This window comes from Strigops habroptila, chromosome 2 (genome assembly GCF_004027225.2).
Source record: "Strigops habroptila isolate Jane chromosome 2, bStrHab1.2.pri, whole genome shotgun sequence".
Lineage (NCBI taxonomy): Eukaryota > Metazoa > Chordata > Aves > Psittaciformes > Psittacidae > Strigops > Strigops habroptila.
This window is the reverse complement of record NC_044278.2, coordinates 28769575-28824619: the sequence shown is the minus strand read 5'-3', so window position 1 is coordinate 28824619 and position 55045 is coordinate 28769575. Positions and strand designations below refer to the sequence as shown.

General features: G+C 41.4%; 2 protein-coding genes across 2 annotated transcripts; both read right to left on the bottom strand.

The window, feature by feature from the left end:
• Window positions 1-752: 752 nt before the first annotated feature.
• IFNGR2 (interferon gamma receptor 2) lies at window positions 753-16289 on the bottom strand. Its single transcript, XM_030471693.1, has 7 exons — window positions 15970-16289; window positions 10802-10928; window positions 10141-10316; window positions 7230-7378; window positions 5692-5845; window positions 4217-4371; window positions 753-1843 (listed from the first exon to the last, which is right to left on the bottom strand). Exons 1-7 carry the CDS (start codon window positions 16037-16039, stop codon window positions 1673-1675), a joined length of 1002 nt encoding a protein of 333 aa, XP_030327553.1. The 5' UTR covers window positions 16040-16289; the 3' UTR covers window positions 753-1672.
• A 14680-nt stretch (window positions 16290-30969) lies between these two features.
• Window positions 30970-54399, bottom strand: IFNAR1 (interferon alpha and beta receptor subunit 1). The gene is given in 11 exon segments (XM_030476697.1): window positions 30970-32684; window positions 34136-34263; window positions 37308-37461; window positions 38301-38455; window positions 39662-39864; window positions 40686-40800; window positions 41710-41857; window positions 42994-43151; window positions 43851-44044; window positions 45526-45646; window positions 54294-54399. Coding segments are annotated over 11 exon segments (1674 nt in total). The 5' UTR covers window positions 54364-54399; the 3' UTR covers window positions 30970-32456.
• Between the last annotated feature and the right edge of the window lie 646 nt (window positions 54400-55045).

Below are 55045 nucleotides of genomic sequence, written 5' to 3'. Positions count from 1 at the left end.
AACTTTGCAAGTGTCCGAGGTCTGCTTTTATACACCCGAGGCAGTCCCAGTGCAGGCCAAGGTGGCTGGGGACAGTTGTACCACCACAGTTGGCAGTTGTAAAGATCAAAAACCCTTGAGCTGCTCCTAGCAAAAGGTTTTTAACTTTGGCTAATTTCTGTAACTGTAAAATTCTTTAGTAACAGCTTTCTCTAACAAACAGAAGTCTAGTGTAGGGCTTGCTCAGGAAGTTGTATGCTGTATTGCTAAATAGTCACAGGTGATATTTTAACTGCTGCCTTATTTATGTCCTCTGTTATGCAGTTAGATTGTTCCTTTATGAGCCCCTGGGTCTTCATTTATTTACAGCACAGTATAGGAAAAGACTGTGGATGAACTCAAAAGCAGGCATTGTGCAGCTTCTGGCTGCCTGGAACTGTCTCACCAGCCCTGACGTATGACTAAGTCTTAAGATAAGTAAGTGTGCTGCCTGAGCGTGCTGCCTCAGCACAAGGGCTGAGATCAGTTCTGTGAGGAAACAACCTCACAAAGCTTTGGGAAAAATGGTACTGATGTTTCATGCTGGACTTGTGTATTCCTGGAAGGGGCGGAACAGCACTACCCCAGGTAGCCTGCACCTCAGATGGTGGCCAAGGTCATGAACAGACCAAGGTAACTTGAGCAAGTCATTTGCAAATGAACAAGTTTTTTCTTTTAACATCTTGTATCAAACCCAGGAAAAAAAATCAAACAAATAAAACCAATCTTTTTAGTACAGAAGTGGTTCATTTGTGCTTTATTAGACACCTTCCAGGCCCCACAGGACTATGATGTGAGGCTTAACTTCTAATTTGCTTTAAGGGACTCAAACCACAACCCTCAGTCAACTTCTCATTTGCAGAACTAGGCCGATAGGCAACAAGAGGTTTTAGTGTCTGATAATTACCAATATGTGTTATAAATTCAGAGCAAAAGTATCTATCTAAAGTTTGTTTTGCTGTGAAGAACTGTCTCACTGCAGTAGCAAAGATTAATGCTTCTCATGAGTGTTAGGAGGCAGGAATAAGGAGGTCGTTCCTGGGGACTTGTTTTTTGCACAGGTTCCTGCTGAGGAGAGTAAAGTACCATTTCTTTTTTATTAGACTGCTGTTTTTATCTGGAGGGGAGAAGCTGTCACAGAAACCTGCATGTACCTAGAATGATTCAGAAAAGCATACTGGGGTGGATATAATATACACTGAGCGCTAACACTGACTTAACAAATAAGGCAACAAAACAAAAGCCACTATGAAAGTAGTTCCTGGTGCAATTATTCACTCACTGAAACAGTCCAGGTTGTACTATGTCCCACCATAAAGTGCCACTAGTTCTCAAAAATTTATTTCAGTTTGGGGTGGGAAATGTGATGATGTTAATATAACCATCTGTCTGTCTGCTGGCAATTTAGTGTTCCTTTTCATGTTCCACCTTTTAAGTCTCTTTGGCAAAGCATAGCTGCTGGTGTAGCACAGCAGAAGCCCTTCGAACAACAGCTCAGGGTCCATGCTATTCCCAGGAAGCAACGTCTCACTCAGGATTCATCAGTGGCTGCATTTTGTCCAGAGCTCATCGTGTCCTGCCAGCAGCAACACGCACCACCCCTGGGCAGGAGCTTCCGTGAGCACTCGGTACAGGCACTCGCACCAGGCTGCGCTTAAGTTATGTCACTGTCACTGGAGATGCTGCGTGAGTGAGCCTCACCAGCTACACGGCTGCCACGGGCCTGGCTTCCTTCGCCACAAAACACAACAGATAAGTTGTCGGGATCATCCTCAGCGTAACTGTGCAGCACCTCTAGAACAGGCGTGTTCGGGTCCTTCAAATACTGGGAAAAGCCAGAAACAACAGTTTAGGTATATAGCCACTGAAAAGGCGCATTACAAGTTACAGACAGAACAGGTACCACCAAGTTGCTTCAGACCAGAACTCACGGTGAGAGCTGCTCAATGTTCCATTCTGGATTTCCTTGAAGCTACACTGAACAAGGAGAAGGTTTAAAAATACCTTATTTCTGTGGGAGAAAGAAAATCAATCATGCAGATGTCCACTGAAGTGAGTTAAAGCCACCTGCATTTCCTATTTTTCTTTTTTAGTAATTTTTGGCTAATCTTATTTTCCTGTCAACTTAAGCAAAGTCCTACGAGTTAAGACCAAGCCACAGAAGAAAACACTTTATTTACACTGCTGGGGGAGACACATCCTCCAACTGCAGGAATCTAGCAACTGACAGCTTGTCTATAAAGCACTAATGTAGCAAAGGAGAGCCAAGATTCTGCTTTGTTCAGTGCCAGGCAAGTCAGATCTACATACTAGAACCAGCAATCTCTAGTGACTTGCTTCTCTTGTAGCTACTTCCTGCTTTGACTTGCCTTCTGCTCCCCATTCCTCCAAAATTAAGTCATCAGCTTTACAATGAACGCATAATCAAAGGAGCATTAGAAAAGAATGTAGGCCAGAGGAAATGCTTTCTGTCTCTCCTGCCACCTCCACATATTCTCCACATATTCTCACTAAGCTCATGTGTTTCACAGGGAACTGGTGCCATCTTCAGGTACTGAACCAAAAAAACCTACCTGCCATTGAGCATTTTTTTCCTGATTTAAAAATGAAATAAAACAAATGTCTGGAACACAGACACCTTCACACTGTTAAAAGACAGACGTAGCTTCTAGTTTCACTCAAAAGCTTGTTCTGTACTGTAGGAGGTGTCATAACCTAGCGGAGATGGGACAGCAGCTCAAGTCACATCAGTTGTGGGACAGAATTAACCTTAGTTTTAATTAAGGCACCACCTTCTCTGTAATCACAGCTAATGGCTAAGGAGCAATGGGCTTCTTTTTTGAGGTGTATTAAACCCAAATGTTTCATATGGGAACCTCAAATACATCCACTTCAACAAATTCAAGACATAAATGAACCTCAAGTTGGTTTTGCTCTGTGAAGGCATTTCTGCAGTTAAACTGCTTCCTAGAGCTCAGATCCTTCTGTAAAAGAAGGAAGCATGTGATTTTTCTGAACATCTCAAGGAGTACATATGAAACTGCCTTAAAATAAGCAAACTCCTGTGTTTGAAGAGGAGAAGCCCCAGGCTGGTTGATCCTTTTTAGAAATAACCATTATAAAAAATTCTGTTTATTTTCCAGATTACTACAATTACTCCAGAACACAGGATGACAGATTCTGTTCTGGCGAGTCCTCTGCATGAAATACTTCACTGTTTAAATACACTGTACATGGATTTTTTCTTTTTCCTCCTATGTGAGCTATGCTTTGCTTGATACGTGCTATAGGTGCCTCCCCTGAGCCCCATCAAATGGTAGCTGAGGTAGCAGAGAGAGAGAAAATTATTTACTCCGGGGTCTGCAAAAAGTCTGGGTTCGTTCACCCTCACATCTGTAATGATCTGGAAAAACAGCTCCACGATCACAGAACTACCATAGTACAAGGAACTACTCTGATAGTCAAGTGTATACAAAGAACTGATCTATACTCAGAGACCTGCAAACAAATACAAGCTTTAAAAAATATGGAATTTATGCTAAACAAGGACTTTGAAGTTGGGAACTTGGCTTAAAGACTACTTCCTGTTTAAACACTAAAAAGAGGAAGATGAACAGGACTGAAACAATGCTGGTTAGTACAGAAACGTGTGAGCTACAAGGAGAATAAAGTCCCAGGATGACTTTTTCATCTGAGTACTGCTAAACCTACAGGGGAAAAAAAAAAAGATAAAGCCCAAGAAGGTCCTCTGCAAAGCTTTCAAGGCAGTCCCTGCTCTTAAAGCCATCAGTGCTCGCTTTCCCCTAGTTGATTGTTAATCTGAGACCCAGGTCCCAAGTATGTGTTCTGCAGCACACAACAGCTTTTTGCTTCCAGAGAGCAACTGTTTCAGGCTTGATGACTTAGATAAGCAACGAAAGGGGAGGACAAGGGGTAGTTAAGGAACAGAGAATCTTACTTTGGTTTTGTAAAAGGATTAGAGCAGCATTTGTATCTTAGTGCACAGAAAAAGAAATAATTCAGTTGAGTAGAAGAGGAATAAAATGGGGGATCATAAATGAGAAAAGTAAGAGTTTGCACTAAGTAAGTCAGCTGTTTACATCTGTTTCCGTTACACAACATACAGCTTCGTTCATATTCACTCCAAGATCATCGCTGTCTTTTACAGGGGAGAGAAATATAAAACATCTCCACGTACCTCTTCAAAGTGTGACGGGATTTGTAAGGGTGGCTGAGACCAGTATTTAATTTTTTTGTGGTATCTCCACAGAAATAACAAACCAACTGCTACCAGATTTACGAAAAGTAACACCAAAACAAATATTAGTACAATATATCCAACTCTGCTTGCCTCTGAAAAAGAGAAAAAACAAAACAAATATACATATGGCAGGTTCATATTTATACATATATTTATACAAATGTAAAATAATATACAGCAAGCTGAAATTTACTAGGTAATCAAAGTATAAAGTATATGCGTGTGTTCAGAAGTAGCTTGTTTAGTGATTCCATGTGGCAGTCACTAGCCCTCATGAGCTGCCTCCCCTTAACCGCACAGCCTAAGGCAAGCTCAAGCTGCTTGACACACCAGCAGGGTGAGGGCAGAGCTGGAGGAATCACTGCTGGCGGCCAGAGGGCAGGCAGGGAGCGCAGTCTGTCCTTCCGCCCTCAAGCTGCCAGCAAGGGCTGTTCTTGCCAGCGGCTTCTCTTTCAGAACATGCACCTCCTTTCAGCCAAGGGGGCATCAGACACTCCAACATCACAGCTCTGGCACTCACGAGCAAGTGCTTGATCAACACTACCCGGGAGGTCAGCTCCTGTGGGGCTTCAGAAACTGCATAAGCAGGTTTCATCTACACATCCTCTAGTGCCTTCAAAAGCATGCTACAGATGGGCTGTGTCTGGCACTGGTGGTCACACAGAGGGAGTCAAGAGAGGAACAAACTCCATTACCTTGCACGTGCCCTCCTGCTCTCACTTATCTCCTACAGAAACGTGGCACTCAACACGTTAGAGAAGGAAGCAGGTCAAAGAGAAGAGGGACGTTCCTGTCCTGCAGCAGGCAGTGGCTGAGGGAGAGGATTTGCAAGAGCAACACCGTCTCCTTCATCAATGGCTTCCTCTGAAGACCAAGTATTTGTATTTTCTTTCTTTGCATATTTCTAGCAAGTAATACCCACAGCAGTATTTACAAAGGAAAAGGACAAGGAGAAGAGGACAATGAAGACCCTCAATTACTGACTGAACAGTTCCTCATTATTTTGCCATTAGTGACAACTGTGAACAACTATCAGTGATGCTCTCTTAGCACTCCTGAAAAATCACAGAATTACAGAACAGTTTGGGTTGGAAAGGACCTTAGAGATCATCTAGTTCCAACCCCCTGCCATGGGCAGGGACACCTTCCACTAGACCAGGTTGCTCAAAGCCCCATCCAGCCTGGCCTTGAACACTGCCAGGGATGGGGCAGCCACAGCTTCTCTGGGCAACCTGTGCCAGTGCCTCACCACCCTCACAGGGAAGAATTTCTTCCTAGTGTCTAATCTAAATCTACCCTGGGTATGTACCCGGCTATGTAACACGAGATAAGACTAACAGTTATGTGAGCTAAGACTCATGTTCTACACTCATCCCAATACATAGAAAAATGTAACAAAATTCGATTCATACCACTGATTGTAGTTCTGTAACACTCTGGGACACTTTGCAGTCCAAGTAACTGGTAATCTGGATGTGCCAACAATTCTACTTGAATTCTAAAACAATAGAGGGTCAGTTCCTTCAGATTTCTGATTTTGAATAGTGTATTGCTCATCTTTTTCTCCTGTTAAAAAGACAAAATAAGTGTTACTGTAAAAACTAGACCTGCTTAAACACAAATCCTCTCCCCAGATTCAATTTGCTCATTCAAAAAGCAAAGATTTTATTTTTCATAATTCAGCTTTCCCAAACAAGAGAAGCAGTGAAATATATTTCAACTTTCCTACTTGAATGCATTTGAAAATTCTTTTTTTTTTTTAAATGAAATCAAGCTCGACCACGTGAAACCGTCTGGAAGAGCACGAACAGCAGAGGCACGAGAACGGAAGCAAGGTCGCATTGTAACCACCATGTGCTGCTGGATGTTTTGACGCAGCTTCTGTAACAGCTCAGGCAGCAAGCGCAACATAGGAGGGGGAAGGAAAAACAAGCCATGAGAAGTGCCTCTCCACCAGCAGAGCAGACCGACAGGCGTGCAGTCAGTGAAGAGCTCCCGTCACCTCAGCTCCTTCTGCTGAAGGGGAAAACAGCTGACGGGCAGTGCAAAACCTCCAGTCTCTACATGGCCAGCATAGTCTTTTGGTTATTTTTAACCTGTGAGGGGCTGGGAGAAGGGCCTCGGGGAGGCCTACCGAAGCATACGAGAGTAACCGCTTGTCTGAATCTCAACCATGAATGTATTTTAGTCGTGTCAGAAAAATACACATTGGTGCAAGAGAGGAAGGAAGTGAGGCATTTCAGATTTAGCAGTCTTTGAAACAGAGGGTTTTTTTAAAGAAATTCTTTTTTTCTGCTTCTGTTTTTTAACATTTGACTTGAGAATGACATTATTTTGAATCTTCTTCCTCTATTTTTATTTTTATTTAAATGTAACTGAATTCCTCCCTTGCAATGCTGGCCTGTCAAGAACACGACTACCAGGGCCCCACAGAGCAGCGTAAGCGCACACTGAGACCAGCACCCCTAAGTCTCAATATGAACGGCTCATCCCGGCTGCCCCCAGCATGTTTCTAATAACTCTGCCTTTCTCTGCCCTAGGAGCAGGTGACATCAGGCCAAAGCAGCCTGTGACTGAAGCTGCCAGCACAAACAAGCCCAGCACAGGAAAGGAGGAAGGATATTTCAGAGTCTTCCGAATTGCCTAAGCAAACTTTGAAATCTTAAAGCCGCCTTTGACAATTTGCAGATTCTCCCCCTTGACCTGCAATGTAATGTAACCTTTGCTACATACAGAGGAAAAGAAGATGGTTTTGAAATTTTTGTAATACATGCAATGCTTCTGCCAAAACCAAATTCACTTTTCTCCAAGCCACCATATGGTGACCCTGCACCGCTAGAGGAAAAAAAAAAAGAGTTTTCTTCCTCCATTTCTGCTGGTTTTCAAGAGACACTGACTCGTACCTCTTAATCACAAAGGCATTATGAACAAAGTAAATTAGAATTCTTACTTTTTTGATAGAACTTGAAGCATTCTCCCAGTAGGACACATGATACTGCAGAGAGTATCCTGCTTCAGAGCCGAACGGGGGTGTGACACTAATGAGAAGTGAGTCAGAGCTTACAGTCACGCTGTTCACTTTAGGAGGCCCTATAGTAGCTGAAGAGAAAAGAAAGAAAGAGCAGTGAATGTCTGGCATGCAGGACAGCTCCTCGTACTGTCTCCAGCTTTACTTTGATAGTCTCAGCAAACATGCTAAATATTGACAGCTTTTTCTCAATAAGGGGAATACAACATTTTCCAATCTACTTCATGCATTTAAGATATCTACTTCATTACAAATCTAAGCAAAAAGGCTTGAAAGCATAAGTGAAACTAGACAATTAAAAAGTTTCCTGTTACCTTTACCTGGAAATTCAGTAAATATTCACTAGAATGTATCTGCATTTATCTGCAGTAATGGTGATACCATTTTGTTCCTCTTTCTTTTTTCCTTCAACTAGCCTGCCACATACTCCATATTCACCAAAACCGTGTCGATTGGGTCAACAGATTGGAAGAGCAGTAACTAGTTTCTGCTCTTTGCACTGCATCAAAGCACTCCTTGCTTTGATGTCTCCATCTGCCCTATAGGGTAAAGACGACGACTTCCTTTAGTCAAGTACTCTAAGGTCTAAATCACAAAAAATATTATATAAAGCACTGTCAGTCCTAATACCAGAAGCTTGTGTGATCACAGGTCATATATGGTCACTAGTCATCTAGCTGTTGTATCCTGGCTTTTTTCACCTGTTTAAGCTTATCAGCATTTCTAAAGCATCTCAAAAAACCCCACTCATGCACACATTAGAGTAGTTAACAGCTGCTTGAATACTAAAGAGGGGTAACTATTAAAGATCAATCCTTGCATGCAACCGTTACTTGCTGTACCTCAAAAAACCAGCAGAACCTGCTCTGTCCGCTGTTGCTTTAGAGAAAATTGTCCCCAGGATCTTTTTATATTGGTAGAGAAATTTCGGTTTCTTTCTACTTCCTGTTGCTGTACAACTGCAAACGCCTTGTTGTGTGTCCTTGGAAATTCCCAAAGCTCTCCTCTCGAGTGGGACTGAGCCAAACATTAAAGGAAGAGAACAGCCTGACTGAGCAGCCAATGGTCTTGGTGCCCAGGAACTGATCTCCAGGGCAGTCACACAGGAATAATCACATAATGTTCCCTCCCCCGCCAAGGAAGAGACACACAAACATCTTTCCCACACCAAGCCTCTGCTTTGTCTTGTATTCCCATTAGCCCAGAGCTCTCCTAACCCCTAAGGGATCCCACTCCTAAACAATCCTGCACCACAAGCTATAGATACATCAGTTGCAGACTTCAGTGCAGGATCTGGGCAATTCCTCAGCCCTGTGCTCTTTACTACTAGAGAAAATCCAAGATTTATAACAGAAGTCACCAGGGAAAGCATCATACTCTGCAGCATGGGCTACCACTGCTCCTCACAAGGTATGGGAGAACTTGAACTAAAGAGTTTATAAATCTGTTCCTCTGCTTCATTATTATTTCAGAGGTGTTTTTAAACTCAACATTTACTTTCTTCTAATCCTGTAACCAATCACAGCAAGGCAAAGAGCAGATCTTATAGAGAACAACAATATGCTTGTTCATACATTTAACAGGATCTAATGTGTGCCCTTTGAGACAAGGAGGTACAAAATGAAATATAATCCTTTGTAAATAAGAAAATTCAGTTCTAAGTAACATTAAGCTCGGTGGCTTTGTCACAATAGCAATGGAAAGTCTCTTAGGTGAATATTTCATAATAATCAGCCACAACCAGACTAGTGGTTGCTGACGTAACAACAAAACTTTCCAAACCTAAAGAGCCCAACCAAAAGAATGTAAGGATCCTCATATAAGATAAATCATTGTAGCTGACATTGTTTTAGAACCTTATGACCTTCGTACAAGATTTATTGTAAGCAAAACAGGACTGTAGATAAAGAGTGTCTGAAACTAGCAGATCAGTGCTGGAGGTGCTGTAGCTAAGTTAATTGATAAGTAGGAGGAGGAGAAATCACTCACATCAGCAGTGTGACTGAACTAATTAAGCTGCTGTAAGCATTTATCTACTGCGCATGCTTCAAAGACTACCAGAACAAGAGTTCAAGGAACAGCCAAGTGATGAAGATTGTTGGAAGAAGTAAAACGACCACCAAAGACCACCACCACGTTGTTATGTGCATGCGAAAATGGGCGTGGAATTATGTAAAACGATTCTCAGAAAACTAATGAATATGTGTGATGTTTACCGGAAAGGTAATGAATATGTGCGTTAAGCAACAATATAACCACGGTCTGTTTGATGATTAAACAAGACACCTCAGGAGGAGATATCCCCTGTGTCTCCCAGAATACCTGCTTGTCAACTTAAACTTCATTGGTGAGTTCTTAACGCATTCTACGAATCACCTTGACCCTTCTACACTGTAGTCAGGACAGTTTATATTTCTTAGAAAAGGGATCTGTTCAACAGAAACAGGTAGTTTGTACTCAGACCACCAAAAATCAAGGGAGCGTATGTGTGCATGCCACAGTGCTAAGTGGGGAAATAAGGAAATGGAAAACTCTCTAACATGATAATGTTGTAGCTCTTATAAGGCTCAACCACCCAAGGAAACTCATCTGTTTCTCTTTCGATACCTATTGAAAAAGAGCTCTGCTAACCCCACTTCAGAGGAATTAAGCATTATTAGTTTCCCAGCGACACACCGAGGCCTTGTGGCCTTTGTTCGCTGAACACCTACAGTTCTCTCACTTGGCTTTTGTACATAATAGAGTCAAAAAGTCTACAACAGACAACAGGATTTTTTTTTTCCAAAGAAATCTGCTTTGAGAGAGAGACACTGAAATCATGAACGGCACTTACTGTTTCTCTCTGCCACAAAGGGATCTGTTTCCACCCAGTCAGAAGTCACTTGCCCTAGCTCAGCCCTCACACGCAGAACAAGAGTCCAGCGCCGCTCCTTAAGCGACCAGGGGAGACTGCATTCAGTGTGCGTGATCCGGGTGCAGTTCATCTCATCCCACTTGTTGAAGGCCCCTCTGCAATGCAAAGCAAAGGACAAATAAAGCATCGGCAGAACTGTGCAACAACCTAAAATATAATCACTCCCACTAAGACAATTTTTGGGACAAAAGAATGTGTTACAAAACTACCACTTTCATGCCATCTGAATTCCCCAGCCCTTTCAGCGCCTGCATCTCCTCAGGATCTGGGGAAAATTAAAATTAGCAAGAGAGAATTTGGTATGGCTAAAATTCCACAAGGAACTATGCAATATTTCTGGGTGCACTTCAGGTCTTCAATCTTTTCTCAGTTTAGTGGACATATCACAGGCTAAGAGATTGTCAGGCTTCAGAATCTGCTTTCGGGTATACATAAAAGCATCTGTAATAGACAAATCTCTTATTTCTGTGTTTGTTCATTTTTAGGTGGGTTTTGTTTGGCTGGTTTTGTTTGTTTTAGCTAATTGTGTTACTGGATTAGAACAAAATCAGTTTCGTTGTTTTCAGAACTATTTACTTACGTTTTATAATTGACTGTGTATAGCACCAAGCCTCTGTCCACTTCAACAGGAGACCACCTCAGCAAACTACGAAAGTTATAGGAATAAATCATCACATCCTTTGGTGCTGGTAAATGGGGAGAAGACTCTAAAGTAAGAAGATAAATAAAAACAGTTATTGAAACATTCAAGCACACTGTAGCTAACTTTTGATCTCTAAATTCCTTCACCATCTATTATATTTTAACTGCTTTGCAGGCAAAACCATTCCTCCTCATTCCATTTCTAGCTGCACTCGTACCAATACATTTAAGTCCCCGCTATCCATAAAGCACTGGAATGCAACTTACTACTTTTATTTATTCCATACGAACACAGTACTGAAAGTATCAAGTCCAGCACAAAAAATTAAACCCCATTACAAAAGCTCATCTATTTAAATTGTCTGCATCTCACATTTTACTGTGTTAACAACTCAGAACACATTTTTCATCCCCATCTGCCTCCTGCTAACTTGTTTGAAAACGTGGGAATCACTTCACTGAAACTTTCCAGGAAAGGGGGTGGGAAGCCTTCTCAAGCCATTCACAAGCACCATTCCACTTGCAAGCCTCGAGTTTTGTCAGTGTTGAAACCAATTTCAGAATGTAGAAAAGAACAGAAACCTCCGTTAGAGGAATGCATTCTACAAGTAGCAATGTCCACCCAAATTTGGTCATGCTGTGAACTCCTGGGTGTGAACAAAGACTGCAGTCATGCCCGAGCAGCTTGTCAGGAGGCAAGCAACACAGATCTGGAGACCAAACGGTTGTGTCTCTAGGACAGAAGAGTCACTTCTCTCCTGACCCAAGCAGGGTGGAGGAGGAAGCTGTCTACTGGGACTGGAGGACCGCCAAAGGCCAGGCACCAAGCTGGCGGCAGAGGGGTAGGAAAAACAAGGGGAGGAAGGGGGGAATAGGGAGGGAGTAAAGGAAGGACAGACGGATGGACAGCAGCTGAGCAATAGGCAGAGAACCAAAGGCTGGAGACATGGGGGCGGGTGAAGTAAAGAAAGCCAGAGGAGAGGTGGGGGAGCAGCTGGAGGGAGATGTTAGCTAGCAAACAGGGCAAAACAGCAGGCTGGAGAACTACAAAACACTGACAGACATGGAGACCAACGGTCAGGAACTGGGACAGCCAAAAGCAAGAGCCTATGATTTCCACCAGCAGGCTGAGGTGAGGAAAGCAGAAAAATGCAATCATCAAATGCCTTCAAAACCAAAACAGCCGCACACTTCCAACCACAGCCCTGCAGTTACTCAGGCAGGAAGGGCCCCTGGGAGCTCTCTAGTCCAAGCCCCTGCTGCAAGCAGGACCAGCTCTGGCATTAGAACTGGCTTCTCAGGGCTTTCTCCAGGCAAGTCCCGAACCTCCCAGGACAGAGCCTGCATGGGCTTGCTGGGCAATGGCTTCACTGCCTGCCTGTCCTAAGAGAGAGAAAGGTTTTCCTTCTGTATTTGACTCATATTTGTCTATGTAGTGATCCCCTTACACCATTAAACACACGGGGTCAATGGGTCTTAAGCTCAAAGACAACCACGACATGATACCCCACATAACAAGATTTTAGTTTTTGTTCTTAAGACAATAATCTCCTAAAATATGGCTGGGGTTATAACGTTAAAAAGTTTTTTCTTTTTGATTTCTACACCTGGTTTTGTTACATAGCACTAGACAGCACACTGATGCTGATGGTGCCATCTTTGGGAAGAGACATCATGCCAGGCTCTTAACATCCCCCACGTACAGGAAAGGGATGACATGAATCTTCATAAAGTTTCATTAAACCCTAAGCCCATTTACAAAATAACCAGGTTAAACTCTCAAAGTTTTAATTAGGCACGTTACTAATTCCTTAGCCTCTTAGCCACTACTTTTAATTAGGGCTCTGAAGTAAACACACATTGCCTTAGGCTACAGATGGATCGTCAAGCTTTGCAACCCTGTTTGAGACTCCTTATAAACACTACCTAACTATTAATCTCCTGCATATCTTCTTCATTGAAGAAAAGTTTTCACTTTCCAGACACACTGATTCTGTCTTGCACTCTTACCGCTGGTCTGGCATGTGGCAAGGTATCTCACACCATCAGTAATCTGTGCACTCAGACATCCAATAGAAACTGATTTTACAAACATCAAGAAAGCTGTCAGAACGAAACACAAGCAATGGCTTTGGGTTTCTCCTCTCAGAAAAGAAAAAAAATAAGAAAAAGCAATGAAGGATGAGGGCAGCTGGTCCATGCTCTCCTCAGTCAGGACTTCACACTGATTATTCTGCTTCATATTAGCATTCAGAAACAGAGCATTTCCCCTACCAGCTTCAAAAAACACTGACAAAGTTATCAAATCTATGGCTCTGCATTGCCACAAGGCGCTTACTACTGTACTGAGGAGCTGGGTTTGTAGCACACCAAGGGAACACATCCATATTTTGGTTAGATATCTCAGGTTGACAAGGGAAGTTACTGAAATTGCTGGAATCACACACTGTACTCTGTAATGATCCTCAGTTTGTGTGAGCCAAAGCAACAAAATGCACAGTTCAGAAAAAAAGCACCTATATATGCAAGTATCCTAGAAAAACCCGAGCCACGTCAGCCAGGGGAAGGCAGAACCGCCCCATCCTTCCTTTCCCTCCAGAAGGTGGTCTCGCTGAACCAGTTCTTTTAAAGCATCTGCCAAACAACACTCAGATTGTTTTTTTCCTGATGCGGAGACTTCCTGGCTCTTCAAACCACAAGTCAAAGCTTTTGCACAGTAGTGTGAAGCCACAAGTTACAGTAAGTGAAAGCAGCTCAGCTTGGCCTAGCCATCAGCTTCACAGCATCCGTTCCCGCTCCTGAATGATTTCTGATCCCTTCCCCTGCGTCAGCCTGAGAACATATCATTTTGCTGTCAAAAAAGAAGTCGATGGGGGGTAAATGGGGTGAGGGGCTGTGTGTGTTAATGGACTTTTGTCATTCTAGGGTACTAAACTGTCTTATTGTCAGACAAGCACCAAAGCCTGCATAATGTCAACAGCAGAAGTGTGTGGCCAGGCAGGGACAGGCAACAACAGCTGGTTATTCCTTTGGCTCAGATTTTAAAGAGTAGCATCACCATTTACAACAGAAGAAACATGGTGCACTGTGCCTACAAAAGAGAGCACAGAGGGGGAGGAGGTCCTACACACAAGCCAAACACCAGAACAGCTCCCTAGGAAATCCTGCTGCTGCAGTTGGGATGGGACTGGGCCACACTGACTGCAGCAGGTCCCCCCGGCTTGCCCCAACCCACCCATGGGCATTTGGACTCCTGCGTCCATCCACAGACTACAAGCCTGGAAAGTCAGCTACCCCCAAACAGCCAGAGAGCTGCACAGAACTCAGCAGTCACAGGCTGGTCAGCCAGACCTTGATGAACAGAACAAAAGGTGACAGTGGACACACTGAACTCATGGAGGCACTTGCATGACAGAATAAGGATCGCAGTGTACACATACCTAATTCAAGACATGTCACAGCAGCTATTCCACACTTGCTGGGATACATAGCGAAGCCAGGATTACATACTCATCTGCTACAGCTCAGACCCAACCTGAAGAGCTTAGCTTTCAAGGCCCCCATTATGGCAAGCATATATCCCATTATGGATATATGTCTATATCCATTCCTACCCAAACTGTCAATTCATAAAATCGAATGGAGGTGGCTCTAGGTTTTTTAGTGTTGTTTAATATTGTCATTGATCTGGATGAGGGGATCAAGTGCACCCTCAGTAATTTTGCAGACACCACCAAGTTGGGTGTGAGTGCTGATCTGCTGGAGGGTAGGAAGGCTCTGCAGAGTGATCTGGACAGGCCGGGTTGATGGGCTGTGGCCAGTGGTGTGAGGTTCAACAGGGCAAAGTGCCAGGTCCTGCACTTAGGCCACAACAATCCCACGAAAGGCTACAGGCTTGGGGAAGAGTGGCTGGAAAACTGCTCGGTGGAAAAGGACCTGGGGGTGCTGATTGACGGAGCTGCACATGAGCTGGCTTGTGCCCAGGCAGCCAAGGCAGCCAATGGCATCCTGGCCTGTATCAGCAACAGTGTGGCCAGCAGGGCCAGGGCAGTGATTGTCCCTCTTCAGCACTGGTGAGGCTACACCTCTAATACTGTGTTCAGTTCTTGGCCCCTCGCTACAAGAGAGACATTGAGGTGCTGGAGCATGTCGAGAAGAACAACAAAGCTGGTGAAGGGTCTGGAGCACAAGTGTGATGAGGAGCAGCTGAGGGACCTGGGAGTGTTTAGTCTGGAGAAGAGAAGGCTCAGGGGGGCCTTATCACTCTCTACAACTACCTGAAAGGAGGTTGTAGCGAGGGGGGGTTGGTCTCTTCTCCCAAGTAACCAGTGATAGGACAAGACAGCCTTGAGCTGCACCAGGGGAGGTTTAGATTGGATGTTAGGAAAAATTTCTTCACAGAGAGGGTGCTCAGGCATTGGAACAGGCTGCCCAGGGAAGTGGTGGAATCACCGTCCCTGGAAGTGTTCAAAAAAATGTGTAGATGTGGCCCTCAGTGACATGGGTTACTGGTGGACTTGGCAGTGCTGGGGTAATGGTTGGACTTGATGATCTTAAAGGTCTAGTTGGTCGGAAAAGTTGGTTCTGTGATTCTATGATTCTAGTGCAGTTGATGAACGGGTGACACATCACAAACTGCAGCCACATACACGACTTACACCGCACCAATCCCCCTCACGGCTGAACCCGGGCAGGTTTTAGCCACTCTCCCACAGACCCTCCTGCCCCGTGCCCGGCAGCAGAGCCAGAGGCAGCCCACACCACGGCACATTTTGTAGGAGCAGCGACCCCGGGCTGGGCAGGAGACACCTGGACTTGTCCTCCTTCAGAGGGCCAGGCACAGGTGGCGTGAGGGAAGGATGAAACCCGTGACAGCCCCGCTCTCCCCGCTGCTGCCCCCCCGCTGCGGCTCTCGCACCCATGGGACGGGCCCCGCTGCCCCCCCCCAGCCGCCTCCATGGCCGCCCCAGCCGGGGCCGTCGCGCCACAGGCTTCCGCTGAGGCCCGGGCCGGAAGCCTGCAGGGGAATAGAAGCACCGAGGGGCGCAGCCCGGACGGCAGCCCCCAGCCCCGTCCGCAGCGAGCCCCGCGCCGCGCTGCACCCACCTGCACCTGAGGCCCGCACCGAGCCGAGGAGAAGGAGGAGAAGGGAGAGGAGCGGCGCCCGACACGGCATGGCCCGGCTGGCAGCGCCCCGCCGCCCGGCCCCGCTCGCTCCCAGTGGCTGCTCGCCCGCCTCTGAGGAGCGGGGCCGGCGGCGGGCAGACCTGGCAGGGGCCGCCTCACCCCCGGCTGCGGCTGATAGCGGGGAGCCGGGCGGCCGCTCCCCTCCGTCCCGGCTCTGCTCCGCCTCCGCCTGAAGAAGGGTGAAACCTGCAACACCCTCCGGGAAGACAGAGCCCGCCCTCGGCCCCGCCTCCAGCGCAGCGGGGTCCGGGAACCAACAGCCCCAGCAGGCGGCGGGGTGCCCCTGGCGGCGCCGTCACCTCAGCGGTGGCCTCACCGCCGCCGGCTGCCCGCAGTCAGCCCCGCAGAAGGCTGCGGGTGCGTTTATGGCGTGCGGTTGATGTGAGAAAATCTTGCCATGAAGCGGTTAAAGTTCCCCAGCTTTCTCTGGTGCACCCAGCGTAGGCTGCGCCGAACCGTGGTTAACCCTAACCTCATACCTTTAACCGATGCTAATTATTACACGGTATTGCAATGAAAAACATCTGGAGGTGGTGCCGGGGGAGGCAGCATTCCTCCCAAATGATTACTATTTTAATAGAACTATTGTTTTAGACTAATTCACTAGGCAGAGACCTGTTTTGAAGAGCTTTCGGCACTACTTTACTTAAAAGCATGATGAAGCAGAGGTGTGTTTGGTGTGTCTCCTGAACAGTCAAAATGCTCTCTCTTGAACACTTCAGAGAGAAAACATGTTTTATTAGCAGCTTTCCAATGCCTAAAGGCAGCCTACAGGAAATCTGGAGAGGGGCTTTTTACAAGAGCATGTGGGGATACCACAAGGAGAAATGGTTATAAGCTGAAAAAGGGGAGACTTAGATTAGATATTAGGAAGAAGTTCTTTACTGTGAGGGTGGTGAGCACTGGCACAGGTTGCCCAGAGAAGCTGTGGCTGCCCCATCCCTGGCAGTGTTCAAGGCCAGGCTGGATGGGACTTGGAGCAGCCTGGTCTAGTGGAAGGTGTCCCTGCCCATGGCAGGGGGGTTGGAACTGGATGTGCTTTAAGGTACCTTCCAACCCAAACCATTGTGTGATGATACGATTCTAGGATTAGTACAAGATTGGGCAGTCAGCAGAACTACGACCGGCAGAACTGCCAACAGGGAAACCATGCAGAGTTAGAGTACTTAAAACATCTTTAATTAATATTAATATAGGTGATGTTTGGCCATGTGAAGGCTCCCTGAGCAAAGTTTACACCTCTGCCATCAGATTTCCAACAAAAGGAAAGCAGGCAAGTACAGCAAGAGTATCTTGTGCTCAGAGCACTAGGTAAGGTCTGGGCAGCTTTGATTTCCAAGCTTGTATGAATCACTTGATTTCACTGTAGTTCAACTCCTCCTCAATCAAAAGAGAGATTCCTCCCTTTCTCTTAGCCCTGTATGGCCTGCTTTTATCAACTGCAAGCTTTCAGGGCAAAGATCCTCCTTTTGCAAGGAGGTGCACTACTAAAACAGGCCAGAATCTCAGTCAAAGCCTTTTAAAACTGACACAAATTATAAGAACTAGAAAGTAATACAAACAAATGAGGGGGAAGAAAAAAGTGAATGCTGAAAAACTTACTGATTGGTTGGTTGATTCTCAAAATAAGATGGGCTGGAAAGGGATGTTAGAGATTAAAGTCATTGAGTTATTTTTCTCTGCACTTAACACGTTTGACCTCTTTCTGAACCCTTCTGGGAAGAGTGACTCAACTCTTTCAGTCAAGCAGCACTGTTCTACCGAAACCCTCTGCTCCACAAGCTTCACTTTGGGATTTCCCCAGTGCCAGGCCTGTGCTGCGACAAAGATTCTTTAATAATAATGTCTGAAACGAGTGGAGGAATTTTGGTCATGCACTGTTAGCATGACTGTGGAGCATTTCTGTTGACAGCAAAGCAGGTAGCTGGGAAAGCCATTGGCAATTTCTAACTGTGAAACTTAAATAGCAAAACAGCAGGTCCAGAAGGCATCTCTACTTCATACATTAACAAAATTTTTGTTTCACTGAGGAAACTTATTAAAGAGCAACTCAAACCATGAATTCTGAGGCAGGGTTTCCTTCTACCCTTGCACTGAAAGACACATATTTACTACAATTGTTAGAGAAATCCCATAATGGATCATGGGGGTTTTTTTCCCGTTGTCAAACCAGACGGGAAAATTTTGCAATCTTTTGATTTATTCCAGCTGATCTCTCTCTCTCACCTTGAGCTTTCTATTAAGTCAAAGAAATTACTCTGTTAACAGTCTAGCAGGCTGCTAGGAGGGAAGTCAAAATGGTTGTACCTTCAGGAGAAAAGGTTAATGAAATACATGATTTTCACCATCAGTGGATGAGGACTTCTTAAAACTGGTAGCTTAAGGAGAGCTGAAGAGAGAGAGGAGAGAACTGAGAGTAAATAGTGATTTGATGGAGATGAGAGAACTGGAGTCAGTGCAAAGTCTGATGCTATTAATCAGCTCCAAAAGAAAAAAATAATCATTACCCCAGGAAATCTGTAGAACCTACAGGAGTTCAGAGATAATTCTGTATATTGCTTTCTTTTCTTTGAGCTTAGGGAGCAAGAAGCAAAGCTAATGTCAAATCAGAAAGAAAGGAATAAATTAGGTTTTCTTGATGGTCTCTTTTCCTCACTAAAAATTATCAGTATGAGAATGTGAAAAGTAGCAAGTGAAGGTAGAAGGAAATACATTTCAGAGAAGAAATGGTTCCATCTACCACTGCAAGTTCCAGGCTCTTAAAATCACTGAGAAGTCTTACATGTAGAAAGAAAGAAAATTCATTATGGCACATAACTGCAATAGATTGACATAGTAAGTAGGTTTGGGTGTATTTCACTGATGCAAACGATTTAGTACTTTAAAGTCTGGCCTTGCCAGTTATTGTATGTGGATGCTTGGGTTCACCCTTGTAAAACTGAAACCAACTCACCCATAAGAATACGGATAATCAATACCAAGGCAATCATTTTCCTGCAGCCCAATTTCTGGCACATAAGCTCAAACAAAAATTGAATCCACAAAATATAAGGAGTTTCTCCAAATATAACACATAGAAAGAGGCGAAATGCATCCATTGTAAGACTCGTGAATGCCTCATGTATCAGGTAGTGATCAGCAGGTGAACAACATTGGACCACAGTGGTTTAATAGGGAAATCAACCACCTTCCTTGTGCTCTTCCATTATCCCTCTTCCAGGCATCTCATGTAAAGAACCATGGCTAACTCAGTTAAGAAACCAAAAAAAAAAGGAAGAAGATAAAAAAGAAGAATCCCCCCTCCCACCCAATTTGTAAGTGACCAAAAATTGTCCAGTCACTGGAATTCATCTGTGGTATTTACTCTGCTGATGAGTAGTATGAACTTACAGACACTCGCAAGCTCTTCAAACTCTTTCTTACTACTTTACTTCCAACTCATGGTGTTTGCTGCTATGATTTTTAACCTTCTTCCTGGAAGAGAAATGTAATTGAGTTGTTTGATACTGGCCTAACATGAAGGCCATACCGGTCTGTTCAGGCACAAAGCCTCCCCCTGCAAAATGTGCTGTGATAGCTCTACTAACTTGTGGGAGAAAGCTAGAATGATTTGGACCCTCATCTGCAAACTGAGTCCTTTTGGAGATAGATGGAAGGGTATTTAGGGATATAAAGCAATTCAGCAAGACATCTTGGTTCTCTTAAAAGTTCTACTCCCTCTGAGACTTTCAGTAACTAAAATGTTCTGGTCCCCAGCACCTGACAGACTAAACCTTCTGCAGCCCTCTTTATTCACAAGGGGCTTGCTATGGGAAACATCATTGCATAGCAAATGTTTGAAGACAGTAAGCACTTTATCTTCCCATGGTCTTATTCCCAACCGGCAAAGGCAGAGGTGCTACCATCAAATAGTTCAAAGTGAATTACAAGATTTTGAAAAAGCTCCTAATATCTTGATATTTGAGGTAAAGATTATGTTGCTTTTTTGCATTCAGACATCCTGTATGTACAACCCTCTGTCTTTGAATATATGAGAGAGCAAACAAGTATTTCATCTCACAAATGCATAGGAAGAGATGATCTGTGATGGTGCTAAAGAGCTGATAAACATCTATTTATTCTCTTCCTGTTGTCCCTTGACACAGCCACACAAGTCTTGGTCCTCTGTGCTCCCCCATCAGTCGTTCTTTAGCGCTTGTTCTGCTCTCTCAACTGCATTTATGCTCCTCCAGCTGCTGCAGGATCCATTTCTGACACTTGCTCTTGAAAAAGGTGAGGGAGAGAAAAGGAGAAAAGAATCCAATACTGGGAAAGAGGAACCAGGAACGCATCTGGGAGAAAAAACATCCATAAACTGCTGCACAGACAGCAGTGTTTGGGCAGCAGTGATGCCTGCGCTCAGAAGGAAATTCCGGGTAGAACAGACTTTACCCTGGAAAGAGATATGAGCCCCATAGCAGCCAGTAGTGCCTGACCCTGCTGTGGCCTCAGGCAGTGTCAGACATGCTTGACATGCGGCCCTGCAAACTTGGTATTCTGGGGACTCTGGCAGCAGGGATCTGAGGAGACCCATGATAAGGCGGGCACGTGGGCACAGGTTTTCCACACTAGCATCGTGAGGAGTCTGACTTCTCACCAGCTCTTTGTTAAACCTGATATTATTCTTCATCTCCCATAAATCAGCAGCTTCGGCAGTAAGACAGATGTGTACTAGTTTGGGAAGTCATTAGTTCTGTGCCCCCATAGAGGGAGGCTCCGCTGCTGACTCACGGGGATTTCCACAGCGTTACACAATAGTTAAATGCCTGGTCATGTGAGTGAGGTTTTAAAGATCAGACCTCTCCTCAGGGGAAAAACATTACTTTATTTCTCTGCGCCATTCTGAGGTAAGTTTATAAAGTGAAAAAGTGAGTTGAGGAAGTTATGTCACGCCAGTAAGGAGATGTTTTTGAATTTTACCCTGCGGTAGTTTTTGAATTTTAACTGGAAAGTTGGTGCTGTCATGCTTTGCATTTTGACCTTGTAGCACAGGGAAGTGGCATTTTTAATCTCAGGGTGTATCAGTTAGCAGTTAATACCAAGGCAAAAGGTAGGAAATATTTTTATTTGTTTCGTATTTAATAAGAATATATTACAGCAGGAGCTTGGCCCCACTAAGCTCTCTGCAGGTTGTCTTCTCCCGCGCACAGGCACAGCAGCAAACTGTACTCCTATGAGGCTCAGGCTATGCTGTTTGTGCCTGTCAAAAGCAGAGAAGGCAAAGAGATCAGGAAGAAAAAAAGAAACCCCTCCCTCCCTCAATCTTGTTTGCATATTTGGAATTAGAGCATTATTTAGGTTGTTTACTGGTGAACTGAGCAACTAGAACACGCTTTCCTAATGGCCAATGGATATGAGCCCATGTGGTGCATGCATTTTGGCATGCTGTGGTGCTTTAAAACAAAAAAGTTTTGGTGATTCATTTACGGATGAAATAAAGTCTCCTGGAAACAGAGAGGAAGCACAATCAGTTAGTCATGGCATGCCTGCTTAGAGCAGTTTACAGAGCTGCAGAAATGGAGATGTGCTTATGTGGATAGAGAAACTTGTCTTCCAGATCATTATTTCTAAGACAAGGCATGTCTTGATCTCTGAAAATGATCATTAATAGAAGATGCCAGGGCATGTAATTGATAGCTGTAAATAGTTACATTAACAAAAACATCACAGTGACAGAAAAAAACCCAAGTTCCTCAAATACTGATGTTTAGATGTGGAATTGTTTAGACAATACAATTTTTGGTGTGGGGATTTTCAAGGGGACTGGGTAGGAGGTTAAAAGAGGTTAATTCCATAACTCATTCTACTTTGACGAGCGCACCCTGAGGCATATTGCGCCATTATTACAATATTATTTCTGGTAACGGAAGGCTTGCAGCACTGGGAGGTGACTTACAAAAGCACCTCCAGAAAACATGAGTGTTCAAAACCAGTTGCATGTAAATAATTTGTCTTTCTCCTCTGAGTTCTTGTCTAACATACCCGTTTATATTGTGGGCAAATACAGGCAGCAACCACATTAAAATGGCTGGGAGAGAATTCCCAGCTCCCTACCTGAACAAAAGCCAAGCCAGCCGCACAGCTCGTTGCACTGTGAAAAGGAGGCTGCGTCTTCTCTCTGGCTCATGGCACTGGTCTGGCTGATCTGACACAACTCTTCTGAGGGTTAGCTGAACTGATGCATCCCAGCACCATGTAGTTACCAGATCCAACACGAGGGAGTGAGGAAGGATTTGGGAGATGAAGGCTTGAGGCTCGGGTAGAGAACAAGCAATATTCATCCAATCTTGGCAGCTGAAAAATCAGCTCTTCTGTTAGGTCACATCTCAGCCTGCAGGACTGCCTTACCCTTAGAACATTCTTCTCTGATTCCTGAACTAGACCATAATGCTTACTGAAAAGTATGAATGGAGATGTATGACATGAGCTGAATCTCATCTATTACTGGAATTTCAGATGGATGTTGCCAACGCTTAGAATATATTTGTCTAAGCCTTCCAACATCCCAATGATGAGGTATAAGCTAAGATTCAGGCAAAGAATTTGGCCTGGCAAATTGACAGAAGATCTGGAAGCAAAGACAGAGACTTGGCTTTTCACACAGAGAGCCTTATGAAATCCTCATACCAAAACTATGTGGGCCTATGGGCACCGGCAGAGCCCATTTCTGTCCTGACTTCACCTCATTTGGTGACAAAAGACCTTAGGAGCATTCACATCTTGGCTTTTTTTCGTTGTTTTTTGGTTTTTTGGGGGTTTTTTTTTTACTACTTATGAGAATCTCCTCCAACAAGAGATTGAGCAAGATCCATGAAAAGGAATTAGGCAAGAGGGGTTTGGAAATGGTAATGCTTTAAGTTAGTTTTAGACATCATAACCAAATGCCATCTATTTGTCCAACAGTATAGTCTGCCAAATGTGATTAGACACTCTAAAGGGGAACTGGTGACTAAAGCTGGGAAAACTATAGTGATCCATGCCCTTCAGGTTACTCTCAAAAGTTCTTTAGAGTCAAGGGCTGCAGCGCAAATATGGCCAAACTAATTTGATGCATTGATGAAAATTCTGCTTACATCTCGGAGGCTTCCGTATGAGAAAGTTTTTGCAAAAGAGCAGATACACAGTATGGGCAGAAAGTGGTTTTCCTCCTGCAGGTAGGATTCAAGATCTTAGAAGTTCTCTGGAGAAACTTTGGTTGAACAAAGCACTTAATTGCTAGGTATTATTTTCTGCAAATATTAAGTCTTCGGAACTTAAAACCAGAAATCTGTGGCCAAGAATGTCTCTGAAGGACAACTGATATGGCAGTTGATCTCTCAGGGAAGCTGAAGGCACTGAGAGAACCCAGCTTTCTGCCAAAGATGGATCCAGACCTCTAGTGTCTCATACAGAAGTTGTGGAATTTCTCTGCAATGTAAACAGATTGATCCTATGACTGGAGAAAGAACACTGCTTTATGTACAGGCAACAGCACTCCTTTATGGCCTCTGACATAGGGACAAGGAGCATTACTTGAGCCACTTGCCTTTGATCATGCATGAGCAGATAGAACATCACAGCTGTAGATGGAACACAAAAGGACCCATAACTCTGGTGACCCTCTTCTGTAGTCACTGTGGGCAGAGAGATAATGCAGCAAAGATGAGGTAACTGTCATTAGAGATCTGGGTTGGGACAATCCCAACCACAACTATGGCTGAGTGGAGAATGGATTGAGAGCAGCCCTGAGGAGAAGGACTTGGGGTGGTTTTCGATGAGAAGCTCAACATGAGCCAGCATTGTGCACTCGCAGCTGAGAAAGCCAACTGTGTCCCGAGCTGCATCAAAAGAAGCGTGACCAGCAGGTTGAAGGAAGTGATTCTCCCCCTCTACTCTGCTCTCGTGAGACTCCACCTGCAGTACCGCGTTCAGCTCTGGGGTCTGCAACACAAGAGGGGCATGGACCTGTTGGAGAGAGTTCAGAGGAGGCCACAAAGATGATCCAAGGGCTGGAGCACCTCTGCTATGAAGAGAAGCTGAGAGACTTGGGGTTGTTCAGCCTGGAGAAGAGAAGGCTCTGGGGAGATCTTATAGCAGCCTTCCAGTACCTAAAGGCAGCCTACAAGAAATCTGGAGAGGGACTTTTTACAAGAGCATGTAGGGATACCACAAGGGGAAATGGTTTTAAGCTGAAAGAGGGGAGATTTCTATTAGATATTAGGAAGAAATTCTTTACTGTGAGGGTGCTGAGGCGCTGGCATAGGGTGCCCAGAGAAGCTGTGGCTGCCCCATCCCTGGCAGTGTTCAAGGCCAGGATGGGGCTTTGAGCAACCTGGTGGAAGGTGTCCCTGCCCATGGCGATCTTTCAGGTCCCTTACAACCCTAACCATTCTATGGTTCTATGATCTCATGCTGCTTCTGGGGTAAGTGAGATATGGTTTTCTGATGAAGAACACTCTGAGGCCACCCCAGAGGATAAAGAAAGCCTCCTCACTGTTTTTTGGAGAGAGCAGCAGAGAAACCTTAGTCTCGACTATTGCTTGCTACCATCATCACTTGCATGCTCAGCATTTAGTTGGAAAGCTAGGCTGGTAAAAACAACACATGCTCTGTGTTCCTTGTCAAAGCAGTAAAGGTAATAGCAGCAGCTCTGCAGGAGAGGAGACCCATTACAAAGAAACATGTCTAAAGGCAGCCGGAGTTTCAGAGCAGTGTGAAGAGAAAGTGGGGGATGAGGGAAAACTGGTCTTACCAGTAAATTTAATAAGCTTTTAGGAGGTCAACAAGGGCCTTATGAAAAAATAAGGCAGTTTGCTTGGAAGACATGAAAGGAAATTTGCTATGACTCAGTCAAGAGATTCAGAAGAACTGGGAGGAAGTGCACGCTGCTCCTTTTATAAACATATAGGGCACGTACGGACAGGAATGACTGGTGCAGCCAGCGTAAACAGTCTGGCCACTACACATGTACATGTAAGCTGCCTATTGTGAATGCAAATCTAGTTTTGTATTTGAAAGAGAATTCAGATTGTATCCCACTTACACACTTACAACCTTAGTGCCAGCACAAGTGAAAAAAAGGAAAAAGAAAAGAAGAGCAGGGCCACAGTCCTGCGTACTGAGCTATGGTAAACAAGCATAGACATTTTCTGGGGCTTGATTTGCAGGAATAGGGCCTGTAAAATCAAAGGAGGAAATTAACTCCTACATGTTCAGTGGAAAACATGCTCAAGAGGAAGGCAGATATACCAGTGTATGTGTGCACATACACACACCACACCCAGTTTTTGAGAAGTGGTGATGTAAGAAAAATTCTTTTGAACCTCTTATGGAAAGATTTAAAAGTTTTCAGGTATCATCATTCCCATAGAGGAAAGACAAAACTGCTAATATCTCTTAGTCTCTGTAACAGCCATGTCAGCATCCTCTGTGTGTGTGTGCGCCTGGGACGTGCTCAGCTTTGCTACTGGTTGAACCTGCAAACAGGAGAGTCATAGCCATGTCCCCCAGCCTGGGCAGAGACCCCAGGTCCCCAGGCTGGGCTCCAGCAGCCAGGCAGGAGGGAGTCCTGGGACAGAGTTGCCAGAGGAGGATAAAAAAGACACAGAAATTCTCAAAGCTAACTGTGAACTACACACATGAAACCTGTTACAGTATTGATGAATACTGAAGTTTTGTTTCCTTTGCAATACATCTTTCAAAAAATAGGATAAAAAAGACACAGAAATTCTCAAAGCTAACTGTGAACTACACACATGAAACCTGTTACAGTATTGATGAATACTGAAGTTTTGTTTCCTTTGCAATACATCTTGCAAAAAATACACTGCAAATTATTTCACAAACAATACCTGAAAGCTGTTTTTGGAAGTTCTCTTTCTGAAGTGTTATTGTGTTAATAGAACAAGCTACCCTGGGTTTTATGTAGAAATGCTTATCAGAACACCCCCCAACCCAAGGAAATGCTGAAACAAAAGAGCTGAGAAGTGCTTTGAAGAATCAGGTAATATGGCTATACATACACACATCAGTCTAACCTAGTCAGTATACAAACTGGCAACACATGCCTAAGCAGCCACCTGATGTTCAAATAACTGACAAACAGCTGTGGCCTTCTCTTCATTTGGTATTAGATAATAATAACATCATCAACAACAGCATCATCAACAACAACCACCTTTTTGTTGTTGGTAATTATGATACTTAGGTATATTGCACAGAGACAATTGCCATACATGAAGTACAGGTTTCTTTCAGAAGTCATTAGTAAAATAGAAATGTTTTTAAACAAAATTATACATTTATACAGTGACCTTTAAATCTCAGTTGAAACTAGAGGAGAGACAAAAAAATAATGAAATTAAAAATCCCCAGTATTATAATTACCTTAAGTAATTATACCCGAGTATTAAAATATACCTTAAATCCACAGCTTTGTATTATTACACAGCCAGTCAGTTACAAATATATATGTGGATTACGGGCAAGGACCTAAGGATAAGGTCACTGTGGCAGAAAATTACTGGCTAAATAGTTTGTATATTTAAATTTGAACTCAGTCTCCTTTTAAGAGATTGTTTAATGAATCTGAAATAAATAAAATAAAAACAAAAAACAAACCCAAAACCCAAAAAGCCCAAACAAAAATTATTATTTTTACAAGTCTGTTTGAATATTGCCCTTGTCCTTGTCCCATCTCAGCTCTTGTTTGGGGATTTTTAATTTGCTCGAAGGAGACCAGGAGAGGGAGCTCAAACCACTAAGAACCAGCACTGCTTCTAGAAAGGTAGGCCAGGTTAAAAGCCTCACTTCTCCTGCGCTTGGATAACCATTTCTGTCAGGTTTAGTAAATAAATGACACTTGGTGAAGGAAAGGGAATATAGTTACTGGCAGCTAAGCAAAGCTGCCTCTGACACCATTTTCTTTGTGAATTTTCTTTGCTTTTGGTGTCTTAGGAAAAAGGCATCATCAAGGCAACAGAGTTGGATTTGGTACTAATTATGAGATTACTTCTGCGATGCCAGAAACTCCACAAAAAAAATCTACAACTAGTTAAAAGTATAAGGACTTTTCACGTTTGGTGTCTCAATGACAAAACCTTGGTACATGGTCAAGCAGCAGTTTCTTTGATTCTGCCATTCTCTGTGAGATTAACTACATCATGTGTGGTTTATATGGTGGTAGCCTCCACTATTAACACTACTTTTGTCCTTGCTAACAGATGCTGAGATGGTCATTTTGGTACCATCAACTCAAAATCACTGAACAAATTCCCAGTCTGTATCTGTCTGTATTAAAAATGGGATTTCCTGGTATTACAGTTGTTTCCTGTGCAAGGGAAACCAGGTAACAGCTGCATTTCAAGATCTTTTGGAGTCTGTTGTGAAATCAAAATACTGTGACAATACAAATTTTGCTAGTGTTAAATTTGTGAAAATATTTTCCAAGAAGCTAAATAATTTGTCCTGACTGCCCACGATGTCATGCTGCTTTTTAAAAGGGGGTATTAGAGTACAGTGACAGTTTTAGGGATTTGGGGTGGGTTTTTTTGGCCTCAGTGGGAAAAAAGATACCTAGGAAATATCATCTGTGATGAAAACAAGAATTTACAAAGGCCACCGCTACTCCAACGTAATTGGAAAGTCTTCCTCACCAAGATGTTTGTGACATTCAAATGCCAGCTAGCTGCAGTATCAGGCATACAGGCAAGATCAACAGGAAGAAGCTCTACAGAGACCAACCATGTTTTCTCCTGCACATGTATCCCCAGTTCTATCATTCAAATACCTGCAGTAAATAGAGGGTTAATGGTCTAGAAAAAGATCTCTTGCTAGAAGACGTGCAGGCAATCTTGCTGACATTTCTAGAAATGTACTTAAAATACTCAGTATGTGATTGATCACTTAAGTCTTTTGAAAATCTGGGTTATCTGTCACAGACAGCAATGGCAAAAAAACCATTTACCAAAACATGGCACTTCTGATGTCTTGGGATTCTCAAAGCATATCATTGCACTTCTTAGTTGGGTGCTATGGATAGGGAAATTTGGGGAAGGGATGGGTGGACAGTTAAGAAATGAAGTTCAGTGTCACAGAATTTTCATTGTATTCTGATGAGTATCAACCTGCATCAAGAATATGTTTTCCCTTCAAAATTTACCAAATGGTATCTCTCAGTGCCACAATCCAATCTGTAGAAATTTTTCCAGCTTATCTGTAACCCTAACAAATTGTGATTGCCAGGAGGACTAAGTCAAGTCTGGTATTCCTCTAGCTTAACTGCTCAGCACTGAGACTCATTATTTGCATGTGGCTGTTTATCAGCTACCTACGGTTTAAAGTTTGCTGCAGTTACACTTGTAATGGAGCCTTGAGAGAGAATCTGAAAAAAAGAACAGAACAAAAAGTGGTTTAGTTTCCATCTTAAATGTTTTGCAATACTGTTCAAAAAGAAAATCACAGAAGGGTTGAGGTTGGAAGGCATCTCTGGAAGGCATCTGGTCCAACCTCCCTGCCTAAACCTGGTTGCCCAGGACCATGTCCAGACAGCTTTTGAGTATCTCCAAGGATGGAGGCTCCAACGACTCTGGGCAGCCTGTGTCAGTACTTGGTCACCCTCACAGTAAAAAAGCGTTTCCTGATATTCAGAGGGAAGCTCCTGTGTTTCAGTTTGTGCCCATTGCCTCTGGTGCTGCCACTGGGCACCACTGAAGAGAGCCTGGCTGCGTCCTCTTTGCACCCTCCCTTCAGGTGTTTATAGACACTGATAAGATCTCCCTGAGCCTTTTCTTCTCCAGGCAGAACAGTCCCAGCTCTTCCAGCCCTTCCTCATAGGAGAGATGCTCCAGTACCTTCATCATCTCTGTGGCCCTTTTTTGGACTCTCTCCAGTATGTCCATATCTCTCTTATCCTGAGGAGCCGAGATCTGGACACAGCACTGCAGATGTGGCCTCACCAGTGCTGAGTAAAGGTAGATCGTTAGTCATCAATCCCTAGAAAGTCATATATGCCACAAGACCTACCTACGTTTCTTCATTTACATCAAATTGTCCATTACCAGGTACTACTGTATCTATTAATTTCATCTCAAGTGAAAATCATCACTGGCACACATTGAAAAAACCCTCGTACCGATAGGAAGAACATAGGAAGAACACAGCCATCTACTGCAACTCCTCCTCTACAGATCAACTCTGCTTCCCCCTACACAGAAGATGGTGAAATTCCCAGTAAAGTGAGAAATAATTCTACCATCATTATTTGAAATCAAGTCCCCATGTGAAACAGCAGAACACTTATAATTACACCAAATATGTCAGTACAAAGTATAGCCAAGTACAAATGGCACTGCACATTTACCATTCACTAAAGCATCCCTACCAAAATGATCCAATATCCCATAAAGATTTACCACTGAAGGGGTTCTCTGCTGACTGTTTTTATCTGTAAGTTCTTACCCAGGTTTTAACATCAAGCATATAAAAACAATCCTAGTAACAAAATCCATTCCAAAAGCAGAAGTCATGGGAAAGTCACAGCATGTGACCCAATACGCAAAATCATTACCAGATGCTGGTTTCCTTTCAACCAGCAATCCCATGACAGGAAACTTCGGCTTCGTCACCCCTCCACACACCAAGCCCAAAAGCTGGTATTACATGTACTCCATAGTATCGACATTGGTAAGTGCTTCTAGTTTCAAAAACATTGGGTTTGATTGACTTGCTTGTGATTTTTACCATCAATACCATATCTCACCCCACTGAATAATTTCAATGAAGAGAAGCACACTCGGGCTTCTTCCATACCAGATAATAAAGATTAGCTTTCTATTGTTGGAAATATTTTGAACAAGGGAAAAGAAAACCACTTCGAGGATCTTATTCTTTAGAAAGACTTTGGAAATTGAAAAAACAACATTTAAACAAAGTTCCTTTATGCACTGTAATAAACTGCTCTTAAAAGGCATGCTGTATGAAATGCTGTCATATTATTTTTCTAGTATTTCTGGATACATCTGAAACAGATTCAAATGAGATCGCCTCAGGTATTTAGGAACTTAAGTTTCCAGTTTAAGTATTAGAATGAGTATTTCAGTTCTGGTTTTGGTTCTTCTGGCAACATTGAAAACAATCGATACAACATTTTCTGTAACCCACCTTATAACCAAACTTCAAGCACATATATATATATTCATTGCCATTCATTTGGTTCTACATCTTGAAGAAAAATGTGGGTTGCCTGCAAATTATGAATTCTGTCAAATTCAGGAGCACTCATTGTAGAGTCCTTTGCCATCACTTGAAATCTGATAGCGAAATCCTTCACATTAAATAGCTTTCATCTAGAGCGCTGAAACTCCAGGAGGCAAATAATGTCTTGTGTCACAGAGAGCAACCATCAAAATCACAGCCCGCAGTTGGCGACTGAAATATTGGATGAAACATTTTCCCTAGAAGAGCAGGGAAAAAGCAAATCCAAACCCACACCTTACTTCAGTACATGTGTTTAGAATAGCTTTGCTTTTGAAAATGCCTCAAATGAAAACGTATCCTCAAACTCTACAGTAGAAGTAGATCACAAATGAGAAAAGCAGGCTGAAACTGAAGTTATCCAGGAGAAAAAACATCCAGGAAGGCCAGCTACAGCATACATTGCTAAGAGGAACAGTTGCATCAACAAGTTGCAAACTCAAATCCTGCTGAAGAGACTGCACAAATACAGACAGCTTCCTTTAAGCTGTCTGTAGCTTTCTTTTAAGTACCATACCATCTTTCCTTTAAGTATCTCACAAGAATCCAGGGACGGAAGCTATTTACCAAAGACCACAATGACTGGAATGCTCATGTTCAGCGTTCTCATTTTAAGCCCTGATTCAGAAAATGAATTAGCACTTTCTTTCTAAATCACGCAACACTCCCAACGTAAGCCCCAATTAAACTGATATATGATATTCTTCACATTGGTTTTTTTAGGAAAGGAAAATAACTGAAGGCTTATGGGAAACTTCCCAAGTATCCATAGTGTAGCTTCAACGTCACTATGTCAAAAATATATGGAACTAAGAAAGGGATAAAGAAATAAATGTGCAAAATTTATTCTGTTCTTCAACGAACACAGGGACATACAATTTATAAAATTAGATCACATCTTCAAAATTAAAAAACCAAAATATATAAACACCAACAGTTTCTTGTTACAATAAACAAAAGCCCACATGAAGCTCAAAACCAGTTTACTCGAAATCAATTTCTTCATACAAAACAAGCTACTTTTAAAAATTACTTCAGAAGAAAGTGGTATGCAAACTGAAACATTATTGCAGCATGACCTTATATTTTTTCCAAAGGAAAGTCTGTTGGCAAAATACGACTAAGCTGGAAAAGCTCTGAATGGCAAATGTCCTCACTATTCTGTTAAAAGGCATTTTCTAAAGTCAGCTTTGGTCCTTCAAATTACAGAAGGAAGTTTCCTCCTTGTTAAAAAGGGATTCACATTTCTAAATACAGTTCAATTAGAAGCGTAAAAGGGAAAAAAAAAAAGTAATCAAGGCCTCTTAACACGCCTTGTCATTTTCGTTTCTTCTTGGTTTTCATCCTGAACGCAGTGCAAAACTGTTTGTTTCTATTTACAAAGAACTTCCACTCCGAAATTTTCCTTTATGGTAAAGCGAAGTGAACCTCCTTCCAGCCTTTGCCCCTCCCCATACTCACCCTGTGGGAAAAGAGCACCCTGACACAGAGACACAGATACGTGAACAAGCCATTGGGCACTGGGAGCATCCCATAGCCATGGCCACAAGGAATTCTACAAGGAGGCTCACTGAGGCTACTCTTGGGCTCCTTGCATCTCTTGTTCTGGACCAGCTGAACCAAAAAGCACTATCCCTGAGGAGGCTGGAAGAGAATGTCAGAGAAGTTCCTAAAATTGTATCAGGCATCAATTTCCTTCTGCCTGTGTAAACATCGTTAAGATTCAATACTGGAATTTAAGGCTTCTGTCACAGCATTTAAAGCACTGGCATTTAAAGCAAATCTCTAGGATAACAAGAAACTCTTCTTGTGGAACAGAGTAAGCTTTTGCTGAGGTTACCAGGTTCAAATATATAAAGTGTGCAGATCTGCTCCTCTTTATGCAGACAGTATTCTTCTTCTCACATGATGAAGACTCAGCCAAAATGCTGCAAAGTATGAGGAGTCACCTGTGCTTTAATGGAACTTCAGTCAGCTTGCAGCAGACAGGGCATGTAACTTTCCACTAGCAAAGTGCAGATTTGGAAATCTGAAGACAGGGATCCCAAAATGACACTCCTCCTTAGGCTGCTACTGTCATAATTAAAAGGTTTTGTGTGTTTATTATGCTGCCAGTCCCATTATTTTCTCAGATGTTATACTGTTTCCTTTTCTACCATTTCTTCTGATGCTTTGCTTCCTGAAGTATTGTCATCATTAGAATAATTTCCTGAGTCTTGACTGCTCTGTTTAGAATGTTTGTAATCTTCGAAAACAATTTGATTTACTTCTTCTGTGATGATAGTCTCAATTATAGAACAATTTTCTATTGGTTCTTCTGCAGTTAACAGATAAGGACTGCTTAAGAGCTGTCCTCCAAAACCCTGCAAAAAGCGAAGCAGAAAAGAAAGAGATGAACATTCATACGTAATACCTAAATAATGATTCTGCTTAACACCACAGCTGTACAAATCGGTTTATCATGTTCAGTAGCATCACGAGGTTTTCTACCTATAATACCATTTGTTTCCCTAAGTTCATGAACTCAAAGTTAGGGCGAAGTTTAGTTGCATTCATATAATCGAACACTAAAGAATGACTAACATTAATCTTAACTCTTCCACTATGCCTGTAGTTGTCAATCATCTATATAATTGCAGTATTTCATTGACTATAGTCTTATAAGGCCACAGAAGAACTAAAGAAAAATCCTAATTTAGACGACTTTCAAATGTCACTTGGTAACATGGGAATGAGGTGTGTGCTTGCAAAGTCTACAAATCATTATCAGTTATAAAGCAAAGTTTGAAACAAGGAAGAGGAAGTGAGCTGCTGCAGCAGGACACCAAGCCTTATAAAGCTCTCAACAGTGCACTCCTGCCTATCCTATGTGCAAATCTATTCTCTGAAGTGGTCATTTATATCAAACCCATCACAAAAGTTTCCAATCATGCACTGCAATTATGTTTACCAGTAATGCATTATGTTACCCTTCTACTAAACAAACCAGCTAAAATGTTGCCTTACAAGTAACTTAAATTCCGATTAGCCCTTGTAAACTACAAGACTGGTTTTAAACTACCACTTTATTCAGAAAGCTTTGTATGCTACTTATCTTAGGAGCTTCAGTGAGATGATGGCATGATGACCCATGTAGGAAGGTCACACACTGCTCAACATCAGTGTTCGGAGACTCACAGAAGCAAGCACAGTGAAAAGCAGTTCTTGCTACATTTCAAAATACACCAATACTTACATGTTGCCCTGTTCGTTTCAGAACAGGATCCCTACCAAGTACTACCTGTGCTAAGCTCAGCTGGAAATTGGACAACATCTGTCTTTTTAGAGACCAGTCAGGCTGGTAGGTCGGGACATTGTAGGAGTATTTGCTGCCTGCTACACTAAAATTTCCTCTAAAGACTGGGCTTGCATTTTCACCTCCTCTGAGTTTTAAACGCTGGCAAAAAGGCTAGAGCATGCTCTTCCAGGTAACACAACTGGAAAGCACTTCTGGTCTCACCCAGCAGGGCAAAAGTACAGTAGCACACTGGGTAGACATGCACACGCTCTGGCATGGAGGCTTCCTAACAACTCTTTCACACAGATAGAAGGAAAAACATAGAAGTTAAAATATTTGCTAATCACAGTATTCTAGAAATTGATGCTACCCATTTTTTCCATAGGAATACCTGCACTCTCTTAAAACCTACACAATTAATCTTGGCATACCCATAAGACCACAGGATAACAGATAAAGACTTTTTAATAATATTTTGCATTAATTTTTCTAAAAATACATCTGCTTAACAAACAAGAAAAATATGTCTCATCTTACCTCTATATTCAAAGGAGGTTGGCATGATGGAAAGAACACGTATTTGATTTTATTGTAGGCTTGATACAGGGCAAAACCAAGTGGCACAGCCACAAGAAAGACAGCAATCAGGGCAGTTACAAACGTTGCTAAAATGATCAGAGGCAAAATTTTATCTAAAAAAGTGAATAAAACCCATTCAGTCTAGGTATTCTTGAACTACAAACATTACTAGGAAACACATTATCTCCAAATCTGCTACAGTACATTTCACATTTCTACAGTACTATAACCAGCCATGGTGCTCATTACACAAATGATGCCATTCCAATGTCTGAAAGTTATTAATAAGACAGCACAAAATACTTATTCATTATAAGAACACAGGCATTTGCAGACAAGATCATCCAGTTATTCCCAGTTACATGTCACTACTTGACAGCAGGACAAAAAGGCTGCACATAGCTACCATGAAGCACTTGATGCATGTAAATCTATTGTGCTATTGCTTGCATGCAGGGTTTAACTCCAAGGCACATCATATGGAACCGACAGAACTCTCTCCTTTAACAAGAGAGAGATACAAGAGTAAGAATTCCCACAGGCTTTGGAGTACAAATGAGCAATTACTACAGCAAAGTTGGCCCATGGTTATTTAGCCAGGAAATTCTTAGAGTGCCCGGACTTGCAGGGTCTTCAGGGGCCCAAAAGCATCCAAATGGTTTCTTGGACAAGAGAGGAACTCCAATTGTAAGCTTCAGGTGACTATGACATAGCCAAGAGAGATACAAAAAGGATCTTCCAGTGAGTGTCTATTCCTTTTAGATGTTTACCTAAGAAGAAATCAATCTTAAGGCTGTTCCAATTATTTTCTACGCTGTTAATCTAGACACCAGCTCAGCACAACATTTTACTTTATCAGTATAGAAAGGCGAGACGAATTTCACTTCGATGCTCAGACATGGTGTCATCAACTTGGTGACACCAAGCTGAGTGGTGCAGTTGAATAGCTTCAGCGAAGGGACACCGTCCAGGCAGACCCTGACAGGCTTGAGGAGTGGGCCCATGTGAATCTCAAGTTCAACAAGGCCAAGTGCAAGGTCCTGCACATGGGTTGGGGGAGTAAGTGGATTGAAAGCAGTCTTGCCGAGGACGTGGGGGTACTGGTGGATGAAAAATTGGACATGACCTGGCAATGTGCACTTGCAGCCCTGAAAGCCAACTGTGTCCTGGGCTGCATAAAAACAAGTAATGGGGAGGTGATTCTCTCCATCTGCTCCACTCTGTGACACCCCACCTGGAGTACTGCATTCAGCTCTGGGGCCCCCAGCACAGGACAGACATGGACCTGTTAAAGCAGGTCCAAAAGAGGGCCACAGAAATGCTCAGAGGGTTGTAACACCTCTCCTAGCAAGAAAGGCCAAGAGAGTTGGGGTTGTTCAGTGTTGAGAAGAGAAAGCTCCAGGAAAACCTTATTGCTGCCTTTCAACATTTAAAAGGGGCTTATAAGAAAGATGGAGAGAGACTTTTTGCCAAGGGCTGCAGTGACTGGACAAAGGGCAATGGTTTTAAACCAAAGGAGGGCAGGTTTAGATTGGACATAAGCAATAAATTCTTTACAAAGAGGGTGGTGAGGCACTGGCACAGGTTGCCCAGAGAAGTTGTGGCTGCCCCATCCCTGAAGTGTCCAAGGCCAGGGTGGATGGGGCCTTGAGCAACCTGGTCTAGTGGAAGGTGTCCCCGCCCATGGCAGGGGGTTGGAACTGGATGAGCTTTAAGGTCCCTTCCAACCTAAACCATTCTGTGAGTCTATGGTTCTGCATTCCTGTATCAACCCAGGAACCGTGGAAAACCTTGTAACAAGCTAAGCTCAATTCCAGGACTTCAGGGACAGACCTTGTGGTAGAAGTAGTTTACATGACAGAATCCAGCTTTTGCTAGCAAAATATTGTAGTCAAAGAAACCTTTAATCTATATAGTCATGAGCTATTCAGTGCTTAAGTTGCAAGAGTTTTGCAAGCTTCCTCCTTCTTTCCACCCTTCTGCTTTGCAACATATTCTCTGGCACTATGTCTAACAAACAAACAAACTGAAGGGAGTTTGAACATACTTAAACCAATACATACCAGGAGACACTTTACAAATAATCAAGATGAGACAATCAGGTCTTTTTATCTCTATTTCCAGTTAGTACGAAGGATCAAATAATGAAAGATTTCCACACTGGGATATAAGAATGTTCGGGAAGTACATGGTTGTGTCTCTCAATACTGAGTCTTGGGATGTACTGCTTGATCTTAAATAGGCTCATTAGTATAATATGATATAGATAGATATCTATATAGAAGGATGGGGGAAGACTAATAGCTAACTAGTAAAATAGATAAAAATTTTTCTTACGAAGGTAAAAAAGTAACTTCTATTTCTTTTTAGGCTTGATAAAGTCAAAGCATTGAGGACTACAATATAAATGAATCCTAAAAGCTTAAGATGTGAAAAAGGAAAAAGTAGCACTACTATTATTACATTTTCTTAGCTTTAAGTCAGTTTGGGTATTTAGTAATTTTTCTAGCATTACAGCTGCTAATAAAGAGAACTGGCCAAATTAAATTCAACAGATTACTGTCTCTTATGTTCCGAGTGAGTGTAATCCATCTACAAATGTATTCTCATTTGGCAAAAGCTAAGCTTTCAATTATAATGAGTCTAATGATTTGTCTCTTCGCACTTTAGCACAGGAGTTTTTTTGAATATAATTAATTCACAGCAGAATTAAGACAATTTCAAGAGAAAAATATTCTTGAAAACATCATTTAGTGATTCCTCACACCCTCCCAAAATATATTGAAAGCACTGGAAATTAAAGCTTGCCTATTAACAAAGAATTATACAGAAATAAATTTAATTCATAATCATTACAGTTATTAATCTGAGATAATTTCTAAACTGAGTTGTGGAATAACCAGAATGTAACTGTGAACAGGTCAGAACAGAAGCAGTTTAGCTGTAGGAGAGAACACAGAGCAGCAAAGTGACAACACTGCCGATCTGGATCTCTGTCCAACTAGGTGCCAACTCTGTGAGGCCACCGATTCATGCTGCAAAGGTTTTTTAACTAGTGAGACTTGCAAATGCCTATAGAAGGTTAACAATTTTGCTTCCAGAGGTGTAACAATTCCCAAGCTCTTCCTACCTCCAGGTGTTTTGATGCATTCCTCTTTGCTGAAATGACTGCTTTTGTTATAGACTTCTGAAAATGCCTGTACTTTTACACAGTACAAAGTCGAGGGTGTTAGATCAGAAATTGACCCTATTGTCTGTTTTATCTCTTTCACTTTGATTTCCTCCTGAAAAAGAAAAAAATGGAAGATGCACATAAATAGTACAAGAGTCACTCAAATAGATGAGAATTTTGGCCTTTGCTGAAGAAGTAATTCCGTAAGGTCAGACAGCGCTCTGCACTTGGATTAAATAAAAGAAACCACGCAACTCTCTCCTAAGCAAACACATTCAGGAAACACTTATCAGCAAGAACCAACTACTTTCACCATATTGAAATTTTACAGTTCAAAGTGGTGTGCAAAATGAAACTTCTTCCTGTTGCAGTTTGTTTTCTTCTCTTCTTCCATGCATTTACATATATACATTTACTGATTACTGTAAAATATTTTACTGTAAGTAGCATTTAAAGAATATGGAAAGATCTGTTAAAATGTGAACTAAAAGCATGCAAGACTTCATTGTTATATGATACATACAGCTATGTATCATATAGCTAAACTACAAATACAGAAAGAAAAGAATTTGAGAGGCTAGAAGCTGTGTTAATTAAGACAGTGCACACAGTATACGGTAGGAAAGACAGCATCACAAGAACCCTACAACTTCCATTCTAAAGTGAGCTATTTAGCAGTTTGTACAAAGCTCAGTGCAATTCTGCAAATCATTACACCTAGCCACATCAATGGAAGAAGATTAAAATCTCAATTTTGCTTTGTGATAAAAGTCATCTTGACCAGATTTTTAGAAGAATCTTTCAGCAAAGCAAACCAAAACAGATCGACTGCATGACTGATAAACCATATACGTTCCTCTTTGAAAATAAGCTTCTTGAGGAGAACTCAAACTCGGTATTTAAGTCACAACAAATTTTATCTACTGTTTTAAGTACTGAACTAGCTCATACCTCATTATTTGATGAATTCTTCCAATACAAAACCCGGTAAGACAAGTCATAATGGTCCCTCATGACTTCACTCTCAGATGCTCCTGGAGGAGAAATCTGGATATGGAGCAAAGCATTACTGATGTCCAGCTTTACACCAGGAGGGCCAATTTCATCTTAAGATGTTTAAAAAAGAAAAAAGTTAAAAATAAGACTGAAAGAATAATAAAAAAAATATTGCATAAAATACTGTAATTTAAATCTGTGTCAATTTTTAGGAATATGTACTTCAAAGTCTAACTTGACTAATAGCTTTATTCAGAATCTTGAGTCCTGAGAAATATTTCAGTTATTTTCTCTTTCCACATTCATATATTGCTTCTGCAAATTTCAGTAACACGAAATACACAGGCCATGGGATCAATTCTGTGCATGCCAAAGTTAAATGACTCATCAGGATATGGACCCTCTTTTTCACATATACCCTCTTTCACAGTTATAGTACAGTTGAAAAGCGAGAAGCATGAGAGTTTTGTTTTCTCTTGATGCATTATTTACCTAGGTTCTGTTATCTTACTAAAGAATAATCCAATTACCAAGACCTTGGGGGAAGGGAAAGCTGACATACAGAACAGCTATTGATTCCATCTTCAATATGCAAGGCAATGGAATATTACCCTACATATTAGATAAACATTTCTTGACATTTATGACTGATTTGAAGTCAAACCTTTTAGTAAGGTCACATTTCTCACAAAAACCAAAAAGTGCAACAAAGATAAAAATTACTGGAATTTCATTCTGGAAAGCGTTATGTATTTTTGACTTAGAAGTCACTATCTTTTAAGTCTGCTTTTTCATGAAGCTCTTTAGGGTTGCATGTCAATGTAATACTGCATCAGCACAAAATTCAGGGTGTATTGTGCAGGGGTAGAGAGAAGGAGGAGATGAGAGCAGATGCACAAGAAAACAGAGGCAGTAGGTTCTGAAATTATTCGAATTTGGCATCGTTTTTCTGAGATATCAAGAAGTGCTCCCTGTGAATGGAAAAAGTCAGACTAGGGATATTTCTAGTGCAAACTCACACAGTGATTAATGTAGTATACAGTGAGATTATAAAATGCCATATAATGGCAGCTTTATGGTTCAATTTTGTAAAGCAAATGATGTAATTCTAAATACAATGAAATACTGGCTGTGCTGAATGGAGAAGACCATAGAAAAAACTCCTGTTTAACTTGATGAGGCCAGGATTCGCAACACAGTTTCTGTAGGGGAACCATGTATTCAGTTTCATTAATCTAGCAAATTTCTTTTTGCAAATAACAGCATTAGGTGCAAGTTTGTTGAGAAATGAAAATTTAAGAAAACATGTTGCTTACTTGTTATCAGAGGATCTACTTTCACTTCATTAGACAAACATGATCTATTATGTTCATTTATGGCCTGCACACGGAGATAATAAAATCCAGAAGTAGTAGTGATGAGAGATGAAAAATTGCATTGTGTATCAGTGATGTTTTCACATCCGTGTACATTGAGCCACTTCGCTGAGTAATCATCATGAAGTTTCTTCAGATACCCACTGCAAGAGATATTTTAATAGTTTTTGACATGAGGCCTTTGAACTCAGGCGAAAAGGGGGGGAACAAAAGAGCATGTTGACTTGTGTTACATAGGGGTTTTTTTAATTTTGGAAGAATGGGCTTTTTAGAAATTTCTCATATTTGGAATATCATTTTTTCATTTGTAACTGAAACAATGAAGTTAACTGGATCAGGAAATATGAATTAGTGCTTTATAAAGTCTCAATAGCAGAATTATGTATCAGTTTTAGAAATTTTTGAAATCCAAGTAAGATTTTTCATATAATTCCATTAACTCCAATATTTTTCCATCATGACAAAGGAATTCTAAAAGAATGCTAGAGGTATCTCTTCTCTTCATTTAGATGCTGACCACAATATTTGTGCAACAACTGGATACTAAGATACAGGTTCACAGACATGATGGGGTTTTTTCCATGCTGGGATGTGACCGGAAGTAATCAAATATGTTGACGATTGAAACCTTGAATATCTGCATTTTTACTCACTTCTAGTCATCTAATTTCTTATGAAGCAATGCAAACATCTTTTAAAACTGAACATTTATTTAGTAGTCCTTTCCATCTGGTATTTATACTCTTAAAGAAGCCTAGTACCCTGAAATTCTAGAGTATAATGTTATATGCAATCCTTTCAAAAGCCACACTGTGTCCAGATGAGGCACCCCAATGTAACAATGAATAGCCACTTTTTGTAAGTATTTCACTTTAACTTCTAGTAACTATTTGCAAAATACAATGGATGGCATTTAGAATGACATAGCCTCTTCAAACAGAGATATGGAAAATGTTTAACTCACATGAGATACTGTACATTGTAGCTCACATGTTGTTTATACTGATTAGTCCAATGTAGATGAAACTGCATATTCAAAGCAAGAATTTTCAGATTTGTTGCACAGAGTAGGTCATTCACTGCTCAAAATAGAAAGGAAACAACAATTTCTCACTGAATGGGTATTTCTCATGTAAATGGTCATGGTACACCTCCAATAATTAAAAAAATAGTTTGTTTTCATTCATTATAAAGATGGCAAATCAAAGTCTGTGATATACACAGCATATTAAGCCTTTAGTAAAAACAAGAATTAGTTAAAAATCGATTCAGAAAATATTAAGTACAGAAACTTGAGATTAGTGGAAACAAACTGGTTCAGCAATAACTTGATGAGAAAAATGTGTAAAATACACATGCATAAACATGAAGTAATTTTGATGTATCATCCATTCAATCTAATGTTTGACTTTTGACATTCCCACAGTTATTTTTTCCTGAAATAAACATTTAAAAGTACTTAAACTCACACCTGAAGAGCACACAAAAGAATTTAGACAAGCAAACAAACAACTGGTGGCAAACTGCCACTAAGCCATTCTTCAGAATCTGTAATAATAAACTCACCAAGGCCTGCATAAAAAACAATATTATTTTAAGCTTAGCACAACTTCATATGCATTCACTTAGTGCCAAGTGTACAAAAAGCTTTTGTTTTGCCTATATACACATGCCTTTCCTCCTGATTCAGTCACAAATTCAAAAATATCCAATTTTCCAAAATACAGAAAGTAGCTTTTGCAATACAAATTAATAGATAGAATCTGCCTCAGAGCAAAATCGTTTTTGTACTATTAAGACTAATATTGATAGGTGACATATTTTATATTGATTTAAATTGAAAATTTACATCACTGTCAAGATTGCTGTTATACTAAAATGAGTAAGAATGTAGCACTTCTGCCTATTTCTACTGCTTCAGAACAATTTACTTTCCAACAGTTTAAATTTAAGTAATCATTTTAAGATAAAACAATTTTACTCTGTACCTTTACGGGTTGTTTTTATACAACGAATGGGACTGAATAAGCCTTCCTGCAGTTCCAAAGAAAGAGTTGCTTGAACTTTCAAACAATAGGTAGTGTCTGGTGCAAGATCATCAATTGTGTCAGTAGGAAAAATACTCTGACTTCTGAGCTGTAAGAAACAATTGCAAACAGCATATGAAGATAACTGTTCTTCCTTATGAGCAGAATTTTTTTTTTCCCCTTCTCCAGGTTTCAGCCCCGTTTATATAACATGCCATAAAAGTGCTAAAATAGGGAATGGAGGACAATATAAAAGCTGAATAAGTGCTAAAGGGAAGTTCCAACTTAGCTACGTGACTGAGAGGAAGGAATACATCATGCTCCTTTAACACATGAAAGTGTGGAGGGATTGTGGCACCACCATACATGATGCATAACTCAACACACAAAGATTCAGGCATATAGTCAGAAGAGAAATAGTACACTTCCGTCCCTCAATTAATTGAGCAAACACTTCGCCCTCCCCCTTCTGCTACCTCTCTGCTTTCAGTTTACCAGACTTTTCAGTGACTAACCTTTGTACACAGCTTGTACTTAAATTAAAGCTTTTTCACCCGCTTTGATGTGTAATGATTATAACTAGGTCTTCAAAATGAACATAGATACTCTTCAATTCCTGCCCTAATCTAGCTGGCACCCATTCCCCTAAAAGGATAGGAAAAAAAAAAAACCCCAGACTGCTTCTACTTTGGTCTTTACAGAATAGCTGTAGGTGCTGTACGAGATGCACATTATGGCTTGGAAACTAGTTCACAAATTCAAGATCTCAAAAGAATCCTTAAAACCCCCAACCTACAGTGTAGAAACAGAGACCTGAATTAATGACACAGAACAGTATACTGACAGCTTTAGTCAAGCTGTATGGTCTCAGCAAGATCAAGTTAGCCTCCTACTTCTCCCCTATATCTATGCCTTACTGTAAATGCTTCTTCCCACTGCCTTGAACTCTTTCCCCTCCCCATTCCTGTTGGCTGAGGGTGGCTCTGGCTCCAACACATCTGAGATGGTTTCACCTTCTTCCTCATGCATTGGAAATTGGGTCCATAGAAATACAAACTCTTATCACAAAATATCTAAGGCAATCCTCTAGTAAAAACAAAACACCCTCTCCCAACTTTTAAGCTGCATAGCAACGCTTATACACAGTTACCTAATTAACCAACTCCTTATTTTAAAGCATGAAGCAATTAAAGTACATCTCTGACAGTTATGTTAAGGTTAAAAAGTAATAATAAGTGATCATACCTCTGAATTTGATGAATTTTCCCAGATAACTAGTTTATATTTAAAATACAGAGGAGTTATCCACATTTTTCGGACCTGATTTGCTTCTGGAGGAGAAACCTTAATTTTTATGACTCCATTCATGGACTGCAACTCCATTCCTGGGGGACCGATCTGAGCTGCAAATATTAAAAGAAAAAAAAAAAAGAAAGAAAGAAAGTCAAGCACAATTATTTAAAAACACCAAAAAAGTAATTTACATTCATAAACCCACAGTAATTGCCTATAGTATCTTATTTTTAATTATTCTAAGACAATAACAGGATCACAGTAACTGCCTATAGGATCTTAGTCTTAATGACTCTCAGGCAGTATCTAATAGAAACCTATCCTAACAACCAACCACTGTTACCTGGTTCTAAAAGCAATGGAGTTAAAATGCAGCCTTAGTTACTGGAATCGTTTTTAGAATCTACAGTGAAAATCAGCATAAGTTTTTCTAAAACATGCAAGGCAAGAAACCTAGCTCAAAGAAATCGATGCAATGTTGAGGGAAGGCTTCAGCACCATACTATACTGTAACTACTCAAAAGTCGCAAGGTCAGAAGAAACCTTCCAGTAAAGTCCAATGTCAAAAAGGATTTTTCTGAATTCTAGAAAAATACAGACTGACAGAAAACTCTGTCAGGAAAAATGCATCACTTACAATATTTCTCGCTTTCCAGAAAGAGAGGATCATAACATTCCATGACCTGCTAAGGCTGAGAAAACCACCAGCTCCTGTTGCTATGAGCAATGGAACCCACACGCATTTCTTCCACAATAATGTGCTGAAGAACATTTAACTAAAAATGTTACAGTATATATGGAGCTCATACCTATAAAATATGGAATCATTTCAAAAATGCTAGACCATGGAGACACTTCTTCCTTTCTTTCAGCCCTTATACGCACATGATACGTATCATAGTATTCAGTTATTGCTGAGGAAAAGTCACATTCTGTGCCAGTAACATTTTGACACCCAGGCAACCCCTTCCACTCTGTTCCATTTGTTTCAGTATCTTCAAACCTGTAAGAAAGAAAACACACCCCAAAATAAAACTAATACACAATTTAAGTCTTGAGATTCTTTTTCCTGTTCTTCTTAATGCTAGCAAACGTCACACCATTTAATGCTGTTTTATCACCAGCACCAATGCAATCAATGTTATCTACTTAATTACCCTGGAATTCATATCGCAATTTTAATTCATTAATTGAATCTATTAATTTATTAAGTTATTATTAAGTTAACCTTATTGCCAAAGGTTAACTATTACTCTGAAAAGTCTGACACCAGCTTGCTTTATTCAGCAGGTAAACATGCAGAAAACATCATCAAAGAATTGTCAAAATCCAGAATTATATCCTTAGTACACAATCCCGGGCTGGCAAGGGTTTTATAATTCATTAGAAGAAATTTAAAAGTCTTGATGGCAAGATGTGCTTAAAAGAGTATAAAAGCAGCAAAAATAAGCCCCAATTCTGACATTAGCAAAGAATGCAGATTAGGGGAAAAGAAAGAAAGGAGAAAATGGGAGTTCAGCACTAAGTGTTGGAATAATTAGCTTTATAGAAGCTATTTTTCTTGTGGGTTAACAGACATACACACCTTATTTAAGAAAGAGACATTTCATACAGAGATTAAGTACGTCCTGACCAGAAAAGAGGCACAGACTTGAAATAGTAATTTTTTATCCTCAATGCCTATTTTATCTTTCAGACCAGTATTATGTTTCTAAAATAAAACTATTTTCAAAGCAGCTCTTTCTCACCTATGCATTGAAGATGATGAGTTGTTTGGTGGTTTGTTTTTTTTAATAAACCTAAGATTATACACTAGGCAATCCTAAAATCAAGAACTTCAGTGATTTTGTCACAGAAGTGTTTTTTAATATTTACTTGCCAGGAAAATACAAATATTTACAAAATACCAAACGTATAAAACCAAGCAAACATTTAAGAACAAGAATTGTTTCATCTGGTGATTAAAATTTGCAGATGAGAAATCTAGATTCATAAACACTGACAAATTATCAAAAAACTACACTGAAAATTCTCTCAAAATCTGCGTGTGGCCACAATGTACCTTAATTTAAAACCAAAACAAACACACGCAATGTCACCACACAGACAGAAAACCAAAAAATCAAACCCAAATCCAAATAACCAGAGAATAAATAAATCCAAATACTACATTTCTAAGTGCAACAGTTAATCTTCTCAAAGAACCACTTGATTGTTAAGCGTTACTACCAGGGGTGTTCTGCATTTATAACATGTCGCAATCGGTGAACAGTCTAATTTTACATATTAATTAGAGAAATGAAGGACAATGCTCAGATTCCACTTCATTTCAGGACTTGATCTTCCCGGCCTCTACTTTCTGGATTTCAAACCATCTCCAGGAGTTTTATGTGACAGTATTGAGAAGTACAGTAATTAATTAATATGCTCCTCTACACAAATACGTGTCAGACATTGCTGGCTTAGAATAAAATTACTACTTACTACCTGTATTCTGCTGAAAATGTCACATTGGTATCATTCCCAGTGTAGTTCCATCTTAGAGTGAAATTCGTATTTACAACATAGACCTGGATATCCTCCGGACTCTTCAGATCAGTTTGGCCTACAAGAAAGTAACATAAAGGTATATAAAGATTGGGATAAGTAACTTGTACATGACTCAAGAATAACTTCTGTTAAAAAAAGAAGTAGAGAGTTACAGTGAAGTAATAAAAAATACAAGAGTTAAGAAAACACCACACTACTCGAATGACACTTCAATATATAACTCAGAAGTGCCATATATATGCAAATCAGAGGTGCATTAGGTAGCTCCTCTGCCTGTTTGACTATACAGCTCCTTCCTCTGTGCTTAAAATCTTTCTCCCCACACCCTTTTAAAAAAGGTCTATACAGTTGTAACATTCAAGGCCTGTGTTCACTGTTGATTATAAGCAGTCTGAAATGCCTTTAAACTCATATTTTATTAGTTGGATCCAACATCTGGACCTCAGCTGCAAACTGCTAGGGATTGACCTAATGCTGTCATTTCACAGTTGTGAAACAGACTGAGCATAGCAGATTTGTTTTATGTCACGTGTTACTCCCATAAATTAAATGTAGTGAGCATAAATCCCTTTAAGCAATGCTTCATCACATAGCAGATCTTGTATCTTGCTCACAGTAATCCTGGGTTTTCTTTTACACAAAGAGCAGTGCTTTTGGACTTATGGAGGGCAAGTGCTAAGTCTCAGGACACATAAAAGAATGTACATAACATCAAGGGAAGGACCAGCCCATGAGAAAAGAAAGCTTAACAGGCAGCTTGCCAACAGGAGGGAAGCATTCACATTAGAATCATCTGCCGGAGAGCTTGCTCTCTCCTCTGTTTTCCACCTTTCAAAAATACTCTAAAAGCCCCAACTGCCTCATAATTACCTTATATTCCACTTCCTACAGAAGACTTCTTTACCATTAGCTTTGAGATACGCAGAATCATAAGTGTCCCATTTGAGATACAGTGCAAGTATCAGAGGATAGATGAGAGTAACAATGATATGGCAAAAGGAATTATTCCAATACTTACAGAAATTGAAGCTTATCCAGCTACTTCTTACTTTGTTTTGAATTACTTCACGGCAGTATATCGGACTGCTTCAAAGCAGTGAGGCAAGAAAGTTCTAATCAGGGCTGAAAGTTTGGACTGCAAGTTTTCTTTACCAGAAACTGAACCAGACTCTGGCTTACAGAGCAAAGGGAAAGAGTGTGAAGGCACAGGGAATATGTGTGAACTGAGGAAACCTCAGGCAGAAGTCACTAAAATCATACCAAAACCACCAATCAAGAATATCCAGATTTATAGAGCTTAAACTTCATCTAAATCCTTCTGCCAGGTACGCTACACCAGGTACTGCTGACAACCCAGGCTATGTACAATTTAGGCAGAAAATACTTCTGTCCTCTAAGAATGCACTTTAATCTTCTAACACATCGGGAGAAAATAATAAAATCAACAAAATAATTTAAAAAATCGAATCACCACAGACACCTCTGGCTTGACTTTCTATTTTTAACCAGTTGTGTGTTACATTATTAATCACTTCCCAACGGCTACAACTTTGACAAACACATGTTACTGACCATGTCTCTGAAATTGCTTTTTGATTATATTAGGAAGAAATCAGAACAAATACATCCTATTTCTCCTGGACAACCAAAGTCTGCTTGCACATCTAACGGGTTATCTTGAATTTGATTTTCACAGTGGCTCTTCCTTGCAAAAACTGTTTCATATTTTACATGATGACCAAGTTCTCCTTATGAAAAAGAAAGGTACATGGAAAAACAATCTATAAACTGAAGTCTGCAATGTCTTTTTGGAGTCTCGGAGTTGAAGTGGTATCCAGAGATTACTGACTTTTGCAAATGACTCCTGAAAGCACAAAACTTGAAAATAATTCAACAAAAACCTGTGGATCCCACTACAGAAGTTTTTTCCACAATGCATTAATTTGTTAATCCTCTAAGCTGAAAGACTAAAATCAGCCCAGAGAGTGCCAAACCACATTTGATCATCAGAAGATAAGAAAGCAAAGGAAATAACTATTTTTTTCAGACATTTATCTAACAGATGGCTATAGTTCAGCCAAAAAGCTTATGATAACAAAGGCAGCTAGTTCAGATTTTTGTAAAAAATAGCAATTTTGAAAATTTATAGCCCTTCACAAAGGAAATGCTCACTTCATGGGAAAACATTATTTTCACTTTATTTGAGAAAGTTTGCGTTAAGAATCAAAAAGCCTGGAACAAAAAAGTTCCACTGGCTTTTAATAATACTAATAATGAAAAGGAAAAAAACCCCACAACTCTGCTATTACCATAGAAAGTATGAGCCTGTCAGAGCCACCAAATTTGTTCAAAAATACCACCACCTATGGGAATTGATAGACTGAATGTTATAATCTTGCTTAGCAAAAGTCATTGCTTTATGACCTAGTGGAAGATTATTTAAGTGTTGTGATATGGCATAACACCTTCAATTTCAGTTATAAAGAAATATCAACAGATTGACATCATTCACATCTAAAGTGCAGGGTAGTGCTTCTCCCTGTAAATATGTGTATTCATGTATTTGCAGAGACTTAAAAAATATAATTCACACACTCAATCTGTTTAAATATTTATCTGTAGAAGATCTTACTGAACGGTATGATGAAAAACTTGTTTCAAACCATCTTTTCGGAATGTAATTCAACTGCTGACGTTTGAATAGCCTCCTAGAGCAGACCGAAAGCAAGCTCTGGCTTCCTGAATTCTCTAGCAGCACACATACCAGGTTTAAAAACCTGCCATGGCAGTACTAAACTTCTAGAAGTCTTTACAACAGGAGAGTCCCGACGTAGGTTCTTTACCCTGAACAACATAAAACCTCAGAGTAAACCACAAAAACGTAGGATTAGATAACACATAGTATTAGCTGAGAACAACAACGCACCTACAGAGCTCCAACACTGAAAAAAATGCTACTGTATCTTAAGACTATTATTTTTGTTTGCCTTGGTTGAAACTAAAATATTCACTGCACTTCCAGGGTATCTTTTCCACATTTTCAAATTCTTATCTTATACAGACCATGAAAATAAATATTTTTCATTTGAAGTCAGATAGGAAAAAGGAAGCCTGGAAGCAGAAACAAAATGGTTTCAAGACTCTTGTTCTAACAAGATATACTTTCTTGCCAAGTTACAAATACATGCTGATGTAAGACATCCAATTAACGTTTTAAGCTAGGACAGCTTTTTCTAAAGCTGGTAAATACCACAGCAAATAATCATATCCTCTCTGCGGATACGAACAGTATTGTAAAAAACCAGCTCTGGGTTCTAACATTTGGAAGACAATACAGTATTCCAGTCCTGGAGTAGGAGCACACACCGAGAACTAGAAGGGATTTATTCCAGAACAGCTTTGGTTAAAGGCCCAAAAGATGACTGTCGCAAGTCTTGGCTTTGACTGCCTTTTTCTCTGAGAACTTCCTCATGCAAGTTTGAACAAGGCTGGACTCCATCTTGACATTTACCCTTTTTTAATCCTCCTTACAAACTGCTGAAACAAGCCATTTTCAGTGGCACATGACCACCTTTACAGAATCATCTTTACAGAACTTTAATAAACAGAAACATGCTATTCAGAGACATCACCTGTAAAATTAACTTAAAATTTAACTACAGGGTTAAAAGTAACTTGTACCAATTACAATTCAGGGAATTTTCAGAAAGTTGTTCAACATTATGTTCAACAACAATGTACAAGCGTGATAGCACTTACAGTCAGTGCACAGCAGTGGTCAAAAAGGGAGAAAGTTAGAAACTGATATGGAATTAAGGGAGTAAAATAGAAAGCTTAATGTCATTATATAATTTCATTTTAGACTTATTTTCCAGCACCGCATGCAGCTCTAGAGTGCCCACTCTCACAGGCAGATAGCAGGGCAGAATACGGCAGAGAAGAGTGACATGGACAACCTGAAGTATGGAACAGCTTCTGTCCTGGGAGGAATCAGAACATGATTCTTCAGCCTGAAAATGAGATGGAGGGGAGGATGTGACAGATCTACAGACACCTAGTGAGTGGCATGAAGAATGCAAGCAGCCAAAGATTGTTTGCTGTTGTCTTAGCACTAAGCTGGAAGCATCAAATCAAGCACCACTCTGCTCTAAGCAAACAAATCAAACTGCTGCTTTACTGGATGCTTAGTCAACCTGTGGAATTCCTTCCCCTAGGACACTGTGAATGCTCAACTCTTACCAGGCTTATGAACTCGAGTGAAATACAAAGCCTCAACACTACAGACTGCCATAACGTTGTGAAGTGTCACTGTATACTTGAGGTTTTATTCTTTCCTATGCCACTACCAACCACTGCTATAGGTGAACACTGGACTGGACAGCTTCTTGCCTTGATTTGGTATAAAACATAACAGAAAAAAGAACCCTAAAAAAGAACCACAATGCTCTTTGTAGACCTATCTCGAGCTCAATTAGGTACTATTCCTTGCTCTGGTCAGAAAACCAGATTATTGCCTCAGAAGGAGCTCCCAGCCCTGACTGACAACCAAACTATCTTTACCACGAAATCAAATTTCTTCTCCAAATTCAAATACTTATTTATTGAGGTTTTCACGTCACAATTATGCTCTTTCATCTGTTCATCTCCTGCTGCAGGTAAAAAGAGGGATATAATCAGCCAGCTATAATTTTATACTCTGAGGAATGTCTTTGGTTGAAATTTGTTGAAAGTTAATGATCACCAATTCCAACTCTAACCATTCTATGATTTACATTAGCTGTTATGAAGAAGCTCTTCACTATGAGGGTGGTGAGGCACTGGCACAGGTTGCCCAGAGAAGCTGTGGCTGCCCCATCCCTGGCAGTGTTCAAGGCCAGGTTGGATGGGGCTTGGAGCAACCTGGTCTAGTGGAAGGTGTCCCTGCCCGTGGCTGAGGGTTTGAACTAGATGAGCTTTAAGATCCCTTCCAACCCAAACCATTCTGTGATTCTGTGAATTTTAACACTTCCTAATCACCCATTCATATATTTGAAGTACAGAAACTGAGCTGGAAGAAACCTTGTAAGGTCACCTGTCTTTCACACGGAAGAAAGCAGGTGGCCAATTCTGCATACATAACAGATGTTTGCATAGAGATGCCCTATGGTTTCCACCACCAAATAATCTATTTTTTGCAGGCTTCACATCTGAAATGTTTTGCTATCCTTACCACTAGAGATTAGGGAAAGCTTTCTGTAAATCAAAAGCAAATTACTTCCAAATCAGGTTTCCTAACAGATTCTACTGGAGGTCTGAATCTTTGCAGAACAGATCCAAGTTTCCTTACAGCAAGGACACTTGCTTAGTTGTTGTTCATAGTCCATGAGTTTACACACTGCAAAACCCAGAGTCGAACCTACATTTCCTCTAAGCACATTTAGCCCATGTAATTTTGTCAATGGATGTTAAAGCACATTATTCTTTAAGTCAGTCATACTTGAAAACTATGTTAAAAATGGCTGACAATAAAAACAGAATGGCAGCAACAATTCTTTTAGTTTTCCTTTAAAGCCAAATTTTCTAGCTTTCTGAATGATTTTTATTGTTGTCTTTTGCATTCTCTCCAAATGGTTGAACTTGCTTGAAATAGTATGCTTCAGAAAATGACAATACTCCAGCTGAGATTAATAAATGCAAATGTAGCTTACAAAACACATGACCCAACATCTTCATTCTAATTAGCACTGCTGTGCCCCAATGTGTTGGGGGTTTTCTACAGCATTGCACTTAAACTTCTACACATAAATTACAAGGCATTGTAACATTGCATCTTCTCCCCCTCCCTCGAACTGATATTTAGACCACCCTTTGTCATCCTCTCTTTGCCTACACAGCCCTAACGCGTCCTTTTCCAATACTAGTGTACTTTTTCCTGGAGTATTTCTCCAGTTTGTTGGGATACTTCTCAATTCTACGCCTACTTTTCAAAACCATTGTGAGCTCCTCCCACTTAGTTATATCTGGATTTAATAAGCTTACACTGTTCTATCATGCATATTACTAGCAGAACCCTCTTGATACATCCTTCCCTCTTGACAGTGAACTGAAAACAATTTTGATGAGCTGGGAAAAAATCATACATAAATTATTTTTTCCAATATGCTTAAGATATTAATATACAATATAGATTCAAAAGCAATACTAAACCAAAATACATGCAATTGGAGCTCCTCTAGCTGAATAGCCTTTTATTTTAGTATAGCAGAAATTCATTTCACATGACATTTGTTCTCAGTACTACAGACATGCATAGACAACACACCCATCCATCCTTTCACATAATACTCCTTATTTCCAGTAAGTGTTTTGTGTTTTCTTCTCTAATTAATTTTCTTAAATCCCAATGAACAACAATCCAGGAATGAAGGAGTAAACTCGGTAAAGTTTAATTACCAGATAAATTTTGTGATTTAGTTAGAAACCAGATATGAAAAGTATTATCTAAAAATCAAGACGCCTTTCTGGCTTATTTTACCAATTATTATTTTACCAGAAATGTAAACTGAATTCATGTTTCTTCACTTAAAGCATAACGACACTTTGGTGTTCAGGACAACACCGAGAGATCAGACTTTATGAAAAGAAAAGGTTAAAGAGAAGCTTTTAGCACAATTGCCTATCTTCCTTCCCCTGTCAAATTTTAACGAACTAAAATAAATACAAAACTGTTCTAATAAATAAACATCACTATTTATATTAAGTAATATTTTCAATAAATGATGGTTGAAAATAATAACATTACAGAATAGCAAAAACCATTCAGCATCAGAAGAAAGCAGTCTTAGCAAGACAGAAATATACTCCCTCAGGAGAAAGCAAAGGGGAAATCCCATCAAGAGTACACAATAGCTCAATGATTATCACACTAAGTATGAGGTAGAACCAATGGAAACTTTAAGTCAACCTTTCAGCATAGGAAGGAACGGAAGCCTGTTATGTGTAATATTAAGAGAGAAATAAAAAAAAAAAGCCACAGCCAAACACACACCAAAATGACTCAACTGTTATTGGGCAGAACTGTTCTGTGGGCAGAAAGGGGCTCTAGAGAACTAGGCAGAACTCTTACTGCAAGAACTTTTCTAGAGGAGCAGCAGAGAGGAACTGCTGGTTTTGACAAGGTAGAAGGTGAGAGGTCACTGTAGCAGAGCAATGACTTCTAATTTTAAAATTAGTATGTGGCATGTTAGTCATTTGCTATAACATGTGTGGGTTGATCAAGGTATCTACATGTATCACATGCTTCCAGTTTGGGGATGGAATTTGGGGCTGATGTGTGAAGAATTCACCTACAAGCCAAATGGCTGAAAGAAAACAAAGAAAGAGAAGAGGTCCCATCGCTGCTTCTCTGCCTGAATCCTACCATGAATGTAAAGTGTAGACCACTGAAAACAGCCTCTCTCTAGTCTTCTTTTGGGTACGCCGAATAATACACTTTTACAGAATTCAAGAGTTTAGGTGGCATCAGAAGCAGCCTGCACACACTAGCCCACAGCTATGATATTTCCATCATGTGGGCTATGATATTTCCATCACTCAAACTAGCTTAGCCCATATACTTTCTGTTGCATGTCACAATATCCTCTAAATATGCAGGAAGATAATTTACTTAAGCCCAGCTCATCTAGGCTACACAACACTTCCCCCTTGAAAAAGGTTTTGTTCAATAGTTCTTTCTTGCTGCTTAAGGATGTAAGAAGAGGCACATATCTTGCAAGATAAAATCCTCACCCTGCAATTTTACTACTTTTATTTCCTCATTTATACTTCAGTCTCTGCCAGATTAGACTGAGATGCCTTTCAATCACAGAATCATTAGGGTTGGAAGGGACCTCTGGAGATCACCCAGTCCAGCCCCCCTGCCAAGGCACGGCCACCTAGAGCAGGTTACACAGGAACACGCCCAGGTGGGTTTTTAACGTCTCCAGAGAGGGAGACTCCACAACCCCCCGGGACAGCCTGTTCCACGGCTCTGCCACCCTCAATATAAAGAGGTTCTTACTCATGTTGAGGTGAAACTTCTTGTGTTTTAGTTTATGACCATTGCTCCTCGTCCTGCCACTGGACATCACTGAAAAGAGCCTGGCATCACCCTCCTCACACCTGCCCTTGAGATATTTATATGCATTAATGAGATCCCCTCTCAGTCTTCTCTAAACAGGCACAGCTCCCGCGATCTCCTCATAAGAGAGATGCTCCAGACCCCTGATCATCCCTGCAGCCCTCCACTGGGCCCAAACTGGAAGCAAATCAATGCAACTCAAAATCTGTTTGACCCACACTTAAGCTAGAGCCGCTACAACTCACAGATCGCAAGTTAAGCCTCAAGATACGGAGCCAGATGAAGCCAGATGAGATGAAGACAGCTACTTACTGAACTCTGGAGTTGAACCCAAGGCCCTCGACGCAAACCTAGCCCCACTTACCCAGGCAGGCAGGCAGGCAGGCATACCTACCCAGACACAAGGTCTGTACGCCTTTGCACCCCTGCAGCGGGCTCCGGGACCACGTCCCCTCTCCCAGCGCCGCAGGACCGAAGCGGGAGTGCCCGCAGCGGCACGGCTCCGCGGGTGACTGCCGGGGACACCCCACTCGTTGAGAACGGGCACCGCAACACCCCGAGCTGCCCGCCGGGTGCGGTGCGGTGCCCGCTCACCGGGACCCACCTGCGCAGCGTAGAGGCAGCGCGACCAGGAGGCAGGACAGCAACACCGCCAGGACCCCGCGTATATCCATTCCCCAGCAAACGGCGCCCGCGCCCGTTACCGGAAGCCTGGGGCGGCTGCGCATGCCCGGGCAGCGGCGGAGACCGGCCCGGGCGGGGTGAGTGGCGCAGCGCTCCGTGCGGGGGGAGCGTCTGGCGGCGGGGAGCCGGCGCCCCTGGAGGCCTTTAGTGAGCGGTGGCGGCAGTGGAACACGCTTGAGGAGAGGGGGGGAGGTTGGATGCGCCACGGCCGTGGAAAGCTGCGGTAGTGGGGCGTGCTCCCAGGTTCTGCTGCCTGCCCGTGAATCACAGAATCAGCTATGCTGGAAAAGACCCTTAAGATCAAGTCCAGCCATTCCCCAGCGCTGCCAAGTCCACCACTAACCCATGTCACTGAGGGCCTCAGCTACACGGTTTGTGAACGCTTCCAGGGACGGTGATTCCACCACTTCCCTGGGCAGCCTGTTCCAATGCCTGAGCACCCTCTCTGTGCAGACATTTTTTGTAATATCCAATCTAAACCTCCCCTGTTGCAGCTTGAGGCTGTTTCCTCTTGTCCTATCACTCATTACTTGGGAGAAGAGACCAACCCCACCTCACTCCATCCTCCTGTCAGGTAGTTGAAGGGAGCGATAAGGTCCCCCCTGAGCCTCCTTTTCTCCAGACTGAACTCCCCCAGGTCCCTCAGCTGATCCTCATGAGACTTGTGCTCCA

What these genes read in the sequence shown, in the direction of transcription:
- IFNGR2 (XM_030471693.1), bottom strand. Translation starts at nt 16,039, where the DNA reads ATGCCGTGTCGGGCGCCGCTCCTCTCCCTTCTCCTCCTTCTCCTCGGC. An exon ending in CTTTGTGGCAGAGAGAAACA is followed by an intron (nt 7,379 to 10,140) that starts GTAAGTGCCGTT and finishes TTTTCTCTTCAG; the next exon opens with CTACTATAGGGCCTCCTAAA. An exon ending in CTTCAAGTTCTATCAAAAAA is followed by an intron (nt 5,846 to 7,229) that starts GTAAGAATTCTA and finishes TCTTTTTAACAG; the next exon opens with GAGAAAAAGATGAGCAATAC.